Source organism: Haliotis rubra, unplaced genomic scaffold (genome assembly GCF_003918875.1).
Source record: "Haliotis rubra isolate DU_JTF1 unplaced genomic scaffold, ASM391887v1 Scf142, whole genome shotgun sequence".
NCBI classification, from domain to species: Eukaryota; Metazoa; Mollusca; class Gastropoda; order Lepetellida; family Haliotidae; genus Haliotis; species Haliotis rubra.
This window is the reverse complement of record NW_025765359.1, coordinates 1,549,158-1,618,406: the sequence shown is the minus strand read 5'-3', so window position 1 is coordinate 1,618,406 and position 69,249 is coordinate 1,549,158. Positions and strand designations below refer to the sequence as shown.

The following is a 69,249-nucleotide window of genomic DNA, read 5'->3' as shown; positions in this document are numbered from 1 at the left end:
GGGCTTCACACATTGTACTCATGTGGGGATTCGAACCCGGGTCTTCGGCGTGACGAGCCAACGCTTTAACCATTAGGCTACCCCACCTCCCCTTCATGCAACTGTAAAATGAGGCTATAATGTAATAAACGTATTTAGCCTGAACAGGTTTTAGTTTCCATTTGTAGTAAATGTGCTGAATATCCATAAGGTCTACTTTTGATTTGTGACAACATAGACTTACATTTGATTGGTTGTATTGCAGGTTGCACCGCATACGGCAGTGAAATCAGTACTTACAAGGATTCTGGAATACATGGTTGCAATGCCAACGCCAATACATCGTCTACAATGCAGGCGTGCATTGCCACATGCAAGACAGAGACTCTCTTTGTGTGTATCAGTGTGGAGTTTGATCACGGAGATGGAACATGCAACCTCTGTGACACACCCGCTCTGGAGTTCCCTGAGGGGACCTTGAGGCTGGTAGCAGTACTAACTGGACCCTGGCAGTACGACACTGTACATACTGATTATACTGTGTCCATGAATCAGAACGGACAGCAAGATCCTGGACGCTAAATAAAAATCGCACCAGTTTTAATAGTCAGTGTCTTGATTTATCTTCTTTTAAGTATGCCATCCGTTTCAACGTCATGAGAAAAGCATTTCGTCGCATAATTTGCAATGTTTTAGCAGCTTTTGTGACTGGGGTAATCTAAACACCACGCTCACTGAACTATGAAGAACTCAGCAGCAAATCTCTAAGCTTGTGTGCCTGGTCTATTTAAATGTCATATTATATTATATAATGATCTTGCTACTGGCCAATATGACATCGTCTTTTGTTGGTTGCCCAGCCATGTTAATCACAGGCAATCACTGGTAACACAAAGTTGACTTTGCTGCTAAGGCAGCGCTCAACAAATCTGTATCGCCACTTCTGCTACTATATAGTGATTATAAACCTATAACCAGAAATACTGCCGACGGGACTAAAAGTCTTAACTCACTCACACTTTTTAAGTATTTATCTTACATTACGTACATTACGTACTCTGCACTGATATATTTTGTTTAATAGCAGGTACCATATTCATGAGAATAATAAGAGTAAAAACGTCATATTTTCAACTTCCAACATCTGCATCTGGAATGAACCATTCTATACCCACATTTACTGTTACTTGTCATGTGTTGTCCATGTGTTTCCTACAACACTGGTTATGTTCAGACAACATGCTCGTCAACTGCTAATCACTTGCTCACACCAACTGTTCACGTCTTTTTTTAATATTTATCTTATTTGTGAAAGTGATATACATTATTTAACCTGCACTAATATATCTTGTTTAATGCCGGGTACTGTATTGAGGGGCCATGCATGTATATGCGAGTGAGTGAGTGAGTTTAGTTTTACGCCGCACTCCGCAATATCCCAGCTATATGGCGGCGGTCTGTAAATAATCGAGTCTGGACCAGACAATCCAGTGATCAACAGCATGAGCATCGATCTGCGCAATTGGGAACCGATGACATGTGTCAACCAAGTCAGCGAAACTGACCACCCGATCCCGTTAGTCGCCTCTTACGACAAGCATAGTCGCCTTTTATGGCAAGCACATGGGTTGCTGAAGACCTATTCTATCCCGGATCTTCACGGGTCTATATGCAAGATGGTATCGATGCCTGCTTGTTGTTGTAGGAGTCGGCTGATTTGGTGTGATGGTTTACCAATGTAGGCAATAGAGATCGTCATGGGGGCTGAATCAGGCTTGGGTCTATCTGGCTTCATCACCTCTAAGACCATCCTTGTTATCTTGTTATCTTTGTTACATTCAGTATGTATACTTTGCCACCATCGTATGTTACATTCCTGCTTGACAACGGTACCAGAATCTGTATCGAAACGTCGCACTCTCGTAATAAAGAAGTTGTTATCCATAAAGTTTGTCAATTTTTAAGGTTCAAACGGTATGTGCGAATGTTAACCTTCGCTATTTGGTAAGCTGTGTTCTGATTGGTCAGTCCAAAAGGTTAGGTTTTGTTAGACTCAGTATAGCAGTGTAACGAATAATACTGAGCCTAAGTTTACTTAGACTGATGCATTGCCTGCAACACATATTCAGGCGCATGAAGTTCAGATAGCCGATTCGATCAACTTGCACCTATTTGCTTTTTAATAGTTTCAAAACAATGTGTCATTAATATAATCACCATGCTCGTCAACTGCTAATCACTTACTCACACCACGCTGGTTCGGATGAGTTCATGTTTGTCACGACACTTACCTTGGTGACCTTTCAGTATTGACGCTGAGTGGACAATGGGATCTTTATTAGAGCTGGAAAATATAGTGAGCAGGCATTCCTGCAAATGGCTTTGCAAAATTGTAATTTTGGTAGGTAGGTAAAATACATCAAGACACTGCAGGAGTGCGTGTTTGTGAATTTGTGTTTTCATTAGAGTGAAGAAGAAACAAATTGCTGTTATTTTGTGTACATGGACGTCCGTCATAATGACCTTTCTTAATTACTTAGATAAAATCAATTTCCTACTTCATCAAACCACAAAAGCACATTCTTGTGTCAGTCGGACAAGCTGGGCTGAAGCGGACATGTTCCTTAAAATGAAGCGCTTGTCTTCTTTCATTGCATTTCATTTTATCAGTTCGGAAAGAAGTTTAAGATGTGTGTGATGTACATATGATGTACCATGATGGCAATAAACACCTTACATACACAATTGTTTGGTATTTGAAGTCAAATTAACAAATGTTATCTCGGGTATACCACTTTGTTAGTGGAGTACAAATACCAGTTGGCCTTGTGTTCCAGTGTACCAAATGTCATTACAGGGCTTACACTGTGTTAGTAGGGTTCGATGGTTCTAAGGAAATGAGCCATTAATCTCTTCCCAACCTGTTTAGTGTCAGTTCAATCAATGGCAATGTTTATTTCATGTTTGTCAATTCTTAATCGAATGCGAGCTGCACGAACAATCACTCAATATACAGTTTAAAATACCGACGTGCAGCATCAATGTTGTGTGAACTTTCACATAGTACATATTAAATATTGAATCTTCTGTGTTTGTTACAAAGAGATGGGTTTCCGTGCCAATTAGTGAAGTTAAAAGAACACAAACTTGAAATAAACGAATTAGTAAACTTAGATGGCTGTCAGTGAGTTGTATTAACACTGCATCCGGCATTATCCCAGCCACATAGCATCGAGACCATGTTTACACTGTTAAGTATTGATTTTCAAATTGAAGCAAAACAGTAGTTAACCGGGAAATCAGTGCGTTAAAAGATGGTGTGAAACCCAACAAACAACAAAGTGTGATATGATTTATATTTGTATTCTAAATTAACTAAGGTTTCAAATTAATGCATGCATCATGTGCGTTTCATTGCCGACTTGCACGGTCAACGGCTTCACATTATCTAAAAGTGAACAGTCGGAAGATGACAGTGGATTGTAGATACTGATGAACGTCAAAAGAGATACAAAATACAAGATCTTTGGTGGACCTTGAAATTCGCTATTCTCTAGTGATTTAACCTCCAAAGCGATTAAGTGATCAAGTTAATAATGTATAGGGACAATTATTTATAATAGTGTGGTGTCGTCCATAGCTGGTCCCTTGAGGGTGTACTGTTTTGTTTGACCAATGTAGGTTGTTAGTTTGTTCATGGCCTTCAACGATACACTCAGAGATACTCCGGCTCAACCACGGTATCTCCATCAGCGTTTTGATGAAGTCGATTCACTTAATCAATATATACTCATGGAAACGAATAAGCTCATTGTGAACACATGAAAATACAAGTGTTCCTTTATCCTTTCCCATGTTTCTTCACAAGGTATGTATTGCACTGTGTGTGAAATTCTGGAAATAAATAAAGGAACACTTGCACTTTCATGTGTTCCCTTATTCGTTTCTATGAGTATATAAAGTGTATAAAGTTCGAAAGTGACTTTGTTTTCTTTCATTCCTGATATTTTTACCACTGGCAGATGTTTTGATCTGTTATCACAATAATCAAGAGAGAAATATCAATGGGTAAAAAGATGGTTAGTTTGTCCAATTAATTCCAATACGAAACATCTCCGTTGATCAAAGTGAATATACGCTCTTATACTACCAATACTATACTACCAATTGCGTAGAGATCAAAACCCAGTCAAGAATTCTGAGATATCATCCGGGTACTCGCGGGAGATAAACAATAACAAAAGCAACAACCAGTCCAGGGGAATTGCTCTGGATCAGGTTTGGACAGGTTTGGTTAAAATGCACGAATCCGTCAGTCGACAAGAAGTTAGTTCCTGCCGTGCATGAAGACAGAAGGACTGATGCGTGCAGTGGTAAAATACGTAATGGATGGTTCACGGGTTCGAGACACCGACGTATGTATTCATTGGCTTTATACTGCCATGCCAAAAAAGCTACTCTTTGTAAGATATAATGTTCTTGAAACAGTTGGATGAAATATTGTAAACTTATTTAACTTGAAGGTCCGTCGTTTGGGATGAAGTGTGTGACGTCATCAAATTGCGCTTCGGAAACTCAACATGCGTAGACGCGTCTGTGCATGCGTGACGGGAACCAGCTATGACTTCACGACTGGTAACTGCCTGATTCGTGTGTATTTGGTATTAGCGGGGAGATTTGGAAGTTGATAATGATGTCGAGCACTGGGCGGTTTAAGACACTGTAAATTCGTGTCCCTAAGCAACCTCCGTAGAGGAGCGGGCTGTAAAAAAAGAGTCTCTTTCGTCAAGATGGCTTAAATCCCGGGCAAACCATTGTTTGGTTGTCATTACGAGTGTTTGTTTGCTGTTCAAGTTGCACAAAGCTGAGATTGAGCTGTGTAGCAGGCAGCAGCAAGCCATAATGCTCACATTCACAACGTCAGATGGCAAAAACCTTCAACTGCAGCCATGCCACCATCAGCAAACTGATAACCCGCTACCAACAAACAGGTCAGACCAAGCGTCACGACACTGGCCGAAGACCGCTACATCCGGCAGATCTACCTTTGGCACAGATTCGTCGCGGCGACAGCACTGGGACATGCCATTAGCAGACGAACAGTCCTTCGACGACTTGGCATGGCTGGTATACGAACCTACCGCCCCTTCCGGGGGAATGGCCTTGCCCCGTCTACACCGTCAACGCAGACTGCAATGGGCACAAACTGTACCTCGGTGGTAGCGACGTGATTGGGAGAGTGTGCTCTTTACAGGTGAAAGTCTGTTCAATCTGTTCAGAAACGATGGCAGAGTTGGAGTTTTTCGACGTAGAGGAGAGCGACTGGCGCCAAACTGCGTTCAAGAAGTTCACCGTTCGATGGAGGAGGCGCCATGGTAAGGCGCGGACTTGGCGACAGAGAACAATACTGGTTATCATCCGAGGAAATGTTAATGCCAAGCGATACATGGATGAAGTGTTGATTCTTTTTGTGCTGCCTAGAGGGGGTCATTTTGCACAACGACAACGCAAGGCCTCACACCGCCAAAATTGTTGGAGCATACCTGCACAACGTTAACGTCAACGTATTGCCTTCGCCATCGCGTTCCCCAGACATGAACCCCATTGAACATCTCTGTGATCGTCATCTGAGACAGTGTACCACCTCCAGCGAACCACCAGGAACTTGAACTTATGGCACAGGATTCCTACTGACGTTATCCGCCGACTGACGACGTCAATGAGGAGACGTGTATAGGCGTGTATTGGTGCCCGGGATGGTCACACTCGCTATTGATGACTTGTCCCCAGACACCCGTCTCATTATGTGACTCTTTGTGCACTGTTTGAATTAACTCTGATTTGTGTAATTTTTAATTTTACCCCAAGACCAGCATTAGAATGAATGTCCTGTCAAATTATTGGAAAATGATTTCTGTTCGTAAAGTAATTATCATAAATTGTGGTTCCTATTTTTTGGTCAAGGGAAGTCGGTGATAATTTTCTTTTTTGGCCGGTAGTTTGTATTTAGGGGTCACGAGGATCATGAGAGATAAAACATTTGCTGTTACTTGTGAAGTATTGACCGTGCATTGCCTACAACACTGGTTATATTCAGGTGTGAAGTTCAGATAGCCGTTTCGATCAGCCTGCACCCATTGGTTTAAATAGTTTCAAAACAATGTGCCATTAACATAAACAACGAAGGCTAATTTTGCTCACACCTATTGACGCTGATTCGGATGAATTCATGAAAGAGAGATTTGCTTTTGAGGTGAGGTGAGGTGAAATTGTGTTTAACGTCGTGCTTGAGAATATTTCGCTCATATGACGACGTGCATGCGTGTGTATGTGTATGTGCGGCTGTTTGTACTAGCCCAGACTTAAGCTGGTTTTATAGTGCTAACCCACTGAGATACCATGCCGCAGTGAAGCATGAATACCCCACTCAGACACATTATACTGACTCCGAGCCGACCAGTCCTTGTTGTACCCATGAATGCCGAGCGCCAGGAAGGGACCAACAAGTACCATATTTTAACGTCTTTTGGTATGAAGCGGTTGGGGATCGAACCCGCGACCTTCCGCTCTCCGGGCGGACGCTCTAACCACTACACCACGGAGGCTGTTGATTTGCTTTTGAAATAACTGTCGGCACAACAGCCAGTTAGTTACTCTTGGTTACTAATGTGGTCCAGGTAAGCGGCAAAGGCACATTGTCAAGTTTGCTTTCAATATTACATCACTTCAAATTCCGACAATTACTTTCAAATCCACTTGACAACTAGCATGCCTCAGCTGCCTCGCTCTGTGAGTTCATGATGTCCCAAAGTGTGTCCTATGGCAAGGTGATGTGTATAGAGGGACGTAACGACCTCACTGTACGATGCCCTCGCAATGAAAAAGCTGTACTTTATGAACTGCTACTGAGTGTTCAATCACATTATTGATGACAGCAATGCATTCAAATGATTCCAGACATGTAAAGGTCTATAGGCTACAAACACTGTAAATGTTTCACAAAGGACGGTCCCTTAAATATGCATGTGTAGATGTGATTGCCAGGACCTATCATGGTAGTGCATCACTCCAGGACTTCCCGGAGTGTAACAGAAATACTGATTAAAGCCGGGAAGGTAGTGGTGGTGGAATCGGGTTTAACGTCGTGCTTGAGAATATTTCGCTCATATGACGACGTGCATGCGTGTGTATGTGTATGTGCGGCTTCTTGTACTAGCCCAGACTGAAGCTGGTTTTATAGTGCTAGCCCACTGAAATACCATGCCGCAGTGAAGCATGAATACCCCACTCAGACACATTATACTGACTCCGAGCCGACCAGTCCTTGTTGTACCCATGAATGCCGAGCGCCCGGCAGGGACCAACAAGTACCATATTTTAACGTATTTTGGTATGAGCAGTCGGGGATCGAAACCGCGACCTTCCGCACTCCGGGCGGACGTTCTAACCACTACACCACGGAGGCGGTCAAAGCCTGGAAGGTGTTTACAAGGCTGTAATAAATAATTGCTGGGCATTAAGGAGGCAATAGGTGTCACAGATGTTGTCTGATATAAAGATGTATTGGCCGTTATACGCATTAAGGAAGCAATAGTTGTCACAGTTGTCTGGTATAAAGATGTATTGGCCGTTATACGCATTAAGGAAGCAATAGTTGTCACAGTTGTCTGGTATAAAGATGTATTGGCCGTTATACGCATTAAGGAAGCAATAGTTGTCAAGCAATAGTTGTCATAAAGATGTGATTGGCCGTTAGCATTAAAGGAAGCAATAGTTGTCTTGGGTATAAAGATGTATTGGCCGTTATACGCATTAAGGAAGCAATAGTTGTCAAGCAATAAGGAGTAGTTGTCACAGTTGTCTGGTATAAAGATGTATTGGCCGTTATACGCATTAAGGAAGCAATAGTTGTCACAGTTGTCTGGTATAAAGATGTATTGGCCGTTATACGCATTAAGGAAGCAATAGTACAGTTATTGTCACAGATGTATGTCTGCATTAAGTATAAAGATGTATTGGCCGTTATACGCATTAAGGAAGCAATAGTTTTCACAGTTATCTGGTATAAAGATGTATTGGCCATTATACGCATTAAGGATGCAATAGGTGTTGCAGATTATGTCTGATATAAGGATGTGTTGGCCGTTATACGCATTAAGGAAGCAATAGTTGTCACAGTTATCTGGTATAAAGATGTATTGGCCGTTATACGCATTAAGGAAGCAATAGTTGTCACAGTTATCTGGTATAAAGATGTATTGGCCATTATACGCATTAAGGAAGCAATAGTTGTCACAGTTATCTGGTATAAAGATGTATTGGCCATTATACGCATTAAGGAAGCAATAGTTGTCACAGTTATCTGGTATAAAGATGTATTGGCCGTTATACGCATTAAGGAAGCAATAGTTGTCACAGTTATCTGGTATAAAGATGTATTGGCCATTATACGCATTAAGGAAGCAATAGGTGTTGCAGATTATGTCTGATATAAAGATGTGTTGGCCGTTATATGCATTAAAGAGGTATATGGTGTAACAGATGATGTCTGATATAAAGATGTATTGGGCGTTGTGCGCATCAAGGAGGCAATAGGTGTCACAGATTATGTCCTATGGAGAGCAGTGCTGGCCATTAGGGTGTGCTTTGTTTAAAAGCCAACAAAAAAATCTGCTTACAGCCTGTTCCCTGGTTGTCATCAGAAATGACGGAAAGGGTAATGTGCGTTTGTTGTTTAAAGCTTCAGCGGCTCAGACATGATCTGGAACCTTTATCAAAGTGATAACAGCCACTAATGAATGACGAATTAGGATTCGAACAAATCCCAAGCAACAAATGCTTGTCATAACAGGCGACGAGTGAATATTTACATAAAGCTCCATACAGCTGGACTGTTGCGGAGTTTAGCGTTACAAACGAGCAATCACTGGATTGCCTGCACTTGACTCGAATATTTAAATATTCCCTTCTGGACCAGGCTATCCAGTGACTGACATCATGAGCATTTATGTTCGCAACTTGGATTCGATGACATGCATGAACCCACTCCCGATACTATTAGACACCGGTGGAAATATCAACTAAATATCTATTATGACAATCACGAGTTCCTGATGAATAATACTAGCCAAGATCTTCATGGTCAGTTGGGTAGGTACTGGCTTATCTGCATGCACTGTTACTACGCTAGTTCAGTGAGTTTAGTTTTACGCCGCACTCAGCAATATTCCAGCTATATGGCGGCGGTCTGTAAATAATCGAGTCTGGACCAGACAATCCAGTGATCAACAGCATGAGCATCGACCCACGCATTTGGTATACGATGACACGCGTCAGCCAAGTCAGCAAGCCTGACCACCCGATCCCGTTAGTCGCCTCTTACGACAAGCATGGGTTACTGAAGATCAATATCTTTAACTGTTGCTTAGTGACAATGCTGTTCAGCTATAACCTTTTGGTAAGAGGGTGAAAGTGAGCATAGTTTCATACACAGATTTTAGCAAAATCTTACTAATACCAGGGAATCACGCATACCCATGTGGGGAATCAAACCGGGTCTTCTGTATGATGAGCAAACGATTTAACCACTACCAATACCAGCGCTATCCTACAGTCCCTTTGATGAGCAAACGATTTAACCAGTAAGACGTACAGCATGCATATAATTTATTGCTAATGTACGTATTGGTTATAGCTCAAGCCCACGGAGAACCGGTGCTGCAGTTTAACACTAAGATGTTATGTGTCAACAAGTCCTTGTTTTATTCACTTAGACCCGTGAAGATCCGGGTTAGAATTGATCTTCAGTGAGGTGAGGTGAGTTGAAATTGGGTTTAACTTCGTGCTTGAGAATATTTCACTCTTATGACGACGTGCATGCGTGTGTATGTGTATGTGTGGCTGCTTGTACTAGCCCAGACTTAAGCTGGTTTTATAGTGCTAGCTCACTGAGATACCATGCCCCGTGAAGCATGAATACCCCACTCAGACACAGTATACTGACTCCGAGCCGACCAGTCCTTGTACCCATTAATGCCGAGCGCCAGGCAGGGACCAACAAGTACCATATTTTAACGTCTTTTGGTATGACGTGGTCGGGGATCGAGCCCGCCACCTTCCGCTCTCTGGGCGGACGCTCTAACCACTACACCACGGAGGCGGTCTGATCTTCAGTAACCCATGCTTGTCGAAATAGGCGACTAACGGGATCGGGTGGTCAGACTCGCTGACTTGGTTGACACATGTCATCGTATCCCAATTGCGTAAATCAATGCTCATGTTGTTGATTACTGGAAAGTCTAATCCAGACTCGATTATTTACAGACCGCCGCCATACAGCTGGAATATTTCAGAGTGCGGCATAAAACTAAACTCACTCACTCACTGTATTCACTTAATTACTTGCACATGGTAACAACAGTACCATCTTTCCACATCCTTTGTAGGTTGACATGTTGTCCCCAGCTGGGATTCAAACCACAGACTTACCCTCCATAGGGCAGAAACTGCAGTCTCTGAGGGGCTCAGCAGATGACATCTCCCTGCTCATAAATGTTCATTGACATTTCCATTCTCAGTAAATATTTTGTCCTGCAGACTCGTTTATTTACAGATTTCTGTGATATAGTTAGAATACTGTTGACTGCAGCATTAATTAGCATTCCCGCACACTGATCAATTTGTGATGAATATCAAATGATTTGTTCTGTCCATACTAAACTGACTATCATACAAATTAAACTATAAGCATTAACATGTGATAAATACTGTAGGGTTTCCAGTAGTAGTCCGGCAACTGAGATCAATCACAACCACAAGCACACTGTGGACATAGGCGACACTATCAGTGAAGTCCAATGGTCAGCTGTTGTATGGTCTGAACAATATGTAACCGCTTCCGTGGTGTAGTGGTTAGAGCGTCCGCCGGGAGAGCGGAAGGTCGCGGGTCCGATCCCCGACCGCGATCATGGTACTTGTTGGTCCCTGCCTGGCGCTCGGCATTAATGGGTACAACAAGGACTGGTCGGCTTGGATTCCGTATAATGTGTCTGAAAGGGGTATTCATGCTTCACTGCGGCATGGTATCTCAGTGGGCTGGCACTATAAAACCAGCTGCACATACACATAAACACGCATGCACGTCGTCATATGAGCGAAATATTCTCAAGCACGACGTAAAAACCCAATTTCACCTCACCTGCCTCACCGGAACAATATGTGCATTAATCCAGTCCGTTATTCAAAGGTCAATCAGTTGATCATCAGTTAATCAATCCCATCCAGTCAGCACATCTTGTTTCTCAACTCTGTGATCAATATTAATCACTTTTTTCCTGTTTACCAAATGATGCATATTGAACCATTTTCCATCAATTTCATAGATACCAGTCATGAGGAATTGCAGGACTCCTTGAAATTCCCAGTCCAAACCATGGTCAAGATTTTTAAAGTAATCTCAGGGCTAAGATTACCTATTTGGTTAAATTGCTTTTTTTAAACAGTTAACTGCAGTTAACTGACATGGCCAACATTTGAAATTATCACAGAGCAAAGAATTTGTTAGAACATAAATCTGAACACAGTCTCAGAGTATCTTTCATATCGGCCTCATCCAAGATGGCAGTATGATAGATGATGATGATGATGATGATGATGATGATGATGATGATGATGATGATGATGATGATGATGATGATGATGATGATGATAGGTTGATTAGAAAATACATGAATACTAGAACATGACTATGCCCAGACAGCGAAACAGAATTCATCATCTCAATACGCTCGATGGTACCAAACTTTTTTCACGCTATTCAATTCAATATGCGATATGTTTAAAATATTTTCCTAAATGTATCTTATCATAAAGACTTATATTTTGTCTTTGTATGTCAGTTATTTGGATTTATCTCATCTAAGATCATTTCAAAAACCTAGACCATGGAAACCAGAAACAGGAAAGAGCTGAGAACCATTTTTCTCTCGTAATCTGAATTAGATACGTCTTCATGTACTGGGTAATATTCCTTGTTGACATTCGATAAGCACGGTAACAATCATTTTCTGCCGTTTAAGATCCCAGGAACCAATCACCGGAGTGTCAGAGTCACACAATGTCTACTTTTCTCCCAAGAGTCCACTGTCTGGAGCGGAGTCTCTGATGAACTTCTGGACCTGTTTAAACTTCGGGGATGCAGCATCCTTCGTCAAAGCTAGCATCATACTCTCACTGGTCGTCAGGAACGCTCCGGCATCTTTCATTCGATCAAATGCAAACATTCTGAAAAACAGAGCGAGTGAGTTAAGTTTTATGCCACTTTTATCAATATTCCAACAATATTCTGAGAGTCACCAGAAATGGGTTACACATATTGTGAGAATCAACCCCAGGTCTTCGGTGTGATGAGCAAACACTTTGTTTTCTTCTATTCTCTTATTCAGTATTAGGGGCCCTAGACCCATGGTACAAACAATATACAATACAATATTGGTGGAAAAGCTGTACGGAATATGTAATAAATATTACACAAGATTCCATAACATAGATTGCATGATACATTTTCATTTAGAAAGTGGCAGATCATCAAACAATGATGAACAGTGATGAATGTGGGTTATCTCCCTTCCATCAGGTGTTGAGGTACTTCTGCCTCACAGTTGAGGCCTTGAAAATATATTCTGCTGATGAGGACTGATTTCCACTTTTCACTATATGCATAAAATTCTTTTCATTGGAGAGATAACGCGGTATGTTCAATAGCTGAGCTCTAAGATCATGACATTGTGAACAAATAATAAGGAAGGTACTTTAATTACAGTCTGTTTGATTTCATTTGAGACCGATGAATTACTCACAAACACAAAATTTAATAATTGCAACAAAACCAAATTTTGCAGTCACATGAAATCGACAGACCAACTCTGATGATTTGTCTCATAATTTTGGACACCCAAATGGAAAGTTGTTTAACAAACGATCATTATTTTGTTGTCACTTTTTGCTATTTCCTACAAGGGGGGGACCACTTGCTGGTAGAACAGCCAGGTGTGCGAGTTGTACCTGTGAGATTAAAATTTCACTGCATACACTTGTTGATTACCTGGCTGTTCTACAAGCAAGTGGTACCCCTCGAAAAAACGAAAAGCGAAAAGTGACAACAAAATAATGAGAGATTGTAATATCAATGTGAGATAAATTCTCACAGAGGCTGAATCAGATTAGAATATGCAGACACACAATATCACATGCCATAGCTTATATTACACAGAAACTTCAGGGATTGAATTAATCCAGAGCTACAGATAACTTTTGGGTCATTGAGTTACTTACTCGCTTGTGTTCATCTCAATTGGGTATCCTAATGAGTAACTAAATAAATTGTACCCACCTCACTCAAACTCAATTGGGTATTTTGCCTTTTTCAAAAAATTGTGAAAATATAGCAGAGCTCCAGATAAGATTTAGCTTTTTTGGAGTGGGTATTATGAATGTTTTGAGTGGGTATTTCATTTTCCGTTACCCACTGCTTTCAAATATGTGCGTATTTCAGTCATTTTACTCACCTAAGTATTATGTCATTGAGTAAGTTTACTAAGCAGGTATGTTCTGCCTTATGTCATCCCTAATCAAAACCAACTTAAATATAATGGAAATGATTTCATAAAAAATCACTCATCTTATACTGTCAGTAGAACACTTGTCCTATACTAACAGTACAACTTGATAGCAATTGATGTCTTTTTCATTACGCGAGCGATTTTTATAAATATATTCCGTACGTATTTGTTTAAAACTTTTTGGTATCTAACATTTTAAATGCTGTAAGTGGTACGCAACAATTATTTTTCAATGCGTAATTGGAAATTTTATATGCATATTTTACCCGGATACGCAGCTCATCTGGGCCTCTGATATAGTTAAGTTTTAAGGTTGGTTTATGTGTTTGTTATTTATATTTGATCTGTAATATGACAAACAATAAGAATGACTGCAAATTGCACAGTTCAGGTGCTGAAATAAATCTCTCATTATACCTCAGTTATTTTATCTATTTGTTTGTACGCATGTAAGATCAAATTTATTGAGTATTTACAAAAATTCAAGCGTACTTGTACGACAATAGACTTAATAGGTATTAAGTTCTAACATAAATATCAGCATAATTTACACAGATACGCAGCTTATCTGTACCTTGGAATAGTGCCTAATTTGCATGTCAAGGCACAGTATACATTGAAATAGAACAGTTGAAATATTTACACAATCATACAATTATACTCATGGTTCATATAATAGAAATTGCAAAACATTTGACTACTTCAAATTATTCAAGTTATTTTTTCACACAATCCAACTATTTATCATGACACTCTCATATCCCTTTTAATGCTAGTGCATGTGACAGAAAATCCTGTTTTGGATGACAACATACAAGATCATATGAACATCATAATTCTCCTACCAGTCTACCATACTTCTTGAGTGAGTGAGTGAGTTTAGTTTTACGCCACACTCAGCAATATTCCAGCTATATGGCGGCAGTCTGTATATAATCAAGTCTGGACCAGACAATCCAGTGATCAACAGCATGAGCATCAATCTGCGCAATTGGGAACCGATGACATGTGTCAACCAAGTCAGCGAGCCTGACCACCCGATCCCATTAGTCACTTCTTTCGACAAGCATGGGTTAGTGAAGGCTCATTCTAACCCGGAGCTTCACTGGTAATACTTTTTGAGGGACATGTTTCCACGATCACATGAGCATCATAATAACCCTTCTTGTCCATCATACTTCTCGAGGAACTTGCTTCCATGATCATATGAACATCATAACAAGCATTGTCACTAAGGTGACATAATCCCCATAAAAATTATCAAATCAAACTTATAAAGTAATGAAAGTTTAAGATGAAGTTAAATGTCAACAAAAACATTATCTTGCTCTTTACTTGTTCAAACACACACATATTTTCAAGACTGACTTTGACCTTGACATGAATGTCATAGTGTATGAAATATGCAAAACTAGTACTAAAGAAATTGCTTATTGAAAAACATTCAAGGGAGGTCTTGAAAGTCTACGAAGAAAATCCAGTGAACCGTTCTTAAAATAATATCTTGCTGACAATTCAGGTTAACATTCTAAAATCTTCATAGTGTCGTCGTGACCCTACAAATTATGTGAAGGTCACCAAAATTGACTGGGTCCTGGGCCTTCCCTAGATGAAGCTTGGTGTCAAATATGAAGAAAATCCACTGAATATTTTTTGCGATATGTTGCTGACAAGCATAACATGTAGTTTAACATGCTGAAATCTTCAAAGTGTCTCTGTGACCTTGAAAATTAAGTGAAGGTCACCAAAATCGAATGGGCCCTGCGCCTTCCCTGGATGAAGCTTGGTGTCAAATATGAAGAAACTCCAGTGAATGGTTCTTGAGGTATCTCGCTGACAAGCATAACATGTAGTTTAATATGGTGAAATCTTCAAAGTGTCTCTGTGATCTGGAAAATTAAGTGAAGGTCACCAAAATCGACTGGGCCCTGCGCCTTCCCTGGATGAAACTTGGTGTCAAATATGAAGAAAATCCAGTGAACGGTTCTTGAGATAGCTTAACATGCAGGTAAAACGTGAAAGTCCCCTTGTGACCTTGAAATGAAGGTCAAGGTCACCAAACCTGACTTGGACCTTTCTTATAGTGTGATGAACCTAGGTACCAAATATGAAAAAACTCTAGTGAACGGTTCGTAAGATATTCCAATTCGTACGTGACGCATGGACAGAGCCTAATATTATATCCCCGGCTTAAACGCCACGGGGGGGATAATAACCCTTCCTGTCAGTCATACTTCTCAAGGGACTTTCATCCATCATCATATGAACATCATAATTCCCCTACCTGTCTACCATACTTCTCGAGGAACATGCATCCACGATCACATGCACTTCATAGTTCCTCTCGAGCAGATCTAGTGTTGTCTGCTGAATACAGGCCTGAGTCTCAATACCACACAGGATGACAGACTTCAGATCTGGAACATGGAAAACAATATTTACTGTTACCATGGTAACCAATTCTTAATGATGCCGTAGCATTTCCCAATACCAAACAAGAACTTACATTAATACCATCATTTCACTAAATGACAACAAATTTTTCTACACGATCTTATCAATCCATCAATAAAACTGATCAGTTACTGTTACGAAAGAAATATGCAGAAAATCTGAAGTATGGACAAAACTTTTAAAACGAAAATAAAAAGGATTATCTTGAATATCTCAAAAACAATAGGTGTAAGTGCAGGTGTAGCCCTTGACCATTATCACTTGACGTTTTAACACGAGGAGTCACAACTAACTATCAGGTTCTGGTGTGAGAATACAGTGAGATCGTCAGACAGGCAACACCGACATAATGACAGCCATATATCTATTACATTAAACTTTGGCCCAGTTTAAAGAGTGCCATACATTAACATTAACTTATGACCAGTTTAGTGCTAAGAGAGCTTCGAAAATCTAGACGATGGGATTCTAAATGCTTCTAGGAACTAAACTTATCTGGGATTCTAAACTTACCTGGGATTTTAAATGTATCTAGGATTCTAAAGTTATCTACAATTACATCACTAATTGAGTCTCACCTGTCCATCAGTTTCTCAGAAAATTACAGGGACAATTATTTTAAGAAAAATGGTCTAAGATACAGTAAGTCAGGATTCGACTTTATCCAAGCTAGGCATATCTGGAGTTATAATTACAAAGCAATATACTCAGTTACAATACAAGTGCTTGTACTGGCAAACAAGGATAACTTGGGCCGGCGCAGAGAACGTGTTTACGACAAGTAGGCAGTGCACGGCAATGAGCAAAAACATTTGGTTTGTTAAAGGTAGAGCAGATGTAGGCTAGTACACGTGCATTGCATGACAATGAAATTGATTCCGTAGCTGCACCTGCCTTGAGCCTTGCTTCACCAATGGCACTACACTTGATCGCGGGCAAACTGGGGCCCCTTCGCGAACAATGGCAAACGCCAGTGGGCAGCACTCATACATGCTAATACGGATCAATTGTCAGGTTGGTGCTCAACTTATCCTTGTTTGCCAGTAGACCTTTGTGGTGGTTTTCAAATTATCATTGGCCAACATTTCAATTTGCTTAGATTCTGCATCTGGACTACGGCAGTTCCTATTTCATAATGTTAAGACAGGAAGGCTCAAACTTCACATGTAAGTTGTTGTTTAAATGATATATTTACATTTTAACAGCTGATGCACTTTCATAGCACTTTATGAGGTTATGTGACCATCAGACTGGGTAGCTGAAAGAGGACTGGACAGAAGAAAATTGCCGAACTGACTTGGTACTGTGGTCACCTGTCCCAGACCTCATACCTCGAATCTTCTTGATGTGTTCCTCAACCTCTGGTATGAGCATGGAGAAGCAGGTTTTGGGGAACACCTTGTGCTGGCTGACATCCAGTTCCGATACCGTGGGCCCCAGGCCTGACAACATACAACAGAAACCGTGAAGATCTGGGTTAGAATTGATCTTCAGTAACCCATGTTTGTGGTAAGAGGAGACTAACGGGATCGGGTGGTCAGGCTCTCTGACTTGGTTGACACATGTCATCATATCCCATTTGTGTAGATCGATATTCATGCTGTTGATCAATGGACTGTCTGGTCCAGACTCTATTATCTCAGGGGTGGAAATAACTTTAAAATTGCTAGTGTCCTCCGGTACAGTGGCACATGTAAAATCACTTGCCCTGATAATTTTTCCACTATACCGTCCGTTTTCTTGTTGATTTTTTAAATAAACAACATAATTAACATTGGAAAGTCAACTGGTACAGTGTGATATACAAATTTGCTTGCCCGACAGAAAAAAACACTGGACTCGGATGTCGGGCAATGGGTTATTTCCACCCCTGTTATCTACCGACCGCCGTCATATATAGCTGGAATATTGCTGAGTGCGGCATAAAACTAAACTCACTCACTCAACATACAACAGTGTCTGACATATAGTCAAGTCTGAGACATTGTAAACCAAAATGTAGCATATGTGTCACAGTTAGCCTGATACCACATTTAACTACTTTCTGAAGGCAATTGTGTATTCATATCTTTGGCAATATGAGCCGTGTCAATTTACACTTATCATAGGCATTCATAAAATATGTAATCTTGACTGCCAGTCGACAGACTTCTGTTTTTCCTTCATTGATGGGCATTTTAGAAGTTGAGTTGATGAAGAATAATGACAATTATTATGGATATACAACTTCTTATATTCTGTGGAGGCGACGTTTCGACATAGATTCTAATTTCGTTGTCAAGCAAGTGATACATGAGTAACAAATTGAGAGAATATATACATGAGTTGTTGTTACAGTAGATAGGGAATGAGTGGTTTTTACAATAAATGAGGTTGATGTACAACGCTTGTATAAGAGATTGAGTAAGTTGATAGGAAGCCAGTAGGGTGACATACAAGGACTGAATTAGAGCTTATACAACTGATAGGAAGCCAGGTGGGTGTTTATACAATGGATGAGGTGAGGTGAAATTGGGTTTAACGTCGTGCTTGAGAATATTTTCGCTCATATGACGACGTATGCAATGGATGGGGTTGATGTACATAGTTTAAGTGAAACAGATAATGTACACAAGAAATATTATTGATTACTTTATCAAGTGATGGTAGGCATAATTGTCATTATTCTTCAGACTTCTGTTTTGTGGAAGCTATGGCGACTGAGTGGGTTTTTGACTGGTGATTAGGTGTCACACTCTGTGAGTGGGTTTGAATCCCAGGTGGGGCTCAACCTAAAAAAATTCTAGAATCTGTAATTTACTGAGAACTTATAATCCCAAGTATACATGTTACATTTAACCACTTTACAAAATGCATTTTGCACACAGAGGCCAGTTGTAGTATACCCTGCCATTTGGCATAATGAAACTCTGCCCAGTCAGTAAGTATACCTCAATCAAATAAAGTTATATACTAAACTATATATTAGTTATAAGGTGGCATATAGTATCATTTTACACTTTTAACAGTAACATACAACATTTGCTGAAACAAATATTCGGACATTTCAATTTGTCAGGTGTAATGCCCAACGCCCTTCAGATATTCAGTGAAAAGTACTAAAATGTGATCACTCGTACAGCTGAGGATACTCCAACCCTAAAAGGGCCCCTCATACAAACCTTTTGGATATTGCTCCGTGACCACGACCGGCATCTCCAGCGTGTTGGCAGCGTTCAGCATTCTGTTTGCTACATTGATAATTTGTGGGAAGTACTGAATAGTAGGCCGGAACTTTTCCTGCATGTCACACAGAAATAATGCCGAGTTTTCTAAGGCAATCTTTCCCAGTCTTCTTGAGGCCATGGTTTTTATATTTTACGGTCAGCGGAGGTCAAGGACGAAAGATACGGCGAAAACGAAAAATGATCTTCGGAAGTGGATTAGTACAAAGTTATCCTCCTTCAATGCATGAATATATATGAGTATTGTAACGGACATACTAATATCTATGCACACAAGATAGTTGGTATTTGTTTATTTCCTTCTGTTATAGACTTTAGACAGATATAAGTACGTGTTTCGTTTTTGGATTTCATGTCTGTCATTCAATACAACTCATTTGCTTATTAAGTTATATAAATAAGTCTTATTTATTTTTACATGGTTTAGAGAACAAACAAATGTTATTTTAATTAAGAGAGGCGGGTCACATTTAAGACACATAAATTTAACAGTAAAAATAAAATTTCTGAACTATTATTTCTCTTCTTTTCTCCTATATAATACTAGCTGTCTTCTATATAGTGTTTCAACATGGCGTCCCCCATGTAACAAGAAAACTTGCACCTTACTCAAATTCATTCCATGGGTTCTTGGTTCCAAGCTCAAATTATCCGACTACTACGAAACTGAACAATACTGTTGCTATATTGCCTTGTATTTTCGAAATATTTTCATTAAAATGTTAGGTGGCGCGGTGCAAATCACCGTCTTTCTAATAGTGTGTTTCGTGTGTCGGTTCAGTTTGGGCACTGAAGTGACATATTCAAAACATAGACACACCGATATTGTCATCATTGGCGGTATGGGTGATTTGTCCAAGAGATATCTCATGCAAGGATTTTATAGTCTCGTAACAAAATATACAACTGAGCACAATTCATTCACCTTCTACCCGACTGGGCGAACAGACCCAGAAAGTACAGAACCAATATTATCCAAAGTACTCGACGAACGACTTACTTGTGAAAAGACTGATGGACCTGCGTGTAAAAAATCCAAAGAGGACTTCATCAATTCAGTCAAATATGCTCAACTGAAAACAGATGAACATTACAAAACCTTTTGTGATGGTATGAAAATAAAATGGGAAAATCTTATGAATGGAAAATTGAATGCCGACATAGAGGTTATATTTTACTTGTCAATTCCATCAAGTGGATACTTATCAGCTGCAAAATATATAAACAATTACTGCCGAACGAACCATAAAAACTGGAAAGTGAAAGTTGTTTTGGAAAAGCCTTTTGGCCTTGATCGCCAGTCTGCTAAAGCAATGGGACTTGAGCTGTCTGATTCATTTAATGAAGAGGAGATTTACAGGGTTGACCATTACCTTGGAAAAACAGTTGTTAGAGAAATCCTAAATTTCAGGTATATCATGTCAAGTATTTATTGCATGTGGATAAAAAATGTGCAGTCTCTGCTGTTTTATGGCATCTATTATGTCAATAATTAAATCTACAACAGACAATCTGTTGTTTGACATCGCAAGAATTGATCTATTGGGATACAATGACTTGCATTAAGCAAATCAACAAGCCTGAACACGTGATCCCTTTAGTTGCCTCATAAGACAACCCAGCGTTACTGAAGGCCAATTATAACTAACCTTATGGGTCCATTATATAAAGTAGTTAGCCCAAAGTCAGTATTGAAAGTATAGAAACTGAGTAAGACGAATGTGTCTAACTATTATACAAGCAGTATGAAAGTAAATATTGGTTTACTAAGGGCTGCAACGATTCCACTATGAGGCGAATATGATACACATCACAAATATTGAGCAACGAATATGTGGTGGCGTGTGGTCCTGTGCACTGAGCGCAGGTCACGAATCAGTTGAAGTTAAGCAACGTCGAGCTCTGACAGTCCTTGGATGGGTGACCATGTTTGACAGCTTGACTCCTGAGAGTTTCTAGGACTTGAGTCCTGCCCCACAACGAAGCACATGTGACACATGTGGTCTCACCTTAGGCAAGTGAGTTTGTTCAAAACTGCCTCTGTTCACACAGCAGAAAATGGGTACCCAGTTGGATAAAGCCATGTGACTATAACCTTCTAGCGCCTAACAGGCAGCTTGGGTTATCCAGGGTAATAATAATCAGGGTGTTAGCCCTTTGAGCATGCTTTGTTGCGTGGAGATTAGCGCATTATAAGACTTCTCATTATTATTATTTATATTGGGTAACGAATACAAAAACAAATCAGCAGTTATTATATTCAATGAAGCAATAACAAAATACATTCTTTGCTGTGTTTTGACCATGATGACAGTGTCTATTCATCAGGACAATGACCAGTGACAATTTACTGTCAAACTAAACAGGTAAGACTGCCTTGGATATGTTAGAGCGTTTGTTCATGACGCCTAAGACCCAGGTTCGATTTCCCACATGGGTATAATATGAGAAGCCCATTCCCAGTGTCCGCCACTGTGATACTGCTGGAATATTGCTAAAAGCGGTGTAAAAGTAAACTTTGGTTTGTTTTCTTTTTTGCCATCTGATTATATTTTCTTAGTTGGGAATGGTGTTTGATTTAAGACCTGTGTATAAGTTCACACAATATCATGTGGACATTCTTCCTACAAAAAGCTACAGGGCCATGACTATACTTTTTAAGGTGACCCTTGATCACTAAGTTTTAGAAAATTAGAAAATTTCCCCAGCAACCTACCGGTATGCTGCATGTAACTTGTAAGAGGCAACCCAATGTGATGAGGTTTGTCATCTCAACCCAATTGCATAGATAATAAATAATAATAATGATGTTATTCATTTGTATAGCGCTATTTATAATGTAGCACTGCTCAGAAGCGCTGAATTATTACCCCAGATAATCCAAGCTGCCTGTGAGATGCTAGAAGGTTAATAGTCACATGACTTATTCCACTGCGTACCCATTTTTTGCTGGGAGAACAAAGGCAATTTTGAACAAACTCACTTGCCTAACGGGAGACCACATGTACCACGTGCTTCGTTGTGGGGCAGGACTGAAGTCCTAGAATCTGTCAAGATAGATAGATACAGAGGTACAGATAAGCTGCGTATCTGCGTAAATTACGCAAATATTTATGCGAAAACTCAATTCCTATTAAGTCTATTGCGTACAAGTACGCTTTAAATTTTGTAAATACTCAATAGATGTGATGTTACATGCGTACACACAAAAGTGTCAAATCTTAGCTTGCGTACCGGTGGATACATACAATAACTGAGGTATTGAGAGGTTCTATTTCAGGACATGAACTTGGCAACTTGCAGTCTCTCTAATCGTTTCTCATATTACAGATCAAATATAAATAACAAACACTAACATTTAAACTTTATTATATTTTAACAATTAATGGAATATGACAAAATACCCAATTGAGTTTGAGTGAGGTTGGTACAATTTATTTGGTTATTCAAAGGAAAATTAGGATACCCAATTGACATGACCACAAGCGAGTACATAACTCAATGACCCAAAACGTTATCTGTAGCTCTGTAGATAGATGCTTGTGATGTCGATCACTGGATTGTCTTGTCTTGGCTCAATCACTATTATCATAAAGATGGTCATGCTTGGTGATTGGCTTGAGAACATGTTTTCGTACCCTGACTTCATGGACGGGGGCGGTGGGGTAGCTCAGTGTTCGCGAATAGTGTTATAGCATCTGCTCATCTGATAGAAGTCTACAAGACCTGGGTTTGATTTTCACAATGACTGGGGTTACAATTATGTGAAGCTGTTTATTTTATCTATTTCTGGTGTTAATAATTTCAATGCCTGAAATGTTATCGAAATGTGTGTTTAATATTGCTGGAATATTGCAGACATCTTAAACTTACAAGCCCAATGTGTAGAACCATAGTTATAGCATCTCATCACCGCCTGGGTTTGATGGGTCAATTGGAAGCCTATTTCTCTAATCCAAATTTGACTAATGTACAGACTATTGCTGTCATACAACCAAGTCCTGTGATATGCAGAAAAACAATACTAATTTGACTATTACAGACTTGTCATACACCAAGTCTGTGGTGCAGAAAAACAACAGTGGTATTATCTTCTTGAACCGCCCGTGGTGTAGCCGGTAAAGGTAGCGGAGTTCGATCCCTGGTTCGACCCGCCGCCATACCAAAAGACGTTAAAATATGGTACTTGTTGGTCCCTGCCTGGCGCTCGGCATTAATGGATACAAGGACTGGTCGGCTCGGAGTCCGTATAATGTGTCTGAGAGGGGTATTCATGCTTCACTGCGGCATGGTATCTCAGTGGGCTAGCACTATAAAACCAGCTTCAGTCTGGGCTAGTACAAGCAGCCGCACATACACATACACGCGCATGCACGTCGTCACATGAGCGAAATATTCTCAAGTATGACGTTAAACCCAATTTCACCTCACCTCACCTATTATCTTCTTGAACATATGTATTTTATCTTTTTATGTATTTCTTTCCATAGGAAACAAAACGACCACATGGAAGCTTTGCTAAACAAGGACCATGTTGAGCAGGTAGAAATATTTATGAAGGAAACGATTGGAGTTCAAGGTAATTGTCTGGACACTACAGAGGTCATGGATCCATTACGTTATTTATTGCTTCCATTTTTGTCTGACTGCTAGAGATCAATGAAGATCTGGGTTAGAATTGATCTTCAGTAACCCATGCTTGTCATAATAGGCGACTAACGGGATCGGGTGGTCAGGCTCGCTGACATGGTTGACACGTCATCGGTATCGGGTGTTCAGGCTCGCTGACATGGTTGACACGTCATCGGTTCCCAATTGCGCGGATCGATGCTCATGATGTTGATCACTGGATTGTCTGGTCCAGACTCGATTATTTACAGACCGCCACCATTTAGCTGAAATATTGCTGAATGCAGCGTAAAACTAAACTCACTCGCTCACTCACTTACTGCTAGATATTCATACAGGTGATGAGCTGTTTTCACAAGTGGGAGCTGAGACAAATACAATTCCCCACATGGGTTCAATATGTGAACCCATTTCTACTTCTAGTGCCCCCCATCACGATATTGCTGGAACATTTCTAAATGCAGCGTAAAACTAAACTTACTCTGTTTTGCAGAATGTTTGCAATTTATCGAAAAGATGCCAGAGCTCTCCTCATATGAGAGATATCTTTTAATATGTTTTGTTGATCACTTCAGGTTAACATATTTCATCATATTCCAGTTGAGCAGATCGATGCTCATGCTGTTGATCACTAGATTGTCTGATCCAGACTCGATTATTTACAGGCCGTCATATAGCTGGAATACTGCCGAGTGAGGCGTAAAACAACAAACCAACCAACCAGCCGCTTCAGGTTATCTAAGTCAATGACACTTGTCTTGAGTCATATAAACTCATTCTGTCAGTGGGGCGGTGGGGTAGTCTAGTGGTTACTAGCTCGTCACGCTGAAGACCTGGGTTCGATTCCCCACATGGGTACAATATGTGGAGCCCATTTCAGGTGTCCCCCTGCCGTGATATTGCTTGAATATTGCTAAAAGCAGCGTAAAACCATACTCACTCACTCACTCATTCACTTTCTGTCAGTCTTACCAGATTTTTATGATTCTTGTTACAATTCCAGGCAGGATTGACTTCTATGATCAGACTGGCGTCATGCGAGATGTCTTCCAGAACCACCTCACAGAACTTCTCACAATCCTTGCCATGGAGATTCCCCAAAATTCATCATCATCCGTCGACATCAAGGTCAACAAACTGAGACTTCTCAAACAGATAGAGCCAGCCAAAATGTCTGCCACTCTTCTTGGTCAGTTCTCCGATTATCTCAAAGATGCCGAAAAGGAACAGGCCGATCTTGAAAAGTCTAAATTTACACCCACATTTGCAGCAGTGATGTTAAAGGTACATTCACCGAGATGGGACGGTGTGCCATTTATTCTTGCTGGTGGAAAGAAGCTTGATGAACGATCAGGTTATGTCAGAGTTGTTTTCAAGAGAAATACTGTCTGTGTTAATAATTGCAGGGACAAGAATTTACAACAACTGATCTTTTACATAGGACATGGTCAGTTGAAGACACCTGCGATCTTAGTGTCCAAATCTATTGGTCAGCCTGTTTGGCCACAAGGGGTCTCTGACCAGTCCTCTGTAACAGTGCCGTCTGAATTATTTGGGCAGAAAAGTGAGGATTTGTTTATTGGAATCCCTCATAAAGACCCTGCTGCCTATACTGTTTTGATAGAAGATTTGTATCTTGGTATTAAGGACAATTTTATTGGGACAAATCATTTGCTGTCGCTTTGGGATATTTGGACTGATGTGAGTTCATTGTCTTCTATACATCCCCCAAAGATTTACAATGCAGGTGACAAAGATGGAAAATTATCCTTTAGAGTGACAAATAACAAACTGGAATATCATGAAAATATTTCTGATTCGGTTACCATGGTAAATGGAGAAGCGCCAATACAAAATGAAACGTTTGGACAGACTCCTTCTTCGTTTCTTGGTAACAAGTTAATCACTACTGATCCGCAGAGGCTTGCTTTCCTTTTAGCTGAAGACATAGCTCACTCGATCCAGAAAACACTAAAGAGGTCATTGTTCTACCATATTGCATTTTCAGGGGGTAAAAGTCCAATTATTCTATTTGAAACCCTGGCACAACACTTTGCCGATATTCCTTGGCGGTATGTACATATTTGGCAAGTAGATGAAAGATGTGTTCCTGCCACGGATAAAGATTCCAATTTTGGTACAATTGAAGAATATCTTTTGAAATATGTGCGCCTACCCTATGTCAATGTTCATCCAATGCCAGTAGAAATAACAGGCAAGTTGTGCAGTGCCAATGATAATGGTTTACAGCTGTATCAAGACTTGATCAAAGATCAAATTAGTGATAAAAGATTTGACTACATTGTTTTAGGCCTCGGCGCTGATGGTCACACAGCGTCTCTTTTCCCAAATGACCTGAGCCTGAGTGCGATAAGGCAGTTTACGGCTTATGCATATGGGCCGGAAGATTCTTTTGAAACTCAGAGGATGACTCTAACATTACCAGTCATCAACAAGGCTAAACAGATATCGGTATTTGTGACTGGGAAAGGGAAGCGGCAAATTTTGAAACAGTTAGAGGTTGCTGAAGGTTCCAAGGTTGAGTATCCCATCCTTGGAGTGAAACCAGATGTAGGAAATGTTACGTGGTTTATTGATTCAGAGGCACTGATCGATGGATAGAAATCAGTAGCTAAAGTACTGTCGGAAATAGAAAAAAACTGTTTTTAGGCTGTTAATCTGTATCCCTAAAATTTACAGAACTGCAAATAGCATATGTTGAAATAATCCACTTTGGCCTAACTTGGCATGCAGTAATAGGATATCCAGAAAGCATGTTTACTCTTAAACTCGGGCAAAACTTTGAAAACAATAGATCAGACTATAGATGGCAGTTAGGTCGCTCAGCCAGGTATGACTACTGACCATCGACTCACCTGGCATGAAATGCATGTGCTGCCTACAGGCACAAGGGGTCATCTCAAAGATATTTTATGCTTTTTCATGTGTGTTGACTATGCCTCATCTATTGATTAACATCTTACGTGTCTTTCTTTCATAAAGTTATATGTGAGATATGTAAAAGAGTATGATACCTGATAACCATAGAAATGCATCGTATTAAATGCCTCAAAATATATAGGTGGCATGACCACCCGATCGCGAAGATTGACAGGACTGGATATTATTTGTAAATTGTTATGACATACCTTGTACTTCCCCAGTATAATTGCGCTAAAGGATTATCTTATCTTAGCTGATATCTCTATCCCCAAGCCCGACCTCAACGATCATCTGCGACACCCGTCCAGGTTTTGCTTTTGAGATGAACCCTCCTATCTGTTTCTTTTTATAGTGACAGTGAGACTCCATGGTAGCTACATCCTTAACAGTTTCAGCATGAAACTTATTATTTTTTACACCAGCATCATTTATAATGCAGCTACATCTAATTTCAAATTGGGCATTTAAACAGTGTCATTTGTAATACAATATCGTCACACACTAATTTGCATAAAGCCATGGTCTGTTCCAAATAAACCGCATTGCTCATTTCTGCACTAACCTATCCTCAGTAAAGTTCTTTTTCTACGTTTCCTATGTCCCTACCACTGAGATTGTAGTTAGGCCGAACTTAGTTTAACAAATATTTCACACTTGCACATATCAACTACATATATTGTATAGGTAAATGAGAAAATGCAGTTTTTTTCTATTTCCGACAGTACTTTAGTATTAGAAGAATGCATTTGGGTTTCCCATAGAGTTGTCTCCCTTTGATTGTGTCTACGGCTTTGGGAAAAGCAACTTTGAGATGCATTTAAATTTAAATTATTCACTGGTACCATCCTGCTGATAAATTATATGTTTTGCCTTTGATGTACATATGAAGTGAATCTTGTAGGCTTGTTATTGTTTGTTTCTTGTTTTGTTATTAAACATCATGGGATTTTTCTAATATCTTATGAGCTTGTTGATTTATACCTCTTGTGATTTGGTACATTTCATGTTTAATAGAAATGTATATATTTTCATTATGGTGATTTTATTGTATTCTTTACATGTCAACAAGGCTGTTTTGTCTTTGAAATCCAGGTTAATTGTTAAGCTCAAAAGGTAGAACTGGCTGTCGTTATTGATCATAGAGAGTAACAATTGTTCACTAAATATGGATCGATTATCAATAAACATCGGAGAAGTAAAAAAAAATGCCCCCACAAAGTCTGAAAGAAATGAATATATTTTACATCACTTGTTTATGCATGGATTACTAACAAAACAGCATCCTGAACATAATCTAGAAGCAGCGCATGAATAAAGACCAAACTTTTTATTTTGTGCGACTAAATTAAAACTTTTTCCAGCACAAAAGTTACTCTATTACATTATAGATAACACAATTTTCATATTGATCATCATTAATGATTTTTCCTGTCGACGATATTTATGATTATCGATCATTTTAGCCAGCTTTATCAAAGGCAGTGAAGTACTTGAGATACTATGGCATTTGTAACCTCAAGTTCAAGGACTCCACGTTAAAGGTGTTGTTCATGAGAACTCAAAACCATTACATGTTTGTCTGTCAGTTTAGTTCTCTATGATCTAGTGGTCTAATAGAATAGACTGCTCATAGATGGTTGATTGTTCAAAACGAAGGCTGGAGACAAATGGGTTTAGGACATTTTCATGTTTATGTCAGGTTTTGAAATGGCATTCCGTTATATCATCACTATATTTGGACCCTTGAAGATCCGGGTTAGAATTGATCTTCAGTTACCCTTGTTTGTCGTAAGAGGAGCTTAATGGGAGCGGGTGGTCAGGCTCGCTGACTTGGTTGACACATGTCAATCCCAATTGCATAGATTTATGTGCATGCTGTTGATCACTGGATTGTCTGGTCCTGACTTGATTATTTACAGACTGCCGCCATATAACTGGAATATTGCTGAGTGCGGCATAAAACTAAACTCACTCACTCACTCTCACTCATTTGATATTTTGGATGTCAACCTATGTTTGACTATTGAAAATGCAGAAAAGCAACCAATCTGAAAACATTGCTTCGAACTTGCCTCCTGTATTAAACCGACACACTTAGACACAGAACCAACTGTTCAGTGAGCTATTGTGACATTCATTGAGATCATATTGTGTGATACAGATGCTGTTATACCTATGTGTTCAGTTGTATTCATTGTACTAGTACAATAGCCTGTGTTTCTGTGTATGTCCTGAGAGTGGTCACATCGAAAGACTTGATGACATTGGTCAGTGCTCATGTTTGCATAATTAAGATTCAGCATCTGGTATTACAGTGTTTAACCAAGAGTAATGTTTTTATAGGGTAAAAATGTGATATTCTTGAAATGTCCACAACAAAGATGCATAATAACTTCTTGTAAATTTCTTGGAACACAGTTTTAGGTTTACAATCACAAAGAGCAATACAATTTGTAAAGTGAATGGCAGCCGCTGTAAGTAACAGGCCCTGTAATATATGTCAGTGTACTCACAAGTTTCCAGAATTTTGTCACTATTTGATGTCAGATACTTTTGCTCTGGAATCAGGAAAAGTGTTGGAAACTTTCAGGAGTCTGGTGTTTCAAACAGTTATCCCATCAGTGCTACACAAGTAAATAAAATGTTGTAGGCGGTCTACTAAGGGGTACATGTGGAAACTTCTTGAATGATCAAATATTGTATGGTTGTTTACAACAAAGGGAGGTAACCTATAGGGCTTCAACGAGTCCATTTTCTTGGACTCGAGTACTCGAGGGGTGAGACTCGACTCAGACCCGAGTACTCGAAATTCATACCTTTCAAGCAAACAATAGCCTAACTTGCATGACATGTGTTCCGATCCAAAAGTGAACACTTACTTCATTCCAACTTTATATCGTTATGTGACTAACATTTCCCATTGGTCAGAATCAGTATTTGGATGTTTACTTGACACTTGTTTTTTTCATCGTACTTCTTGTACTGCATGCAAAACGCAGTGATAAACCGCACAGGCAGCATTTGGTTATTTTTCTCTTTTCTCTATCCAGATCAAGATGCGGCCATACATTTGATTTTTTTTATCTTTCTCCATGTCTATTAATTGTCAAGATAGTTACCTATCATTTTAAGAAGTGAAATCTCAAACGATGTATAATATTTACTCTCATCTGCAGACTTGTAACAACTAATACCATACAGCCACACCGTGTGAGGAGTAAACTATTTAATATAGGTGTTAATAAAAAACATTATCAGATGGGTTAAAGAATTCAGGGTACATAGAACTGAGTATGTCAGTGTAAATGGATATCAATCTTCTTTTCTCTCAACCTCTACTGCAGAACCAAATGGCTGTGTTCCTTCATCCGTACTCTTCGTTTTGTATACCAATGACTGTTACTTGTCAATATATGACGTGTTTACTGTGAAATTCGCAGATGACGCCACTGTACTGGCCTAATTTTCGATTCTGAACATTGTTATCGTCAAGGCATTGACAAAACCTTAATGACAGTTTTTTATCAAACCTTTATTCAAAGTGTGTTGACCTACAATTTTCTATGTTGGTATGGGGGTCTGCCTCATTGCAACAAAAACAAGCTTTTCAAAATTGTTAATACTGCTTGCAAAATTTCTGGGGTGTCTTTCAAGTATATTCCCTTTATCTATGAGCGCCAGATTGTCACAAAGGCAACTAAAATTAGATTTGATAGTTGACATATTTGATCTCACCATTTTGAACTACTTCCTTCTGGACGCTGCTGTCGACTACCTTCCCTCAAAACAGAGCTCGACAGTCTTTCATACCATCAAGTATTCGTGAATGCAACAAATATTTTGAATCACCATCACGTGATTACAACTAGAATTATTCAGCCTCTTTACCTATGTGGTTAATTGAATTATATCATGTCAGTTTTATTGTGTAAATAGCATTCGTTTTGTGCATGTAATTATTGTGTATATTTTTGTGAACTGTGTATAAATTCATATTGAGACAGTTGGATGTATAAGAATTTCCTCCGGGATAATAAAGCTATATCTTATCTTAATATTAGACGTTAACGGCCGCTCATGCTAAGCACATGGCAGACAGTCTGTCAACGTCAATAATTCGAGTTATCTCCCCTTTTCGAGTCCTCGAGTCCTTGAAAATGGACTCGAGTCCAGCTAAACCCGACTCGTCCTCGAGTACTCGAGTACCCGTGGAAGCCCTAGTAACCTAAGCGCAGACTTCCAGTGCAGATGGATCATGACAAGTTTGATAAGTTACAAGTGGTTGAATCATCTGCTGCCCTTCCAATTACCAGGAATATATTTATCACTACATGACAATACAAGTAGACCATTGCTGACATGTGCTGTTAAACAGCATTAACACCTAATCTGTTTCATAGATGAAAAGATGTGGTATTGTCAAATTTGTTTGTGTAACACATGAATATTGGCATTAGAACTGATCTTCAGCAAAAGTCTTTGATTGTGATGTCGTTCACTGGATTGTCTGGTCCAGATTTGATTATTTATGGACTGCCATCACTGAGCTGGAAAATTGCTCATTATGGTTTTAAACAACAGACAAATATTGTTTTATTGTATTTTTCTTGAAAATGTTTAACGGTGTGATCTCATCATATCTGAGTGTCTAATAATCAGAGATTTGTGCATATCGATTGTGAGTACATTGTGATTCATGTTTTAAGAGACCATATTAACTGTATATCTTTTGAAGTATTGACAATGATAACATCCCTGATTACCCGTGAAGGTCCGGGTTAGAATATTGATCTTCAGTAACCCACGCTTGTCGTAAGAGGCAACTAACGGGATTGGGTGGTCAGGTTTGCTGACTTGGTTGACAAATGTCATCGGTTCCCAATTACGCAGATCGATGCTCATGCTGTTGATCACTGGATTGTCTGGTCCAGACTGGATTATTTACAGACCACCGCCATATAGCTGGAATATTGCTGAGTGCAGCGTAAAACTAAACTCACACTCACATCCCTGATATTTTATCAACTATGTATCCAAACTTCCTTGTATTTATCATCTATTTATCCCTCAATACTTACCAGCATGAATGACCTTCCTAATGTTGTTGCTTGTTAGGCTCCAGGTCGTTAAATATACCGTCAACTAAATGTTGCTTTGCCATTGTTACCATGGTTACAACAATGTAATCACTTATTATATCTTCCTCTTTGAAACAAGAAAGTATTATGTTGAGTCTTACAAAGAAACTATACCACATTTCCCTATTAGAGACGAAGCCTCCTGTACAAGGCCTCTTGATGCATTTGATCTGTCCAAATCTAAAAAGCTATAATAGAGAGAGTTGAATCTCCAAATAAAGTTAATGAGCCTTATCACATAAACTTAAGGATTACTCCCTTCATGTAAAAATGACATGTTTCCTGCAAATATACCCTTTGTATAACTGTCCAGTTGTGTAAGGAAGTAACAATCAATAATTAAACACTGGGTATTGAAAATATTTGACCCCCGGGTGTGTGATAGAGGAAATATTGCATAAGACATCAGATTTATTATTTTCATTGATTGGCTGACAAAAGTACTAGCTGCAGTTTGATGCTTACATTCTGGTTCAAGCTCCAAATTGATACTTGTTATTCAAATGATTCAAATGAACAATTTGATACTTGCTTCCTGATTCAAATGAACAGTTTAATACTTGCTACCTGATTCAAATGAACAGTTTAATACTTGCTACCTGATTCAAATGAACAATTTGATACTTGCTACCTGATTCAAATGAACAATTTGATACTTGCTACCTGATTCAAATGAACAATTTGATACTTGCTTCCTGATTCAAATGAACAGTTTCATACTTGCTACCTGATTCAAATGAACAGTTTAATACTTGTTTCCTGATTCAAATGAACAGTTTCATACTTGCTACCTGATTCAAATGAAGAATTTGATACTTGCTACCTGATTCAAATGAACAATTTAATACTTGCTGAACAATTTGATACTTCCCTGATTCAAATGAACAGTTTAATACTTTCTTCCCTGATTCAAATGAACAGTTTCAACACCTTTCATGACTTTGCTACCTGATTCAAATGAACAGTTTAATTTGATACTTGCTACCTGATTCAAATGAACAATTTGATACTTGCTTCCTGATTCAAATGAACAGTTTAATACTTGCTTCCTGATTCAAATGAACAGTTTCATACTTGCTTCCTGATTCAAATGAACAGTTTAATACTTGCTACCTGATTCAAATGAACAGTTTAATACTTGCTTCCTGATTCAAATGAACTGTTTCATACTTGCTACCTGATTCAAATGAACAATTTGATACTTGCTACCTGATTCAAATAAACAGTTTAATACTTGCTTCCTGATTCAAATGAACAGTTTCATACTTGCTACCTGATTCAAATGAACAGTTTCATACTTGCTACCTGATTCAAATGAACAATTTGATACTTGCTACCTGATTCAAATGAACAATTTGATACTTGCTTCCTGATTCAAATGAACAGTTTAATACTTGCTTCCTGATTCAAATGAACAGTTTAATACTTGCTTCCTGATTCAAATGAACAATTTGATACTTGCTACCTGATTCAAATGAACAGTTTAATACTTTTTATCTGATTCAAATGAACAGTTTCATACTTGCTACCTGATTCAAATGAACAGTTTCATACTTGCTACCTGATTCAAATGAACAGTTTCATACTTGCTACCTGATTCAAATGAACAGTTTAATACTTGCTACCTGATTCAAATGAACAGTTTAATACTTGCTACCTGATTCAAATGAACAGTTTAATACTTGCTACCTGATTCAAATGAACAGTTTGATACTTGCTACTTGATTCAAATGAACAGTTTGATACTTGCTACCTGATTCAAATGAACCGTTTAATACTTGCTACCTGATTCAAATGAACAGTTTAATACTTGCTACCTGATTCAAATGAACAGTTTAATACTTGCTACCTGATTTAAATGAACAGTTTGATACTTGCTACCTGATTCAAATGAACAATTTGATACTTGCTTCCTGATTCAAATGAACAGTTTGATACTTGCTACCTGATTCAAATGAACAGTTTCATGCTTGCTACCTGATTCAAATGAACAGTTTGATACTTGCTTCCTGTTCAAATGAACAATTTAATACTTGCATCCTGATTCAAATGAACAATTTGATACTTGCTACCTGATTCAAATGAACAGTTTAATACTTGCTACCTGATTCAAATGAACAGTTTAATACTTGCTACCTGATTCAAATGAACAGTTTGATACTTGCTTCCTGATTCAAATGAACAGTTTGATACTTGCTACCTGATTCAAATGAACAGTTTGATTCCTTTTATCTGATTCAAAGCTGCAGTTTCATACTTGCTACCTGATTCAAATGAACAGTTTGATACTTGCTACCTGATTCAAATGAACAGTTTAATACTTGCTACCTGAGTCAAATGAACAGTTTGATACTTGCTTCCTGATTCAAATGAACAGTTTCATACTTGCTACCTGATTCAAATGAACAGTTTGATACCTTTTATCTGATTCAAAGCTGCAGTTTCATATTTGCTGTAACATTCAAATATACAGGTAGACACTTGATTGATTGATACCCAACTTGTAACTGAAGATTTATTGTGAAAGCTTTATTTCCGTGACATGAATCATGATAATATGATATATTTGTCAAGTGTGTAAACATTAGAATGAGTTAGGGATCATGAATATTGTTTGGATATTTTCATAAGGTTATGTCTTCAGTCTACAAAAGTATATTCTTCAAATATTCATGACCCCCAACATGTTTTTTTGCAGCATGTGAACTCATATTATGAATGGGTATTAAATTTATTTTGCCATATGAAATGGATACATTCAAATAAGTGCTGCCAGTTTCATAGAAAATGCTCAATATTGTAAGCAATAAAATCTTTTTATTATGATCACATTTATTGATTTTTTATTCCATTTGAATGTAAAGAATTTTCTGCTAGCCAGGGCACAACTATCTCTTTAAATGCTATGCAAGTGTTTGTACTTTATGATGTGATGTTTTAATCTGCTTAATAAATGGATCTTGTCACCATTGAGTCATGATCGCAGTCTTGTTAGAGTTGCTTCCCTTTAATTGGCTGCAACACACTTTGCCCTGATGTTCTGTCCGATGCTTCGATTGAACCAGCGAGACTATATAACGTTGTAGATTATCCCTATTGAACTGACTATATAGGTGACTCTGCGATGTCGTGACCGTAGTTGTGACGCTGTTCAAGGTTACAATGGTTCGCCTGTCTACCGGTGTATTTTATAGGTCGTCGTGATATCGCTGGAATATTTCTGAATGCGGCACAGACAAATGTTCTCTATTATTACAGAGCGTCTCATACATATTCAGCTAGTGACGGGATATTCCTCCCAAGGCGCACTGTGGACGCATACTTATTTCACACACAAATATTCCACACATATTTCACACCTAAAGTTTGATCGTATAAGCTTGACAAAGAAAGCACCAATAAATCTATTTTTGTACAGCAACCCAGCAACACCGCGTCAACACCATTTTTCGTGGGAGATGTTTTATTGTTTATGGACCGTTCATAATTTATGGCTTCGGGATTTGTGATGATTATGAACGGTCCCTTATTACATACTCTGATGAATGCAAGGTAAACTAGTGTGCATGAACTTTTAGCATACTGGTTAAGGTCCTGTTTACGTAAGGCAGATAGATTATCGATCTGAGACTCTCGAAGACAGGCTGATAAGGTCAAATTATATTTCTTGAACAATATGTTTGAAATATTCATCAGCTCATCTCATTTTTCAGTATGTGGTTACTGCATTTTGCTACATTAGTCAAGTCGAATATATACATTGATTACGCTGACAGCCAACAGCGCTTTTGAAATATAGAGCAGTTTTAAAAGAAACGCTTCATTTGAATCAACTAGAATTTGCATTTCATTTTATCACTGCTGTCTGCTGCATTATTTCCCATCACCAGTCGCCTTATTTATGTTTCAACTTTTGCGTTCATTTCTTGTGATTTCTGCCTATATTCCAGCGTCCGAGTCGGTTGTCTGCAAGGTGTCTTTAAAGAAAACGTGTTACACAGAGAAGTTAATTTGCGAGCGAAACAAATATTTTTCTTATCGACGATGACAGTGAATAAGATGATGATACCATGATGCATGACAAAACCTAGATGCTTGATTGGCATTTTAGAAGATGCTATTTGATGAATATAGAGATACTTTTCTGGGTTACATCTTCTTTTTATTCTTGAGTACAGCGTTTTCAGTTTTACCTGATGATGGGGCCAGAACAAGCCCTGAAACGTTGTACTCAAGAATAAAAAGAAGATGTAACCCAGAAAAGTCTCTATGTTCATGACAATATTTACCTATTCCTGGTAACGATTCTGAAGGCAACGCCAAATTATCTGTTCTGCTTAAATTCTTGCTGCAGTCATTTTCACCTGAGTGAGTGAGTTTAGTTTTACGCCACACTCAGCAATATTCCAGCTATGTGGCGGTGATCTGTAAATAATCGAGTCTGGACCAGACAATCCAGTGATCAACATCATGAGCATCGATCTGCGCAATTGGGAACCGATGACATGTGTCAACCAAGTCAGCGAGCCTGACCACCCGATCGGGTTAGTCGCCTTCTCAAGACAAGCATGGGTTACTGAAGGCTCATTGTAACCCGGACCGTCACGGGTCGAATGAAACTAGAGATATCATCAATAGTGTTTTCAGATATCTTGAACTGAATTGAAGATATCTTGAACTGAACTGAAGATATCTTGAAATAAGTTAAAGCCACCTCGAATAGAGATAATTATGGGTATCGTCAATGAAATGCATGATATCGCAAAATGAATTAATGATATGATGAATCATATGAATGATATCCTGAACAGAATTGTTGATATCTTAAATTGAACTGGAGATATCTTGACATGAATTAAAGATGTGTCAAATAGAGATAGTATACTGAAAAATGTCTCATATATATTAGTTGTTTTAAAGATTTCTTGCATTGAAGATAACTTGAAATGAATTAAAGACATCTCGAATAGAAATCCTTGATATCGTGAAAGGAATTAAGGATATGATGAAGCATATTGACGATATCTTGAAAAGAATTGCTGATATTTTGAATTGATTTGGCGATAATGTGACATGAATTAAAGATATGTCGGAGATAGTATACTGACAAATTACTGATATCTTAAGTGTTTTACAGATATCTTGAATTCAGTTAAAAATATCTTGAAATAAATTAACGACATCTCGAATAGAGATAATTATAGATATCTGCAATGAAATTCATGATATTGCGAAATGATATGATGAAGCATACTAATGACATCTTGAAAAGAATTGCTCATATCTTGAATTGAATGGGAGATATCTTGACATGAATTAAAGATATCATGAGATAATTTTTCCGTTCTTTCCTGTTACTTGCATTATAGATATCAATAATTGATTTATAGATATCTTCAAAATTATTACTGATATCTATAATGTGATTGTAGATATCTGTAACGGACAGAAAAAGATATATCTCTAAATGAGTTAAAAATATTATTGAATGCGTTTGTGGATATGTATAAATTATTTCAAGATATCTTGAATTCAATGAGAGTGAAAATATTTTTAGGCAGCTTTCAGTAAAATTCTAGCAATATCACATGTCACCGGATTTCTGCTATGTGGACTGTGCTGGACGTGGACGCGGTAACATCGTGCTGTGAAAGATACAAGCTCATTGATCTGATTTTAATGAGATTGTGATAGACACGTCTGAAGTATATATACAAACCGAAACATGAGTCTGATTAACCTATTCAGTCAATGACCTACTTTTCAGCCGATCCGAATTTTCTTGTGTGAAAGTGAAAATATGCATCACAAACAACTATGGTTACACTGAATTCCGATTCCTTGTTCCATAAAAAAATGGTAGTTATAAATGAATTTTAATTTAAACTTTGATAACATCGTATTTCTATATTTTATGGCGAGGTGTTGGCAGCATGACCTTAACTAAGACGTCACAGACTGCCCCAGTTTGATGAGGTCGTAAAATGATTCACAATGCATCTGGCTCACTGGTTACACCTGTTATGTGCGTTTTGCGCTTATTCAGTGTAGTTCTGTAACGCACAATGTGATTGATATAATATCCAGTCCGTACCAGACCGCCAAGCTTTTCTAGCGGCAGAGCCTCGTTTTGAGATTTCCACGATTTCCAGGTTTCTGTTTGTCAGTGCTCGCGGTACGACAGAGCACGCTTCACGACATGTTTGCAAGGATTATAAGGAGCATAGTGTTGCAAGATACAAGTGCTTAGATGTATCAAATAATACTGATTAATATTTATGTATCCTGTTAAATGAATTGGTCTCAAAATTCTGGACTGGTTATTGTACTAAGTTGCGCAATAGGATGGAACCGAGACGAGACTGTTGTGTAATCAATGTTTTGACTTGGGCTATTATGAACCTCACTGGACATTGGTTTTTAACGAGTTAGACATTGTGTAGAAAGCTGTGTCCACAGCCATGGCTAATGGTATATTCTTGCCATAAGCAATCATACGGAATGTCCTAGACCATTTAATACTAGGTACATCTGGATACATTGTCCAGTGGAGGTTCTAGGTCTATGACCCCTGCCATCGTGATTCCCTGAGGGAGACAATCCTGGTGACTGGCGATCTATTGCCCCAGACACATCCAAGACATGAGGGACTGCAGACAAAGCCTGACCTATTCTTTAGCCTCCATTCCTACATGTAATTGTGACTCGTGAGGAGACGTGTATTTTTGTCCGCAGATTCGCTTCTCACTTCCTGTGTCAGTTAAACTATATTCTGTGTTCTTTTACGATAGTACTTTGGTATTGCTGAAAGCAACATACATGTAAATGTTTGCAGGCAGAAACATTTCTCAGTGGGAATACAAATTAAACGAAAGCTGCCTTTCTGTTGACTAAGACGACCTTGTGGCGTTTGTTTTGTTTTCGATGGTCAGCAACTGAGCAATTGATTATGTAATCTTAGATGCATTACATTTGTAAACGTTACTTTCATGATGGTGCTCTCTAGTTTGGGACACATCCGTCTCTCATTACGTCGGACATTGCCCAATGTCAAACCAGGCAGACCACAGGGTCTAATTAAGCCTCCGGAAGAGACTGTGCAGAATAACATCCAGAAACACCCGCAACAAGATTCAAGGGTCCCTGCTCCACATCCTAGATTGGTCTTGATAATCAACCTTTGTCTCCTCATGATGTGATCCTAAAACAGTATATCGAACTACATGTATGTGGAAAAGGGAAATTCAACAGGGACAACCCGTGGAGTTTGAAATGAAAGCAGGGCATTGATATCTGAAGGTGACGTGTGGACTTTCGTCACCGCCAAGATGCTAAAGGTCATGACTCCGTGCACGTACTTACAGCCTCAGCTTCAGACAAGTGCCCTGAAACTTCCAGCGTTTTGTCAAGCAACGGATGAAACGTGAACGAGATTAGAAGTGGCACCCTATTACAGCGTTTAAAATTCCCGCCTGTCCGACCGTCCGAAACGGTTTGTTTTCATCTCGGACGGTCAAATTTCAAGTAGCCTGTCCGGTGGTCTGGTAGATATTTTTACCCCTAATACCGTCACCCCTAAAAGTAAATATTTCACATTATCAGAGAGGTTCTCTTGTCGCCAGTTTGAGGTGTTTAAGATATTATGATAATTATGTTAAACTACTTACGATTGGACAGTTCATGTTACGATAACCAATCACAACATGTGTAGTTTCTGTTTACTCAAACTTGGTGTATTGCCTGTTAGTGTTATGTAGTTTATTGCGATGCCTACAAACAGTGAATGGAGCTTGCGTGAGTTGGAGATGGTAAATGGTACTCGTTATCATGAGGCCACACGATGTTACGGAAACTTGTCAGGCTTCCTTCAGTAAAGTATTCAGAAACCTGATTTGTTTATAATTTTATTGTTGAAAACCGGACAGGCAAGTTCGTATCCGGACAGGTAATTTTTTTAAGTTACCAGTCCGGTTGTCTGGTTTGGAAGTTTGTGAGTTATAAACGCTGCCCTATTACTAGGGCTGCGCAATATAATCGGTTTACCGGTATTTACCGGTTCAGACATGAAAACGATACGTATTGCGATACGCTGATCGAAAACCGGTATTTTGACTTGCATTCGGAAAACTTCGTAACACTCGGAAATGTACGGATATGGCCTTGTTTCATTTGTGCCAAAATATTATTCACATTTTTATTTTATCATGATTAAAAGTTGTTATTAAAGCTTAATCAAGCCTAGTGATTGTGTTGTGTTTTTGCTCAATAAATCAAGAAGTAACTCGATTATAAGTAGTTTTTTGTTTAAAAATACTTCATGCAATATATCGCAATATGAAAATTCTCTGCAATACCCACCCCTACCTATTACCCAAGCATTGTGTCTCTTTCATCGGATTCGAAGGCTGCAATATATACATATTAACATTAATCAAGCACCACCCACTACAAAACGAGAAACACTAGACATGTTGTATATGCTTTGCAAACCAATTTCCTCGTATTAAAATGGTAACTGTAATATTTTACAAATATTAAAACAAAAACAAATCTGATCAGAAACGTTCCCTCAGATCAGCAGCAAACAGCCTCGTTGTTATGGCACTTGTAGAATGCATGTGATGTAAATATGTGAGCCATATCTTTTTAGATTTTGTGTGGATTACATGCTTCAGCTTGGTTCCCTAAGGTTGGCTGCGCCTCCTGTACTCTGTTGTTGCACAAGCGCAGCCAATGCAGGAAACCAGAGTGTAAATGAGTGCGTGATGAAACGATTCAGTTTCATGTCGGAATTGTGGCAATAATGTCATTTTGGACAAAGAAACTGTCCGTGTGCGCACATATTTATGTATCGTGGCACTGCAGCCTCGAAATGGAAATAAAAAAGACCAGCAAAACATTTATCAGTGAAGTTAAAAGAAAAGGTTTTCATGCCTTGGGGGTGCCCGCCTCCATTATCAGCCTGACCATCGAAACGGAAAAAGCCTGATTATTTATGTCATATACATTTAATGGTATAGAAACGGCACACTATTTGGTTATTCTTTTATTGATGTACTTTGAGCAGGTGCAGAGGCACGGAAAGATACCGTTCCGGAGGAATGGTACGTAAAAACTAATTGAGGTAAAAAACAGATGTGATTAATTTGTTACTTTGAGCGTTGCGACTATTGGAGATGTGCCATAGATAAAAGATTGCAGAAACTAAGAGTTTTTCCTTAACGTAGCGTTTTGCCTTGAACCTTTTAAAAAATGTTGACGTTGAAAAAAGGCTGTGGTTAGTTCGACTCGTAATATCTGTGTGTCTTGTCTCTTGCAACAGCAAAGTTGCTTCAATGGTATCATGCGTGCCATGTACTGTTTGATGGTTTGGTGTTCTTCATCAGCACGGTGGATATATAGTAAACATTATCTTGGCTGCCTGGTGGAGTAAGTAATCGCGTCTAAATCAGAAAATAACGTTGATCGTTTGTTCTTTAATGCCGTTGTAAGTAACTGAGTCTGGGACAGATAATCCAGTGATGTGATTAAACATCGATCTGGGATAACAAAATCCAACTTGGATACCATGATGTATGTTAACTGAGGCACCGATCTGAAGATCTCATCAGTTTGCTTTCTTCTTTTGCATGAGTTTAGGATTATCTGAAATATTTCTAGATTTCCCCAGTTCGCTACGTTATGTGGACCGTAAAACCAAATACATCTTTACAAAAACGTTTACCTCTCTTGCATTCAGAACTTCTATCAATAATCTGCAAATATGAATAGCTTCATACCACCCGTGAAGGTGCGAGGCTCTCAAACCAAGACATCTTCATTATATTCCCATTATATATTAGAGGTGGCCGAGTATTTCTACATTCTCCAGACCGATGACTCCATCAGCATTAAAACATCTTTTTATAATACGGTGTGATCACCTGTTGTTTGAAGAGATTAGCATGGTCCAGTGACCTGGAACCTTAAAACAATACCTGCTAGCATACTGGGGACACCCCGTCCTCACATTGGCCACACAGCTTGAAAAAAACAAGGGTGCAGACGTTCTCACACTGCTAATTACCTCCCAATTAGCAAGTGCTGAGATTACCAGTAACAGGATGTTAGTTGTCAACTGGCCATTGACAGGTTGATTGGCTATTTTAGTCCAGTATGGGGACATGATGTCGGATTGTACAGATTAATAGTGTCAATGGGACCAGAAAATGGTGTTGGAATTCGGAATGTACAGATGTCGGATAATAATTCAATGTTTAAATGATGATAATATAGAAGAACGCTGCCGGGACCAAAAAATATGTCGGAATTTACAGATTGTCGGATAATTCAGATGTCGGATTATACAGAGTCCACTGTATACTGAACATCATTGAAAACGCACCAGTCTAAAATTGTCCATATTTTCATCAAAATGGATTTCAGCATGACAATCATCAATGACTATAACTAACATGAAGTCGAAGGGCATGTCCAGTTGAATAAATGCTTTAGAAACAAATTCCTGTCCACAGTATGACTCTTAATTCCAAAATGCATCAACATTGCTTCACTAACGATTGTGAAACGAGGACAGAGATGCCGAGGTTAACACCTCACGAAAGAGAACGTGCACTAGGCAAGATTCAGGTTGGCACCAGCAGCAGGGATATTGCTCGACAACTTGGACTTAGCCACTTCACCATCGTTAGGCTTCATAGACGACATCAGTAGATAGGCAGCACCCGTGACCTTCAATGACCTTGGCAACAACGTGTTACGACGCTCCATTAGGATCGCCATATTGACCTTGTCCATATCAGTGATTGAACACTGCCGACTGCCAGGCCTGCTGCACTAGTTCAAGGTTGACGTGGGGGTCATCAGCGCTGACTCCATGCGACGCCGTCTACATGCTACAGACCTCCATGCTCGACGTCCTTACGTTGGACCACTTCTGACTGGCAGTTACCGCAATGAGCGTATACAATGGGCTAGCAGGCATTTTCAGTAAAGGTTACAACAATGGCATGGTGCGGTAGTCACTGACGAGTCACGTCTTCATCTACGTAGAGCTGACGGCCGATTACGTGTTTGGCGTAGACGTTTTGATGAGAGTGCTGATGAGAGTGTGGTTTAGTCAGACCTTTGGGTGGTGGGAGTGTCATGGTCTGGGGTGAAATAAATTACAATCACAGGACTGCTTTCATGTCTGTCAAGGGAGAGTTAATGCCCTTTATTACCGTGAGCAGATTCTTCAGAATCACATTGTATCTGTCTTCAATCACCACCAAGATGTCCATACTTTTCAACAGGACAACGCACGGGCACACACAACATGACTTTCCATGCAGTATCTGGCCCAGCAACACATCCAGGTTATTCATTGGCCAGCACAGTCGCCAGAGGTATCCCCCATGGAGCACTTGTGGGACGAAATTGGTCAAAGTCTTTCGTGGCGACAACAGATGCGAAACATCCGGGAACTTGAGGCTGCACTACTGCAGAAGTTGAATGCCGTCCTCAAGGACTCTATTCGGTCGCTTATTGACTCAATTGGGAGACGTTGAACTGCATGTGTCTATGCAAATGGCGGTCACACGTGATATTGACTTTTCGATTTGACCCCACGTGTGTTTGATCCTTTCTGACTGTGGAACATTTCAATGAATGAGCGTCTTTTCTGTGTTGTTGTTTTTGTCAGTCGTCCATCTGTTATTTTACACTTAAACAATATCAATTCCTTACACGTGCTTTTAATAATCTGAACTTTTATAAGTGGTGCGTTTTCAATTGTGTTCAGTATATATAGCATGAATGATCAAATACTTCAACATTCTACAGACCGACGTCCGCATTAAATGATCCACACTGAAACATCTGTCAGGATTTTTAATTGCCTTCAAAATGTATTTCTTGGTAGTACTTAACTATCTTGCCTCTATATACAAACATGTCTTGTGTTATTATTATATGTTTTATGACACAGAATACTGTCATTATGAGCCGTTTTGTATGTTTTGCCTGTGAACTGTTTTGAAATTTAGGCTTAATAACACCGACGGTGGTTGCGTTTTAGAAGAATCCGAATCCACCAAACACTAATGTGTGGGTTTCACCCAATACTCGCCAAAGAAAGCTCAGTCAGCTATAAACAATATAACCACCACATGGCTTGGAAAACGATTACTCCAGCAAACAGTCTAGCAGTCCTCTCGGACGAGCATCTTATTAAAAGCTAACTTCACTGGAATCATTGACAAACTGGATCCTATAAACGTGTTAATGACTGTCCTTTCAAAACCTCCTTCACAATCTTAGCTCTAATCAGGTTTACAAGCAGTTCTACTGTAATGAGAAACATTCAGGTATTGCATTCGAGTTTGTTAATATTGTTATGTCCTTTTACCCATGTATAATCGCAATGCTCATCCTTGTAGTGGGTCATACAACCCTCTTATTATCTGCTAATAAAGTTACCGATATACTAGAATATTGTGTGACTGAACTTGATTCGTTGGGATAGGGTTAGCCAAGTCTTAAAATGCGCTATGATTAGTCAAGGTTTGTGTCCCTTTGGTACGCTAGGAACAAAAATATTTGGGTTTGAATCCCTGGTTATGTTTATAAATTTGTCAGCACTATCCTCCCGCCTACATCGAAGTGGTAAACGCTTGAGACTACCATCCAGCAGATTTTAACACATTAATTTCAAAGCGGACCAGGACACTGACGTCAATATATGAGTCATTTTCAAAATTCGTGCATATTTCACGTAGGCAAAAATTGTAAATTTTGTTTACTTGTTTTACCTGGAAATGTTGATTACATTCATAGTATTCTGAATATACAAAACATAAATTATGCAAGGTTAAGAACATTTCATTTTTCATATTTTACCCTTTTTATTAGAAATTTCACAAAATTGCGTCACTAGCGTTACGAAATTTGTAACGGCATTTTGAAAAGAAAAAAAATCCAAAAATGATATTCCTTTAATGTACATAAAAATTAAAATATTTAGTTTGACAACATAACATGGGTAATGAGTTTTGAAAATTTATATTTATTGCTTGGAAGGGGCCACAAGCCAAGCAATTCATTTCTCTTCTGATTTGCAAATATAAAGTAATATGTCGCACAAAATTCATGAATATGAATTATATCATGCTTACTTGAAGCTCTACTACCAAACATACTTGCAATACAAATTGCAAACATAAACAGATAAATCAGTTTTAATTGAGTAAGGAAAATGATAATGTTATGGCATGGACATTGGCATTAATTGTTACGGTAGTGACATTTTTATTAATAGCCAGTTTTGTATGTTTACTTTAAAAGATAATTTGATTAAATTTGTCAGTCAGATATTTCAGAATGTTTGAAGAATATGTAATAGGCAAAAGATTTACTTATGGATGTCACTGTCATGTAAAAAACAGGTAAAGACTGCATTTACGGTAGTGACATTGTGACGGTATATAACATCACTACAGTAACGGCCATATCTAAGCCGCGTTCTTCTTTGTCACAGCCGTTACACTAGGAACCTTGTCCTTACCGTAACAACAAAAGCATACTTATATGCTTATTGATTTTGTTCATTTGATACAAAAGTTTTATGTTAAATAATATTCCAAAACATTTGATTTCTTTGAATTGAAAATTTAGATACAAACAACATAAAACTAGAAAAAAAATGTCACTGCCGTCACAAAATCTGTCCTTACCGAAACAAAACCCATGATAACGGCAGTGACCGTAACGGTAGTGACAGCCACTAACAATAACTGGTCCCCAAAGTTGACAGTCACAAGTTGGTCACAAAATTAACCGGTTTCAGAGGTAACCACCGTAACGGTTAGGACTTGCAGAAATCTCAGATATCATTTTGTACACACATTTTTGCGATAAAATTCAGAAAAATGATTTTTTTGTATCTTGACAGCCATGTTCCCTCACTGCCATTGCTTGCAAATATGAAGTAGAATTAGAAGACAGTACAGGGAATAATCAGTATTGCATTGTTGCATTGGGGTTTGTTACGGTAGTGACATCAAACCTTGTGACAAAGTTTGACCTTTTTCTACAAAATATTTTTCCATACATAAAAGACCAAACAACGCCAAGCATGTAGCTGTAACACCATTGATTATGATAATATCTTTTGAAAAACATGAAAAAGACCCCAAAAAAGTCAAATTGCACATCGGCCACTGGAGTTGTGACACATGTAAATTGAGTAAAATTGAGTGGTTTTGGAGGTTTAAAATAAATATAAAATATTTTTTATCCCAACCTTTTACTGTAAAGTGTAGAATAAACTGAGATAAATTGGTTACCTTAAAAAAATACTGATTTTGACTTAGGTTTGTCGGGTACAAACATATAACATAAATATGCACGAATTTTGAGAATGACTCATATACACCATTAAATATCACCGTCGTAGCAGGTTCACATGGTAAGTTTGATGATCGTAGCTGGAAAATCCAACGTCCTTCAAGCATGTCCTTAAACAGAAAGCAATCACATCACCACCAGCCTCACTTCCACTGTGTTTAACAGATACAAATGTATTTGCTACAAAAGTTATTTTTGACTTATAAGATTCCTTGGACTAGTGAGTATTATCTTTGAAGATTAAACAAACGGAAATTACATAAAACATAAAAAGTGGACGTTTTCATGAACACTATTGATTCTTCAGCGACCTGTCTTTGCCGGAAGACATTTCAGAACGCGCGAGCACGATGAAGTCAGGAAATGAAAATCTCTGTTAATCATCGTCTTAATGTTTCGCTTGTAAATACACTCTAACCTTTGAAATACACGCCTGAAACACGTTTAATAACCATATGATATTTCAGCCAGGTTGGAAATCCTTTAAATATTTGAGAAATCACTCTGGCGACATATTTCAATAATGTTATCTTTTCAAACCATCCACTCTCAGACCCGGTGCCCAGGGGGATTCCCAAATAGAAGTGCCATTAAGTAAGTAACGTCATTATTAACGTATATAATGTCATTTATCGATGAAAGTAATACTCACCAGTGTATTTATGAGTACATTTATTTATCATAAATGGTAATTAAACATTCAAACATCAGATCAGTGTCAGACAAACTATCTTTAAAGAGAAGTGATAGAAGGAAAATTCACATAATCTTGAAACAGGGTTTCAGTCAGCGGCTTTTTGTACTAAACATGCGCCTTCAAAACGTCGCAAGACTCAATTATCAGAGGGTTCGTCAGATGAGCGTCTGCACATTGCAATAACAGGATGCAACTCTTTTGCCGAGAGGTTTGTTCTTGACGCCACGTAGCCGGAAAACTGGGTATAATCTTGTTGAAGACTCCCTGCCAGATCCTTCCGTAAGCTTGACTGATTCTTAGATTTGTGTTTTTCATTCAAGTGCGCAGATTTTCTCTTGACGAATCTATATATAGGCGAAAGATCCGACCGCTACACGGAAAAAACTCTTCCAGGTACATAGACAGGCTTGCTCCTGCAGAAGAGCCCGCCATTGATGTGAGAACGTGTTTTTTAGGTGTGATGGGAATACATGGAGACTCGCAGGTACAGGAGTCGATGTAGTAGTGCTGTTGTATAGTTTTTATAGTTGTAGTAACATTGACATTTTTGAAGTGGTGGTCGCAGAAGAAATAGTAGTAGTAGTAGTAGTAGTAGTTAAATGAGTAGTAGTATTTCTAGTAGTGGAATTTGTAGCACTTGAAGTAATTTTAGTAGGAGTAGTAGTAGGAATAACCTTGATATAATTGTAATATCACTCATTCACTCCCTCACTCACTCATTCATACACTCTCGTCATAATATTAAAGGAATACCGAACAAACCGTCATTAAAACCAGTCCATCCTTCAGTGCTGAAAAAGTATTCAACACTGATTTTCGAATGGCGCTCCAAGAGAAGGTTTATTTATCACACGTGTGACCTGTGAAGGTATAATTGGTGATACATATAGGTCTTGTGTGGAGAGCAAATCATTTCCATAATCTTCATTCGATGTCAATACAAAGACCAGAGTCACAGCCAAGGGCTTATGTAGCTCGCTTGAAAACAGCTCTTAAGATTCCTAACCCTCTTGAAGAAGCCGATTTCCAAACAACAAAACATCCCTGACTGGAAACACTATTTCCCAAAGATTTCCCAAAGATTAGAATAAAGATTACAACTCAAACAGAAGGTTTCTTACAAGAAAAATCTCTTACTACCTGAGTATTATGACTGAAAATAGACTCCACGGAGAGCCTGCTAGCTCAGATGCATTGGGAGGATTAGAGGGAGGGCACTAGAATTATTGACCGCTGCCGATGCTGACTGTTTGTCCATCCGTCCGTCAAATTCTCTCACCATGTATCCGGCCGGCAAGGTTTCTGAGGTCAAATCGCTGGAGGTTAGATTGCACAGTTTGTCTTGATATGATGGAGACGATAACTCAATTAGAGATCCAGTCGGCAGCTACTGGTGTTATTCGGTTCGTAAGTGACCTTGATTATAGATCAATAATTATTGACATGGAAATATTTCTTTTGGTCGTATCCGTAATTGCAAAATAATTGAAAACTATCATTTGCAACATGGTTAAGATAAATGCATGATCGTGATGTGTAATAAAGAAATAAGATCAATGATCACTGTAGCGTTGTTTCTTGTTCGTAAAGAATCGCCATTAGTAAACTGAACAGTTTTTCTACCTAACCGTAGGATCACTTCAATCACAAAAATGAAGCGTACGTACATTCGTGTAATCTGAATAATCTGATATTCTGAACACCTACATGTTTCATGTCCACTCATTTGTATCTTGTGCTTCTCAAATATTACTACAATACTATTCTTTTATATCTCCTTCAGATGCTATTCAACAGTGACGTCACATCTGTCCAAGTTCTCCAGGGAATAATCTGCAATGAAGGACGGCCATGTGGTTTATTGAAGTTAGGTAAAAGAGGGGTAGGTTGGCGGTTCGCTTCCCTGCCCTGTCATACCAACATCATTATGTTAAAAGATGATACTTGTTGTTTCTCTGCCTTGTGCTCCTCATTAGGGGATACAAAAGGGTATATTCATCTCCGAGTCAGTACCGTGTGCCCGTATGTTAAACCGGTGAATGGTATCTCTGGGCTAGCACTGGTAAAATCCGGGGTGGAAGGGTAGCCCAATCGTTAAAATGTTTGCTCGTCAAGCCCAAGATTCGGGATCGATTCCCCATTTGGGTACACTGGGTGAAGCCCATTTTCTGGTGTTCTATGCCGTGTTATTCCTGGAATATTGCAAACAGCAACTCGCCCACTCATTCATTATGAACCCACAGAGTTCAAACTGGTTGTGGTCTTTCAAAGGTGAAGAGTCAAATCACCAGCGTGAGACTTGTGATAGCTCTCAAACAAGCTCGGACAAGATGCGAGTTATACTCAGTTGATATATCAGAGGTCGACTGGGGAGATCTTGATGGTAAGCAATAAAATCTCTCGGATCTTCATTGCTGCCCATTGGCAAAGATCCTAACTCAGATATTTTATCCCATGTTGACCATATACTCAGAAGGCCTGCTCATGGACACATTTCCATCTGAGAATGTCTTACAGAGTTTAAATGAATGTGTTGTAATTATATGAAATCTGTGTATGTACGCCTTTATTTTGACCTGAAGAAACTGAGCCAATGTTATGGGGTGTAAAGACACGTGTTTGGTCAGACGTCCAATCTCTGCAAGATTAGTTAAGTGACAAACAAAGAAACAAAACATTGTTGAAAGCGACATACAATTTTTCTCAGTCGGAATACAAATTAAAAGTATGACTTTCTGTTAATTAACACGAGCTTGTGGCATTTTTGTATTTTTCAGACCGTCAGCAATTGAGCAATTGATAAATGTTGATGTCAAAATGTAACGAAGGTATATTTCCATGATATTTGTTCCTATATGTTACTTTCATGATGATGCTCGCTGATTTGGGAAAGATCCGCCTCCCAGTACGTCGAACATTGCCCAGTGTCAAACCAGAGACACCATCAGGTCTAATTAAGGCGCCGGAACAGGCTGTGCAGAATTATATCCCGAAACATCCACCACAAGATGCAAGGGTCGCTGCTCCGCATCCTAGATTGGCCTCAATAATCAACCTTTGTCTCCTCATGATGTGATCCTAAAAAGCATATCGAGACGAACCGTAGGGTTAGAAATAGAAGCAGGGCATTGATATCTGAATGTGACGAGTGAACAATCGTCACAGCCAAGACGCTAAAGGTCTGGACTCGTACTTACCATCTGAGACAAGTGACGTGAAACTTCCAGCGTTTTGTTAAGTGACAGATGAAACGTGAACAAGATTGCAAGTGGCACCCCATGTAAATTACACAAACGTTGTGTCTCTTTCATCGGGTTCGAAGGCTGCAATATATACACATTAACATTAATCAAGCACCACCCACTACAAAACGAGAAACACTACCTGTTGTATATGCTTTGAAAACCAGTTTCCGCGTTTTAAAAATTAATGGTAACTGTGATATCTAACACCTATTTAACATAAAAACAAAACTGATCAGCTGACGTTCCCTGAGATCAGTCTTGTGGTGGCACTGCAGCCTCGAAAGAGGAAATGAAAAAGAATTGCAAAACATTTATCAGTGAAGTTAAAAGACTCGGTTTTCATGCCTTCGGGGTGCCCGCTTCCATGATCAACCTGACTATCGAAACGGAACAAGCCTGATTATTTATATCATATGCATTTAATGGTATAGAAACAGCACTCTATTTGGTTATTCTTTTATTTCTGTACTTTGAGCAGATGCAGAGGCACGGAAAGATACCCTTTCTGTGGAATGCTACGTAAAAACTAGTTGAAATAAAAAACAGATGTGATTAATTTGTTACTTTGAGCGTTTCTGGCTATTGAAATGTGCCAAAGATAAAAGATTGTTGAGACTAAGCTTTTTTTAACGTAGCGTTTTTGCCTTGAACCTCTTAAAAAATGTTAGCTTTGAGAAAAGGCTGTGTTTAGTTCGACTCGTAATATCTGTGTGTCTTGTCTCGGGTAACAGCAAAACAGCTTCAATGGTATCATGCGTGCCATGTAATGTTTGAAGGTTTGGTGTTCTTCATCACCGTGGATATATGGCAAACATTATCTTGGCTGCCTGGTGGAGTAAGTAATCGCGTCTAAATCAGAAAATAACATTGATCGTTTGTTCTTTAATGCCGTTGTAAGTAATCGTGTCTGGGACAGATAATCCAGTGATGTGATTAAACATCGATCTGGGATAACAAAATCCAACTTGGATACCATGATGTATGTTAACTGAGGCACCGATCTGACGATCTTATCAGTTTGCTTTCTTCTTTTGCATGAGTTTAGGATTATCTGAAATATGTGTAGAACCTTCTCCATTTAGATCAGTTTGAACACAAGTGGATGGCAGATATGCCCAGTTCGCTACGTTATCTGGACCGTAAAACCAAATACTTGAAAAAACGTCTTTATCTTTACAAAAACGTTTACCTCTCTTACATTCAGGCATTCTATCAATAATCTGCAAATATGATTAACTTCACATCCCCCGTGAATGTGCGAGGCTCTCAAGTCAAGACGTCTTCATTATATTGCAATTATATGTTAGAGGTGGCCGAGTATTTCTGCATTCTCCAGACAGATGACTCCATCAGCACTGAAACATCTCTTTATATAGCATGAATGATCAAATACTTCAACATTCTACATACCGACGTCCGCATTATATGATCCACGCTGAAGCATCTGTCAGAGTTTTTAATTGCTTTCAAAATGTATTTCTTGATAGCACTTAACGATCTTGCCTTTGTAAACAAACATGTCTTGTGTTATTAATATACGTTTTTTGACACATTATACTATCATTATAAGCCCTTTTGTTGGTTTTGCCTGTGAACTGTATTGTAATTTAGGCTTAATAACACCGACGGTGGTTGCGTTTTAGAAGAATCCGAATACAAAACAAATATGTGTGGGTTTCTCCCAAAACTGGCTGTAGAATGTTCAATCATCTATTAACAATATAACCACCATGGTGCAAAAACAAGCAATCATCACAAGCTCGATTTATCTTCTAATATGTTTAATGCCATAAGCAAAGCACCAAACAATATTCTGTAAAAAATAGAAAAGAAACATTTCTTAGTTACAATGTAAATATGGTAGTCTTCTAGCACATCTCACATCGTTACTTAAATGATCATCAAATTATTGAACGAACTCATTTAATACAGGTTTCGAAGTCTGGCTATAATAAACCCTCTTCTCTAAATACCATAAACACGTAAATCCAAGCAAGGAAATAAAGAGTGTCAATGTATATCGAATTTAACAAATATCTATCAATATTAGCAAACAATGTATGTAATCGCTAGATGAAATCTGAGCGTGATGCTTTGCAGGTACAGTCACAGACTATGTAAACAACCAGTGTCGCAAAATAGAAGCTTCCTACATTAGGGGTGACAGGTTGTCAAGAATATAACTTTCTCGAAAATTACTACATTTGGCATTAATCGAACAAAACATGTCTTCATGAATGCAATAACGTTCAGATGATAATCCCACACGAGAACGTAAAGTAAAATGCACATATAAAACCGCAAATATCACCCAAATACAAAACACCCCTACATGTAAAATAGACTCGTTTTAAGAAAACTGACCTCATGACATTTCCATCAAAATTTTTAGTATTTTAAAACGCTTGCAATATAAAACACATATATCATCAAAACCTGCATATAAAAATAGTCTTCACCCGAAGAGTGGATCTCTCCGAGCTGAATATCAAGCAATAGCAACGAAAACGTACATCTCTGCGTCATGTTACCATGTTGCGCCATCATCACCGGAAGAACGCACCCGGGATTATTCAGTAATTTCAAACGAAAGGGAGTAATCATTAAATAATTTGAAAATACAAATGACGTTGTACTATTGAAAACACATCACATAGTTAGAATTGCTGATGCATTTAATGATTACTTTACTCAACAAGCCCAAGTTGAAGAACCTGAGAAGGAAACTTGCAGTTTACATGTGCCTGCAAATAAACTTAATGAGTTGCTCTTGTCCAAAAAAGAGGTGCATGACATTTTATTAAACTTAAATACTACCAAAGCTAAAGGTCCAGATAATATTGGCAACACGCTTTTAAAAAAATTAGCTGTATCTCTGTGCGCTCCCATTACTACGTTGTTCAATTTATCCCTACGTCTTTCCTGTTTTCCTTGTCAGTGGAAACAATCTGTTGTTGTTCCAATTTATAAAAAGGGTAGCGTTCATAATTGCAGTAATTATAGACCAGTTGCCTTGACATGTTCTTTTTCTAAGGTATTTGAAAAATGTGTATTTAAGCATGTTTATAATTTTTTCTTGGATAATGATATTATAACCACCTAACAATCGGGATTCAAACCTGGAGATTCAACTGTTTATCAGTTAACTGAATTATACCATGTTATTTCCAAAGCCTTGGATGATGGAAAGGAAGTTCCTGCTATATTCTGCAATATTAGCAAAGCATTTGATCGTGTTTGGCACGAGGGTTTACTAGTAAAATTAAAGTCAACAGGGATGAGCGGTAATCTTTTGGATTGGTTTGGGAGCTACCTTAGTAATAGGAAGCAAGCTGTAGTAATTAATGGTTACATGTCAAATTATAAACCTGTTCTAGCTGGAGTTCCTCAGGGCTCAGTTTTAGGACCTCTGTTATTCCTCGTTTATATCAATGACTTGACTCACGGGATAACGAGTAATATTAAACTTTTTGCTGATGATACTTCCTTATATGTAATTATTGAAGACCCTGAATTCTCAACCGCTTTACTGAATAGTGACTTGGAACGTATAACAGACTGGGCTGATAAATGGCAAGTGAAATTTAGTCCTACCAAAACTGAAGCCATGCTATTTTCGACTAAAATTGATTCTAGTCCTAAATTACCTCTTCGAATGAATGATGTTCTTATACCTGAAGTAAGTGATCATAAACACCTAGGGCTGGTTTTTCAGGAAGATGGCAAATGGCACAAACATATTGATTATCTTGTCCGTAAAGTGAGCCCACTAATTAATTGCTTGCGTAGTCTAAAATACAGCTTATATCGAAGAACGCTTGAAATTATGTACAAATCTTTTATCTTACCGATATTTGACTACTGCGATAACATTTGGGATAATTGTAACAAAGAACAAGTAGAATGCTAGAAAACCTACACTTGGATGCTCTTCGAACAATATGAGGAGCAGTACGAGGAACTAGTCACGAAAAGCTTTACAGGGAAACGGGTTATTGCTCATTGTCTGACAGACGACATTATCATAAATTATGTATATGTTACAAAATAGTCAATGGGCTGACTCTTAAATACCTATCATTATGGGTCTCACCTAGTATCTCCAGCATAACAGGATACAACCTTCGTAACTCCAACGACTTTCAGACAAATGCAGGGCGCTTATCCCAGTATAACCGATCTTTCCTGCCTTCTGTTGTTAAAGCATGGAATGCACTTGATATCAATATCAGAAATGTAGATTCCCTATCTAGGTTTAAACAATTGATTTCCACAGACATTCAGATTTCTTCATATTTTTATATACATTGCTAGTTATGGCCAGCGACAATACCAAGTGATCCTACCCAGAATTAGGCTAGGTTGTAGTGATTTAAAAGCACACTTATTTTACAGATTCCTGATTGATGATCCCACTTGTTCATGTGGCCACAACAGAGAAGATGGTATCCATTTCTTTCTGTCATGTCCCCGCTATGCCCAGGTTAGACTCGACAAATACTTTGTCCTTAACCACCTCAGCATATATACTATACTTCACGGCAATGACGATTTATCTCCTTTAGACAATGAAAACCTTATAAAATCCGTACAGAATTATATAACTGAAACTAACCACTTTACGGAATTGAAGTAACAACCTATAAACATAAAATGCACTTGGTATCTTGTTGTTTATTTTCTTTTCTTTATTTTTATTTTGTTTTGATTCATTCATTAATGTCCTAATGTCTGTTCCATAGAATTAAGTCAAGTTAATAACGAATTATATGCGGAGAAGCATTGACATAGGCCATATGGCCTGTTTGCTAATCCTATTTCCATTTTGTTATGTCGTGTATTATGAAAAATGTAAACATTAATGGAAATAAAATACTGTTTAAATCACATAGTTAGAACGCTGGGAAACGATTAATCCAGCAAACAGTTTAGCAGTCCTCTCGGGTGAGCATCTTCAAAACCTAATGTTACATGTACTGGAATCACTGACAAGCTTGATTCTATAAACTTGTTAATGACTGTCCCTTTAAACCCTTCCCAATTATCGATCTTATCTTAGCTTTAATCAGGTTTACATGCAGTTCTACTGTAATGAGAATCATTCAGGTATTACACTCGAGTTTGTTAATATTGTTATGTCCTTTTACCCATGTATAATCGCAATTCTCATCATTGTAGTCGGTAATGCAATCTTCTTATTATCTGCTGATAAACTTACCGATATACTAGAATAATATGTGACTGACCTTGATTCGTTGGGATAGGGTTAGCCAAGTCTTAAAATGCGTTGTAATTAGTCAAGGGTTGTGTCCCTTTGGTACGCGTGGAACTTACAACTTTTGGTCTGAATCCCCGGTAATGTTTATAAATTTGTCAGCACCATCCTCCGCTTACATCGAAGTGGTAAACGCTTGAGACACATCTCGGTTAAATTGACACGCAGTGCTACACGTGGAATACTGCTCAATGTCCAATTACTCACCAAGTGCACGGGGTCTTAATACACTACATCTTTTGCACCAAGCATATTTTTATTTACATTTTCTGTAAAATGTAAAGATATTCAAATAATACCATATCAATGTATCTCACTTTAATATAAATTTAACTAATCTTACAAACTGAGTATTTCCTAATCATGACCATTTTGTTCATACAAACAATGGCCCAGCATACGTAATATGAAAAATGTAGAGAAATGCAAATAATACCATGCCAATGTGTCTCACTTTAATACAAAAATCACGAATCTCACTAATTGAGCATTTTGTTGATACAGACTATATGGCTCATCTGGACATGCGTTATCAAAACACTAACCCTGGTCAGTCAGATCCCACTCTGGCTATGTGAGAGACCTGTTTTGACAGAATCTGGCTAAGTGAGAGGACACCGTGCACGGCACTAACTAACGGTTATGTAATCAATACTTTGTTCACTTACCTCTCATTTAAACTGACACGCCATGCAATAAGTGGAATACTGCTCATATTTTCGTGAATCTTACTCACTTACCCGCTACGTACACGGCACTAACTAGAGGATATTTAACTACTAGTTTTTGTGTGTGTTTTTCTGCATATACACATGACTGCACTCAATGCATTTAAACAATCATCATTGAAAATCAAAAAAAAAAAAAAGAAAATCAAAGGCATTAATGCATCAAGAAATATGTCTAGTATTTTGCTAATAATTTTAGATTGGACACGATGCCGCTTACAATCAGAATGTTCAAATGGAATAATTCTATTAACAAAATTCAACAAAGAACATTTTTAAAACCAAAAGATTTTTAACACAGTAATTACATAGCGGATCAGGACACTGAAGAGAACAGAAACACCATTATATATCACCGTCGTAGCGATGTTCACTTGATAAATTTGATGATCGTAGCTGGAAAATTACAACACCTACAATCATCAGTACCACTCAGTGCTTTACAAGTTCCGACGACCATCGTTACACCCCCAGCGGGATCTGCTTAATTAGTAGCTAACGTCCTTCAAGCATCTACTTAAACAGAAATCAGTCCCGTCACCACCAGCATCACTTCCACTATGCTGAACAGATACAACTTTATTTGCTACAAAAGTTATTTTTGACTTATAAGATTCTTTGGATTAGTGTATCTTATCTTTGAAGATTAAACAAAATGTATTTTTATAAAAATTAAAAGTGGACGTTTTCATTAACACTATATATTCTTCAGCGACCTGTCTTTACCGGAAGGCAGACGGATAGATAGATAGTTTAAGAACGTGTCGAATCAAATTGCATATAAGATGCTAAAATGACCTAATATAAAATATGAGCCACTCCTGTTGGAGTTATGAGAGACACAAAATGCTTAAAATAGTGTAAACCATATTTTAAAGAAACATTGACATTACGGTGGATAAAAGAAATTCTGTACAACATATATACAGATTAATTTATTTATTTTAAAAAAAAAAACATTTAGGTTTTATGTAAGATGTTCCTGCGCAAATGTAAAATTGCCTTGCAGGTTTTGATAACAAGCGTTACAACACTAGGGCTGGCCAGGATAAAACACACTTTCACAATATCATGTTCATCTTTAAAACCACTCCACACTTCATTGCATTTATCTAACAGTACCTGTCTAACATCATTATAAAGTGGGCAGTGCAATAGGACATGGACTTCATCTTCTACACATGTATCCCAATTAAAGCACACTCTCTCGTTGATAGGTACGTTTGTGTAACGTCCGGTCTCGTATAGGAGCTACTCCACATCGAAATACTGCTGGAGAACGTCTGTTAGCTTTAGACATAGGAATCTGATTAATATATGCAACTTCAGCTGATTGTATATACGTAGTTTGTTGCCTCCATTACCAGTTTGACTGTTAACTTGATCAATTGAAATACTCAATTCCTCCTTTACGCGCTGAAAAAGTTTCTCTCACTCTTACTCCGATGTGACGATAGTGGTATTTATTATCTGGGGCGATAAAATCATATGGTCCTAGAAGTTTATACTTGGATTGTACTCTAAAGTTCCAGTTCCTCTTGTTGTTCAGTGAGTGTTTGTTGGCCCACATATATACTTTTCTTGCTAGTCGATGTTGTGGGAGGGAGCTGCAACGTTTGTAGAACTTGAATATAATTTCCCATTGTCTGACTGTTGGGGGCATCAACCTGTCTTTGCCGGAAGACATTTCAGAATGCGCGAGCACGATGAAGTCACGAAATGAAAATCTCTGTTAATCACCGTATCAATGTTCGCTTGTAAATATACACTAACCTTTGAAATACACGCCTGAAACACGTTTTAATAACCATATGACATTTCAGCCAGGTTGGAAATCCTTTAAATGTTTGAGAAATCACTCTGGCGACATATTTCAATAATGTTATCTTTTCAAACCATCCACTCTCAGACCCGGTGCTTAGAGGGATTCCCAAATAGCAGTGCCATTATAAAAGTAAGTAACGTCATTTTTAACGTAAATAATGTCATTATCGATGAAAGTAATACTCACCAGTGTATTTATGAGTACATTTATTTATCATTAATGGTAATTAAACATTCAAACATTCGATCAGTGTCAGACAAACCATCTTTAAAGAGTAGTGATAGAAGAAAAAATCGCATAATCTTGAAATAATTTTTCAATCAACGGCTTTTTGTACTAAACGTGCGCCTTCAAAACGTTGCAAGACTCGACACATGAGCGTCTGCACATTGCAATAACAGGATGCAAGTCTTTTACTTTTTTGCAAGAGGTTTGTTTTTTACGCAATGTAGCCTGAAAACTGTGTATAATCTTGTTGAAAACCCCCTGCCAGTTCCGTCTGTAAGCTTGACTTATTCTTAGATTTGTTATTTGTTCAAGGGAGCAGCTTTTCTCTTGAAGACCTTATATATAGGTGAAAGATCCGACCGCTACACGGAAAAACTCTTCCAGATACATGGACGGGCTTGCGTCTGCAGATTCGCCCACCATTGATGTGGGACCGTGTTTTTACGTGTGATGGGAATACATTCAGACTCGCAGACAGGAGTCGATGTAGTAGGGCTGTTGTATAGTTTTTATAGTTGTAGTAAGAGTGACATGTTTTAAGTAGTGGTCGCAGAAATAGAAAGAGTAGTAGTAGTAGTAGTAGGAGTAGTAGTAGTAGTAGTAGTAGTAGTCGTTGAAGGAGTAGTAATTTCAGTAGTAGGAGTAGAAGTAGAAGTACTACTAGTTGTAAAAGTAGTAGTGGTGGTAATTTTAGTAGATATAGTATTCATTGTAGTATTAGTAGTATTAGTATTAGTAGCAGTAGTAGTAGTAGTGGCAGTAGTAGTAATAGTGGTTGCAGTAGTAGTAGAAGTAGTAGCAGCAGTAGTAGTAGTAGCAGTAGTAGTAGTAGTAGCAGTAGTAGTGGCAGTAGCAGTAATAGCGGTTGCAGTAGTAGAAGTAGTAGTAGTTATTTCAATCATAGTTTCGTGAGTTCTACTACTAATAGAAGTAGCAGTGGAGGTGGAAGGAATCACTCACTCACACCGAGATGAAACTGGGATACATACTGAGATGTATTGTTAAAGGTGATGTTAAATCCAGCTCATTTATCAAAACGCCTCGATATAACTGTAATATCACTCACTCATTCTCGTCGTAATATAAGTGGAATACTGATAAAAGCGGCATTAAAACCAACCCACTTACTGAGTCAGTCACTCAATCCTTAAATGCTCAACATTGATTTTCGAATGATGCTCCAGGAGAAGGCTAATCTATCACTCGTGTGACCTGTAACGGTATTATTGGTGATACATAAAGGTCTTGTGCGGAGAGCAAATCATTTCCATAATCTTCAGTCGATGTCAATACAAAGACCAGAGTCACAGCCAAGGGCTTCTGTAGCTCGCTTGAAAAACAGCTCTTAAGATTCCTAAACCTCTTGAAGACGCCGAGTTCAAAACAACAAAACATCCTTGACTGGAAACACTATTTCCCTCAGATTAGAATAAAGATTACAACTCAAAAACTGTGAAGACGTGAAAGGTTATTCTGTGGGATGCACTCATTTAAACTCAGATACCGACAAGCAGAAGGTTTCTTACAAGAAAAATCTCTTACTACGTGAGTAGTATGACTGAAAATAGACTCCATGGAGAGACTGCTAGCTCAGATGCATTGGGAGGATTAGAGGGAGGGCACTAGAATTATTGACCGCTGCCGATGCTGACTGTTTGTCCATCCGTCCATGAAATTCTCTCACCATGTGTCCGGCCGGCAAGCTTTCTGAGGTCAAATCGCTGGAGGTTAGATTGCATAGTTTGTCTTGATATGATAGAGACGATAACTCAATTAGAGATGGTGTCGGCAGCTACTGGTGTTCTTCAGGTCTTGAGTAACCTTGATTATAGATCAATAATTTATTGATATGGGCATATTTGTTTTGGTTGTATCCGTAATTGCAAAATAATTGAAAACTATTATGTGCTACATGGTTAAAGTAAATGCATGGTCGTGATATGCAATAAAGAAATAACATCAATGATCATTGCAACGTTGTTGCTTGATCATAAAGAATCGCCATTAGTAAACTGACCATGTTTTCTTCCTAACCGAACGATCACGTCAATCACAAAAATGCAGCGTACGTACTACATTCGTGTAATCTGAATAATCTGATATTTTGAACACCTACATGTTTCATGTCCACTCATTCGAGTCTTTGGCTTGTCAAAAATTACTTCAATGCTCAACTTTTATATCTGCTTCAGTTGTCATTCAACAGTGACGTTACATCTGTCCAAGATCTCAAGGGAATAATCTGTAATGAAGGACGGCCTTTGTTGTTTAGTTAAGCTCGGTAAAAGAGGGGTAGGTTGGTGGTTTGTTTCCATGCCCCGTCATACCGACGTCATCATTATGAAAGATGATACTCGTAATAGCTCTCAAACAAGCTCGGACAAGCTGTCATATGTTCTGTGATATATCCTTCATCAGACACCCCTACAGTCATTACCGCTAGTTATACACAGTTGATATATCAGAGTGGGTGAGATCTTGATGGTAAGCAATGAAATCTTTCGGATGTTCATTGCTCCCCATTGGCAAAGATCCCAACTCTGATATTCTATCCAATGTTGGCCTTATACTCAGAAGGCCTGTTCCTGGTCTAAACACATTTTCATCTGAGAATGTCTTACAGGATTCAAATGAATGTCGTGTAATTATATGAAATATGTGTATGTACATCTTTAATGGACTTGAAGAAACTGATCCAGTGTTATAGAGTGTGACGACATGTGTTTTGGTCAAACGTCCAGTCTCTGTACGAGACCGTAGTTAAGTGGCAAACAACAAACCAAACATTGTTGAAAGCGATATACAATTTTGCATGCAGTAACTTGGGAATAAAAATAAAAGCAATGACTTTCTGTTAATTAAGACGACCTTGTGGCGTTTTTTAAATATTTTTTACGACCGTCAGCAATTGAGCAATCGATGAATGTTGATGTCAAAATGTAGCGAAGATAACCTTATATGCATTACATTTGTTCCTAAATGTTGTTTTCATAATGGTGCTCAATAATTTGGGACACATCTGTCTCTCATTGTCGGACATTGCCCAGTGTCAAATCAGGGCAACCATAGGGTCTAATTAAGGTTCCGAAAGAGGCTGTGCAGGATAACATCCCAAAACACCCGCAACAAGATTCAAGGGTTCCTGCTCCACATCCTAGATTGGTCTTGATAATCAACCTTTGTCTCCTCATGATGTTATCCTAAAACAGCATATCGAGCCATGTGGAATAGGGAAATAAGTAGGGACGACCCGTGCACTTTGAAATGGAAGCAGGGCATTGATATTTGATGGTGTCATCTGAACGTTCCTCACCGTCAAGACGTTAATGGTCATGACTCCGTGCACTTTCTTACCGTCTCATCTTCAGACAAGTGCTCTGAAACTTCTAGCGTTTTGTCAAGAGACAGATGAAACCTGAAGCAGTTTGCAAGTGGCAACATGTTGTTGTGTATGCTATTAAAGCCAAATTGCGAGTATATAAAACTGTAACATGTTTTAAGGTTACTTGAACAAAAACAAAACTGAAATTGAAATTTGGCAACAACTTACTTGCAATCAGAGAATTACACAAAATAGTTAGTCTTGACCACGCCAGTCGTTTCTGTCTGTGTCTATCCCTGAAGAAGCAACGTCTAAGCGGATGACACGCCCTCGGAGCAGCAGCCCACAGCCTCCTTTTGATGGCACTAGAGTATGCGACGTGACCCCTGTTTTTAAAAAAGATATTTTCTAAAGCACCTGCTTGACCTTGCATTCCAGTATGCTCGGGTATGATCGCCTGTTTGGACCAAAATCTTGAAAATTGACATTGGATTCAGATGGTTTTTAAATGATGCTCATGTACATATTATATATTCTCTGGGTATATATTAAATAAACAACTGATTAGTAATCTATGCCATCCGCCATGTAGCTGGAATATTGCTGAGTGCAGCGTAAAACTCACTCACTCACTATCTACGCCATCATTGAGTTCTGATTTGAGTGAATGTGTTCAGTACTGGCAGTTTATATTTGCCTTTGCTGCATTTTATAAGCTAAATACAATAATATGACGTATTCAACCATCAGTACCACAATATGTGGCATTGGAAATGTCAGCTGCACTCAGATACGTAATTGTTGTAGCGGTACCGGCGGCCAATGGGTCATGAGTTTGAACATTCGTGACCCACTCGTGTTATTCCGGGACAAGCCCTAGAAGTTACAGAAAGGGGCGTGTGTTGTTGAGTTGGGTTCGAATTAAAGGTTCATCCTGACTATACCCCTTGACCTGTCAATAAAATATATTTTTACATGGGACTCACAGACATCGTGCATGTCTGTCCGTCAATGTATTAAACCGACTGACCGTGGTAGAGTGAGTCAGCTTGGTTCCTTTAAATTGGCTGCTCTTGTTCAACACTGTTGTTGCGCAAGCGCAGCCAACAAACCAGAGCGTAAAGGAGTGCCAACATGAAACGATTCAGTTTCATGTAGGAATTGTGGCATTTATGTCAGTTGGACAAAAAAGGTGTCGGTGTGCGGAGCTGCGGAGGCACGGAAAGATATCCTTCCTGAGGATTGCTACCAAAAAAAATTAGTTGAAAAGCAGATGTGATTAAATTTGTTACTTTGACCGTTTCGACTATTGGAGATGTGCCAAAGATAAAAGATTGTTGAGACTATGCTTTTTTTCTTAGCGGTAGCGTTTTCGCATTGAACCTAATAAAAAATGTTGGCGTTGAAAAGGCTGTGCTCAGTTCGTTTCGTAATATCAGTGTGTCTTGTCTCTTGAAACAACAAAGCAGCTTCAATGGTATCATGCGTGCCATATACTGTTTAGAGGTTTGATGTTCTTCTTCAGCACAGTGGATATAAACCAACGAAATCCTGGCTGCCTGGTGGAGTAAGTAATCGCGTCTGGATCAGAAAAGAACAGTGATCGTTTGTTCTTTAATGCCATTGTAAGTAATCGTGTCTGGGACAGATGTGATGTGATATCAGTGATGTGGTATCAGTGATATGATAAAACATTGTTCTGAGATAAAAAACAAAACAAAACCGCAACAAACGAACTGAATGGCAGACGTATTAATCAATTTAGAGCAATACGTTATCTACACCGTAAAACCACATACATGTATTTTGTTATCTTTCCAAAGCCATTTCTTTATCTTTCCAAAGGCATCTTTTTTATCCTTACATTCAGAACCTCTAACTATAATGATCAAATATACATAACTTCACCTGTAAGTGCAAAGCTCTCATGACGTCTTCATTGAGTTCCAGTCATATATTAGGAGTGACTAAATACTTTAGTATTTTTCAGACAGACCGCTCCGTCAAATGTATCTATACTGAAACATCTAGTCAATTATATTTTTGAATGGCCAAATACTTCAACACCCTGCAGAATTAAGACTCCTTCAAATACACTAGACACCAAAAGAAACGTTACCTTCCTACCTTTATGAATTACCGAAAAACTATCAAAGATATGTTAGAAGATTCTAGTATACAAGAAAGCTTAACAACACAGCTTTGTGCAAATTACGAAACAAAATTCTCAAATGCATTCATATTTAGGTGAAATGCATCTTTTTCAGAAGAGTTAAATTGTCCTATATTCGTCCATGTCGAAATAAACCAATCACAGTGATTTTGATGTCCGAAAGAAAGGTTGAAATAAATTTCTGTTTTGGGACAATGATAAACCATTGAAAGTCACCATTTTCAACTATTAAAACAAGAAACAACTATTGTAGAGTGTGTAAAAATGAAAAATAATCATTCCTATGATTTCAGTCTTTTAAAACATTTTCTGCTGATTTGCATTAGTAAAAACAAGTAAAACGTTTAGGAACATCTAAAATTATCTTTGTTAACATTTTTGCTTGCAAAGTAACATTTTTCCATTTTCTGTTTCCACATAGCAATATCAATCGCCAAAACGCAGCAATATTCAAGCAGTATTTGCATCCATTTCAAATGTAGAATGATTCTATAGGGTATAAAGAGAGCCTAGAATACATGATATGATACACAAGTACGAGAAATATGCCACGATTAACAGCTGAAGAGAGAAAAAGAGACACTGGGATGGTGCAGATGGGGTCGACATACAATGCTGTTGCCAACGCCCTCGGATGCCACCGTATCACGGTTATAAGACTTAATCAGGGATTCAGACGGACTGGGGTCACCGTAGACAAGCCAAGAAGTGGACGTCCACGCATCACAACGCCAGCTGAAGATAGGTAGCTCCGTCATTTAGGAAGGAGGGTAACGGGTTTTGGGGTTGTTTTTTTTGGCTTTTAGTGTATATCAGTATTGAAACATATACTCTCCCAAAAAAGAAACGCATATAGGAATTTCAACTGTATATATATGTTTATTTGAAACATCTTGTAGGCTTTATGAGTCAATGAAATATAGCGAAATTGCACACTGGGAATGCAGACTTATCCGTATTTGGCACCAACTCGAGGAAAGTCAGATTGAGTGTCACATGGAGACGTGTGGTGGCGCTGAAGTCAATACCTCGTGTGACCACCGTGGGCATCCAGAACTGCACGGCATCGCCTCGGCATCGAACGAATAAGTCTCAGAATCTCGTGTTGCCCAATCGCAGCCCACTCTGCCTAGGGTGCCTGTGCGAGTTGCTGAAGTGTCTGGGGCTGAGAGTTACGGCATCGCATCCGTCTGTCCAGGGCATCCAACAGATGTTCGATCGGGTTTAATTCCGGTGATCTTGAGGGCCAGGGGAGCACATTGATGTTGTGGTTCTGGAGGAAGTCTTTAGTGCGACGTGCTGTGTGGGGCCTGGCATTGAACTGTTGAAACAACTCCCTCTGGCGATCAATGATTGGAAGGAGGTGTGGGCGTAGGATTTCGTCACAATACCGTTGAGCTGTCAGGTTGCCCTGGATCATCACCAAATCACTTCTCCTACGGCAGGTGATCGTTCCCCACATCATAACACTGCCCCGGTCGAATCTGTCGACCTGGGGAACGCAAGCGTCGGCGAAACGTTCACGTCGACGTCTGTACACCCGCATTCTTCCATCGTGTCGTTCCAACAGAAATCATCTTTCATCATTGAACCAGATTCTACGCCAATTCGGTAGGTTCCAGGCCTGAACGTTGGTGCACAATTGAACTCGATGTCGACGATGTTGTTGTCGAAGCACAGGGCCAAAATGAGGTCTTCTGGCACGTAAACCAGCCTCTCTCAACCTGTTCCTGATGGTCTGTGCAGAAAGCCTTTTCAATCCGGGTATTTGTCGAGCGGTACTGGTCGCCGTAGCTGTTCGATGACGCAGGTGATGTACCAGGATGTAGCGATCCTGCGCCGCAGTGGTCGTTCGATGTCGCCCACTACGAGGGGCATCTGCTACCGCATTCTGCCGGCGATATCTCTCCCAGAGCCGTGAAATGGTGCTTTGGTGAACATTCATGCGTCGGGCAACTGCACGTTGAGACTGGCCAGCTTCAAGCAAACCAATGGCGATATGACGGTTGGCTTCACTTAGACGTGGCATTTTGCCTTCGTCAACAATATTCCAAATACAGTGAATAATCGACAGACAGCGATCAACCTTTTATACCCATCATTGAGTCTATGTGATCCCCAACTTTCACGTGCATTGCATGTGAATTGTGTATTCTGTGACACTACACGCCGAAATTGAAAATCATGCTGTTAACTGTGGGTATTTTACGGATGGTGCGTTTTGTTGTGATGTTTCAAAACATAAACACCATAGGACTCATAAACAGAGCAAACCCTTTTGTAAAATGAATCACGTTTTAATTCATTGCTACATGAAATTGCTATTTCATGATGCGTTTCTTTTTTGGGAGAGTATATATTTCAATTATTTCATATGAATGGCAAAATACTTCAACATTCTGCAGACCGACGATTCCATCAAACGTAGCAACACTGTAACATCTATTTCAATGATCTATCATGAATGACCAATTGCCTCAACATTCTGCAGAACAAGTTTATCCATTAAAAGATAAATCCTGATACATCTGTCCCCATTTTTCATTACCTTTAATTACCTGATAGCACTTAAAGATCCTGCCTCTGTAAACAATGATGTCTCGTTTTATAAATATATGTTTTAGGACACATTATGTTATTATGATAAGCCGTTTTGTATGCTTTGTATGTGAACTGCATTGGAATTGAGGCTTGCTACCCCAGCCGTGGTTGCATTTCAAACAATCTGAATCCACTAGACAAATACGTGTGGGTTACACCTAATACTGCTTGAAGAAAGTTCAATCAGCTATAAACAATATGATCAACACATCGCATGAACGTTGCAAAACGATTACTCCAGCAAACAATTTAGCAGTCCTCTCGGACGAGCATCTTAAAAAGATGACGTCAATGGCATCATTGACAAACTGGATCCCATAAACTTGTTAATGACTGTCCTTGCAAAACCTCTATCCCCATTATCGATCTAATCTTAGCTTTAATCAGGTTTACGAGCAGTTCTACTGTAATGAGATACATTCAGGTATTACACTCGAGTTTGTTAATATTGTTATGTTCTTTTTGTCCATGTGCAATCGTAAAGCTCATCTTCGGAGTGGGTAACACAGTCTTATTGATTTCTTATAAACTTACCGATATACTAGTATATTATGTGACTGACTGATTAAGTGGGGCTAGAGTTGGCCAAGTCTTCAAAAACGCCGTAATTAGTCAGACTTGTGTCCCTTGGGTACGCCAGGAACCTACAATTTTTGGGTTGATTCCCTGGTTATGTTGATAGATTTGTCAGCACCAATCTCCTGCATACCTCGAAGTGTTAAACGTTTGAGACACATCTCGGTTAAATTGACACGCCGTGCTACACGTGGAATACTGCTCAGTGTTCAATTACTCACAGGTTATGTAATCAATAGTTTGTTCTAGATTATTTACTAGATTATTAGTTTAGGCGACCATAAGTCTGAGATCGCTTTGCGTGAATGAGCCAAGCAACAACTTCAAGTGGCATAAACTCTCGTGTTATACATGGCGATACCAGAGCCCCGGTTTAAAAATCGCCTACACGTTAACACAGGCTTAAGACAGCTGTATTGCGAAGATCGCTTTGGGAGACGGGACCCAGAGCCATCACCATGAAAGTGCCCCTTCAGCACCAGTACGGTGCAGATCTCAGTAAAAATATGTGTAAAATGTAATTTGATTGTAAGATTGTGAAACTGAAACCTTATCGAAGACTTGCGTTGTAATATCAGCTTGTGGTAGGTTGTCTTTATGTTGTGGAGTAACGGTACCAATTTCGTTAAATCTAGGGAGGGAGTTGACTTATTAGTAGCCGACGTCCTCCAGGCATCTTCCTAAACACTTCCTCTGGGCCAAACAGATACATATTTATTTGCTACAAAAGTTATAAGATTCCTTGGACAAGTTAATATTATCTTTGAAGATTAAACAAATTGAAATTATATGAAACACACTATTGATTCTTCAGCGATCTGTCTTCGCCTGAAGACATTTCAGAACTTGCTGACACTGTGAAGTCTCTGTTAATGTTATTCATGTTTCCCTTGTAAGTACTCACTAACCTTTGATATACACGCGTGAAACACGTTTAATAACCATATGCTATTTTAGCCGGGTTGGAAATCCTATAAATGTTTGAGAAATCACTCTGGCGACATGTTTGATAACTGTTGCCCTTTCAAACCACACACTCTCAGTGCCGATGGCGATTCCAAAATAGCAGTGCCATCATAAAAGTAAGTAACGCCATTATTCACGTAAATAATATCATTTATGGGAATTAAACATTCAAACATCCAATCAATGTCAGGCATACTATCAAAAAGAGTAGTAATTGGAGGGAAAATCGCATAATCTTAAAATATATTTTAAGCCAGAGGCTTTTTGTACTAAACATTCACCTTCAAAACGTTGCAGGACTCAATTATTGGAAGGTTCGTCAGATGAGCGTCTGCACATAGCAATAACAGGATGCAACTCTTTTGCCGAGAGGTTTGTTTTTGACGCCACGTAGCCGGAAAACTGGGTATAATCTTGTTGAAGACTCCCTGTCAGATCCTTCTGTAAGCTTGACTGATTCTTAGATTTGTGTTTTTTATTCAAGTGAGCAGATCTTCTCTTGACGAAACTATATATAGGTGAAAGATCCGACCGCTACACGGAAAAACTCTTCCAGGTACATGGACAGGCTTGCTTCAGCAGATGCGCCCGCCATTGATGTGAGAACGTGTCTTTACGTGTGATGGGAATACTTTCAGACTCGCAGACAGGAGTCGATGTAGTAGTGCTGTTGTGTAGTTTTTATAGTTGTAGTAACATTGACATTTTTGAAGTAGTGGTCGCAGAGGACAGAGTAGTAGTTGTAGTAGTAGTAGTAGTAGTAGTAGTAGTAGAAGCAGTAGTAGTGGTAGGAGGAGGAGGAGTTAAAGGAGTAGTAGTATTTCTAGTACTAGTAGTAGTATTTGAAGCAGTAATTTCAGTGGAAGTAGTAGAAGAAGTAGTAGTAATAGTAGTAGGAGTAGAAGTAAAAGTAGTAGTAGCAGTGGTAGTAGTACTAGGAATGTTTATAGCGGAAGAAACAGCAAGTTCAGTATTAGTAGAAGTAGTAGTAATAGTGGTGGTAGTAGGAGTGGTAGTAGCAGGAGGAGGACTATACTGGGATATTGTTAAAGGCGATGTTAAATCCAGCTCATTTACCACAAAAGGCTTGATATAACTGTAATATCAGTCATTCATTCACTCACTCACACACTCATTCACACACTCTTGTCGTCATATAACTGGAATAATGTTAAAGCGGTAATAACACCAACTCGCTTACTGAGTCAGTCACTCAATCCTTAAATGCTCAGCATTGATTTT

General features: G+C 38.7%; 2 protein-coding genes across 2 annotated transcripts; one reads left to right on the top strand and one right to left on the bottom strand.

Annotated features, from left to right (window-relative positions):
- Positions 1-11,992: 11,992 nt before the first annotated feature.
- On the bottom strand, positions 11,993-19,419 carry LOC124269090 (isochorismatase domain-containing protein 2-like). Its single transcript, XM_046704102.1, has 4 exons — positions 19,214-19,419; positions 17,384-17,494; positions 15,883-16,015; positions 11,993-12,261 (listed from the first exon to the last, which is right to left on the bottom strand). Exons 1-4 carry the CDS (start codon positions 19,395-19,397, stop codon positions 12,099-12,101), a joined length of 591 nt encoding a protein of 196 aa, XP_046560058.1. The 5' UTR covers positions 19,398-19,419; the 3' UTR covers positions 11,993-12,098.
- Positions 19,420-19,846: 427 nt separating this feature from the next.
- On the top strand, positions 19,847-26,814 carry LOC124269089 (GDH/6PGL endoplasmic bifunctional protein-like). Its single transcript, XM_046704101.1, has 3 exons — positions 19,847-20,687; positions 23,767-23,855; positions 24,909-26,814. The coding sequence occupies exons 1-3, from the start codon at positions 19,996-19,998 to the stop codon at positions 26,525-26,527; spliced, it is 2,400 nt and encodes a 799-aa protein (XP_046560057.1). The 5' UTR covers positions 19,847-19,995; the 3' UTR covers positions 26,528-26,814.
- Positions 26,815-69,249: the final 42,435 nt, after the last annotated feature.

Bases quoted from the DNA above. Each gene is read 5' to 3' on its own strand.
- LOC124269090 (XM_046704102.1), bottom strand. From the start codon at position 19,397: ATGGCCTCAAGAAGACTGGGAAAGATTGCCTTAGAAAACTCGGCATTA. The intron at 16,016-17,383 runs GTATGAGGTCTG...TCCATGTTCCAG, and splicing joins ACACATCAAGAAGATTCGAG to ATCTGAAGTCTGTCATCCTG. The intron at 12,262-15,882 runs GTAGGGGAATTA...TCTGTTTTTCAG, and splicing joins TCGAGAAGTATGGTAGACAG to AATGTTTGCATTTGATCGAA.
- LOC124269089 (XM_046704101.1), top strand. From the start codon at position 19,996: ATGTTAGGTGGCGCGGTGCAAATCACCGTCTTTCTAATAGTGTGTTTC. The intron at 20,688-23,766 runs GTATATCATGTC...TTCTTTCCATAG, and splicing joins AGAGAAATCCTAAATTTCAG to GAAACAAAACGACCACATGG. The intron at 23,856-24,908 runs GTAATTGTCTGG...TTACAATTCCAG, and splicing joins GGAAACGATTGGAGTTCAAG to GCAGGATTGACTTCTATGAT.